The sequence below is a fragment of the Pseudophryne corroboree genome, chromosome 11 (assembly GCF_028390025.1).
Source record: "Pseudophryne corroboree isolate aPseCor3 chromosome 11, aPseCor3.hap2, whole genome shotgun sequence".
Taxonomy (NCBI): Eukaryota; Metazoa; Chordata; class Amphibia; order Anura; family Myobatrachidae; genus Pseudophryne; species Pseudophryne corroboree.
Genome location: NC_086454.1, coordinates 237,894,972 through 237,967,060, shown reverse-complemented (window position 1 = coordinate 237,967,060; position 72,089 = coordinate 237,894,972). Strand labels below are relative to the sequence as shown.

The 72,089-nt window shown below is 43.0% G+C and overlaps 2 pseudogenes; one reads left to right on the top strand and one right to left on the bottom strand.

Moving 5' to 3' along the window:
* Positions 1 to 29,944: 29,944 nt before the first annotated feature.
* Positions 29,945 to 30,063, bottom strand: LOC134971521 (5S ribosomal RNA; annotated as a pseudogene).
* Positions 30,064 to 30,573: 510 nt separating this feature from the next.
* On the top strand, positions 30,574 to 30,692 carry LOC134971519 (5S ribosomal RNA; annotated as a pseudogene).
* The last annotated feature ends 41,397 nt before the right edge of the window (positions 30,693 to 72,089 follow it).

The following is a 72,089-nucleotide window of genomic DNA, read 5'->3' as shown; positions in this document are numbered from 1 at the left end:
CCATGAAAGGTAGTGTGAGCCTGGGAGTTGCAAGTGTAGCGACGATACTCAGATGCCGTAGACTTACCTGGTGCCTCCTTTTGAACTGCCCGCTCTGCTGTCATTGGTGGAGGGAGCCTGTACCACACCATTGGCCCATTCTCCCCACGTGGATGCTGGGCACAATGGCAGCATCCATGATCTGGAGAGATGCCAGAGGAAATGCTGACCACATGCCGGGACCCAGAGCCCACCGGAGGGAGACCACTCTGGAGACCCAGCATGCAGCACAGGGGTAAGCGCGGCAGCCGCCGCTTCCTATTTGTGACAGTACCCCCTCCTCTAAGAGTGTCCCCAGGACACTTCCCTGGCTTCTTTGGATGCTTGGAATGAAAGATTCAAACTAATCATGGAGCAGAAATGTCGGTAGCATTCACCCAACTTCTCTCCTCAGGTCCATAACCCTTCCTTTCCACCAGGTACTGCAGATTCTTACGATAGACCTCAAATACTATTCCAGCTTCGGTCTCCACCGCAGTTAGTCTGGGTGAATCCGAATGGAAATGATTTAAAATGTGAGGACGGAGGAGAGAAACATGGAAGGAGTTTGGTATTCGAAAGTGAGACAGCAAACCCAGGGCAATAACTCCACCCAGTCATCTTGTGAAGGAGAGAGATAGATACAAAGGAAAGTCTCCAGGTCCTCATTTACTCTCTTGCTTTGTCCATTGGTTTGTGGGTTGTAGGCGGAGCAAAACTTGAGTTTAATTTTTAGTGCAGCACAGAGAGCTCTCCAAAATCTTGCGGTGAATTGCACCCCTCGGTCGGAAACCACCTCTTGTGGTAACCCATGCAACCAAAAATGTTCTTGGATGAACAGTTGAGTCAACTTGGGAGCCATAGGAAGACCTTTCAACGGGAAAAAATGTGCCATTTTTGAGAAGCGGTCAATGATCACCCAGATGGTGTTATATCTCCTGGAGAGGGGTAATTCAGTGATAAAGTCCATAGAGATATGGGTCCAAGGCCTTCTAGGAATGGATAATGGATTTAGCAACCCGGCAGGAGGAAGACGAGGGATTTTGAGAGCACGAGCTGACGTAATCTTGAATATCTTTCCTCATGGTGGGCCACCAGTAAGCCCTTTGCAAAAACTCAAACATTTTCTGTACTTTTCTGTACTCCTGGCTGACCGGAAAACTTGGAGATATGAGCCCATTGTAACAATTTTGGGCAAATCTCAGCCGGAATGGACGTCCTTCCTGGAGGAAGACCCAGAGAGGTGGGTTATGGACACTGGATTGAGAATTAGGCTCTTTTCAACCAAACTTTCTTCATCAGAGGCGGTCAGGGAGCGAGACAACGTGTCAGCTTTACATTGAGAGTTCCGTTCCAATACTTAATGATAAATGAGAATCGAGTGTAAAAGAGTGCCCATCTTGCTTGGCAAGGATTAAGGCATTGAGCAGTCTTGATGTAGAGCAAATTCCTGTGATCGGTGTAGATGGTAGTAGGATGTTTAGCACCCTCCAGTAAACATCTCTATTCCTCCAAGGCAGATTTTATTGCCAGAAGTTCCTGGTCTCCTATGGAATGGTTTTGTTCTGCAGGCGAAAATTTTCGGGAGTAATAGCCACACGGGTGTTATTTCCCATTCGAAGAGTACTATGAAAGTGCAGCTCCGACACCAACTGAGGATGCATCTACTTCCAGGACAAAGGATTTCTCAAGATTAGGTTGCTGAAGCACCGGAGCAGACAAAAATGCTGATTTATACAAGAAAACGCCTCTACAGCCTCAGGAGGCCATAGACTTGGATTAGAGCCTTTCCTGGTCAGGACAGTAATGGGTGCTACTATGGTGGAGAAACCTTTTATGAACTTCCTGTAGTAATTAGCAAAGCCCGGGAATCTTTGCACCGCTTTGCACCCTTTTCCGAATCCATACGAAGCTCTGTGCCCGAGATGATGTATCCAAGGAATAGAATTGATGGTACTTCAAAGGTGCACTTAGAGAGCTTGCCATACAAGTGGTTCTTACGAAGATGGTTAAGAACTTCCTTGACCTGCATCCTATATTCCAAGAGGTTTCTGGAGAAGATCAGAATGTCGTCCAAATAGACCACTACGCTCTAGTAAAGCATGTCAAAAGATTTCACTTACAAATCCCTGGAAGATGCCAGGAGCATTACTGAGACCAAACGGCATTACCAAATACTTCTTACTGACAGACATTACTTACTGACACACACAGCATAAACTTACTGACACAGACCATTTACTGAAATAGGGGGAGCAGGAGACCTGGCCCAGTGTGCTCTGTGCTTCATTGCACATCCACTCTGCTGTGAAATCCACGTCCCATATCGCCTCAGAAATAGCTGCCTAATCCCCCAGGGAAGCAGTGAAATAATAAGCAGCAACTTCAGACAGGATACAGACCACCCAGCGGAGCTCCTATCGGTATGAGCTTATTATTTATTTATTATTAATTAACAGTTTCATATATAGCGTAGCATATTCCGTTGCTCTTTACAATTGGAGCAACAGTAATAGAACAAAACTGGATAAAAACAGACAGACATAGAGGTAGGAAGGCCCTGCTCGCAAGCTTACAATCTATAGGGAAATAGGCATTGATACACAAGGATAGATGCTACCTATTGCATAATGGTCCACCAGATTTCTAGGTTCTTAATGGGCTGTATGACATCATTACCCCGCATTGTTGGCCAAGTGTCAGGATGGTGTGAAAGTAAAGAAAGACAAGATATGTGATGTTATGTAAACTGTACAGAGAGGATGTAATTAGATAGGGAAGCACTGAAGGTTATGTGGGTGAGTCTGGAATTTGATAGGCTTGTCTGGAGAGGTGAGTTTTCAGGGAGCGTTTAAAAGTTTGGAGACTAGAGGCAAGTCTTATTGTGCGTGGGAGGGCATTCCACAGAGTGGGTGAAGCCAGGATAAAGTCCTGTAATTTAGAGTGTGAACAAATCATGCGTGTCGATGAGAAACGTAGGTCTTGTGCACAGCGGAGAAGTCGGGTAGGGAGATATTTTGAGATGAGTGAAGAGATGTATGTTGGTGCAGTTTGGTAAATAGCCTTGTATGTCAGTAAAAGTATTTTATATTTAATCCGGTAAAATACTGGTAACCAATGGAGGGACTGACAGAGCGGATCTGCAGATGATGAACGTCTAGCGAGGAAGATTAGCCTCGTAGCTGCATTCAAAATGGATTGTAGTTGTGAAAGCCTATGTTTGGGATGACCAGTCAGGAGATTATTACAATAATCAATGTGGAAGATAATGAGAGCATGGATTAGAGTTTTTGCTGTGTCTTGTGTAAGATACGGTCATATTTTGGATATGTTTCTTAGATGTATGTAACATGATCTTGAGACAGTTTGATTGTGGGGAACAAAGGACAGTTCAGAGTCAAGAATGAAACCTAGGCAGCGCGCTTGTGGGGTAGGGATGATTTCAGAGTTCTCAACAGTAATAGAGATATCAGGAGCTTGAGGAGAAAGCTTTGGACTTTCCTGAGGGTGGGGATTTGGTTGGTATAGGGGTGGGGCTTATACAGGTGAGGGGCAGAGTTTCAGCCGGTAAGATAATTAATGTTCTAACTGGTCTGGGAGCAGAGCTACAGCGCATCCAGGGGCGGAGCTTCAGTTGGAAATAGAATGAAGGCTCTGGATGGTCTGGGGCAGAGCTTCGGCATGTATGGGTGGGTCTGACTCGGTGCAGGAGAAGAGACTCAGAGACACGGGAGTCGGGACAGGCCATGCTGTGATCGGCATGTCTGCCAGATGGGAGAGGAGTGTTTGTGTTGGTGACAGGAATAAAAATGTTCCTGTCACCACTGGCTGCACTGCCTGGGATGCTGTGGGACTATTTTCAATGGGGGGGCCTGGAGCTGCAGCTCCATCCGCCCCATTGTTAATCCGGCACTGTGTACAGGGAGAAAAAACTCACTCCATACTAGTCCCTATGACTTTGTCATGTCTTCCCATCACCCATGCATTGTTCTCTAATAATAATAATAATAATAATAATAATAACATTTTTAGTTATGTGTAGCACTTTTCTCCTAATAGGACTCAAAGTTCTTTATATTTGTCTTCACAGCTCAAAATACAAAACAATGTTAACAGTAGATACTGCATTAGTGAAATGCTTGAGTAAATAGGTAAGTGTTTAGTCTATATTTGAAGGATTCTAGAATGGAGGTTTCTCAAGCTGTGCAAGGAAGAGAGTTCCATAGAGTTGGAGCCACAAAGTTGAACGCTCGATCCCCAGATGAATTCAGGTAGATTCTTGGTACTGTTAGTAAGTAGTCCTTCATCTACAGATCATAGTAATCGAGTAAGGAATCAGAAGCTGCTTCAAGTACCTTTAGCAGGACCTGCAACAGAAATCTTGAGGCCCAGTAAAGTAAGTCTCTGAGGCCCCCTCAGATTACATATATGTATGTAATATACATGTGTACAATTTTAATAAACAATAAACAATGAACATAGAAAATCACAGCTCTACTCTACATGTAACAAACAATCTGCAATGGTAGGCTAGGTAACTGGGATCAAAATGAAATTACCAGATTGGTTTGAACTGAATGAAACAGTGCAAAAACAGCATAGGAATGTGAGGCCCGGGCTCCCACTGATGGTAATTATGCTAAGTCCGCCTCCCTGGGTTCAGTCGTCACAGTACCCTCCTGGCGACCAGTCCGCAACTATGTCCCCTTCCAATTATACTGAGTCCGCCTCCCTGGGTTCACTCAACACAGTATCCTCCTGGCGACCAGTCTGCAAGTATGTCCGCTTGCTGTTTTTGAACTGTTTCATTCAGTTCAAACCAATCTGGTAATTTCATTGCAGATTGTTTGTTACATGTGGAGTAGAGCTGTGATTTTCTATGTTCATTGTTTATTAAAATTGTACGTCACTATGTACATCCCTTTATGATCTCTTTTGGGTGATTGTGGATTCAAATTCTTCTCACAAAGAGAGGTTTGCAAAGAAATTCTACCGGAAGCATCTTTCAAATAGTATCGCCGGATAAGATACACCATTCTTTTTTTCTTCTATATGTTATGGTGGATATGAGGAGAATCCTCCCATTTGGTATTAAGCTGTCTGGTGGCACACTGATTTAAAGCGCACCTTTTGTAGTCACATTCTATTGTTTGCACATTGTCTTTTCACCATATGCATGTCCTCTGCAAGTGTTGGAAGGAGCAGCACTAGTCAACATGCTGACATTGAAATTGAAGATATCACTGTAGAAGTACACCAGGATGAGGAGGATATTTATGTAGCTGGCGCTAATAAGAATGTTGATGAGGATGTTGAAGATGAGGATGATGTTTGTTTAAATAAGGCAACTGGGGAGACAGTTGCTGCCCATGATATGAAAAAGCCCTCTGTGTTAAATCCAAGGGCCTGCAATCTCTACCACCAACACCTGCATCATGAACATCCTCAGTGATGATCAGAAGTAGTCCTGCATCCAATTTCATGACTGACTACTCTCCTATCCGGGCTTTCTCAGAAGCATCCTTGAGTTCAATGATTGTTGCTATTGCAGCTGCTATACAGTAGTGGACCAGGAAGACTATTTGAAGTACTATAGTTTAACTTAACAATTGACTGTTAAACAATCCTTTGCAAGGGGGAGCAAATATGACAGCAGTCATCCAGTTTCACAGCAGATTACTGACACCATAACAATTATGCTCGTATTAGATGTGAGTCCAGTATCCGCCATTAATGCAGTGGGTTTTAGACAGTTGATTGAGGTACTGTATCCCCAGTACCAAATCCCATCTAGATTTGACTTCACTAGAAAAACAATTCCCAGCCTGTACAAGGACATTAAAAAAAGCATTATTAGAGTCCTCAGAAATGCCATTGTACCCACTGTCCACTTACCCCTTGGATATGTGGACACGCGGAACTGGGCAAACTCAAGACTACATGATTTAACAGCCCACTGGGTAGATGTATTGCCTTTAGCAGCACCAACAGCAGCAGCATCTCACAAATGCCAGGTCATTCAGAGGCAGGCTACTCTGTGTATCACCGGTTTCACTAAGAGGAATACCGCTGTAACCTCAGGGAAATCATTGCAAAATGGTTTATCCCTCTTGGACTTTCCTCGGGATTAGTGATATCTGACAATGCCACCAATATTGTGAGAGCATTAAAGCTGGGTGAATTCCAACACGTTCAGTATTTTGCTCACACAATTAAATTGGTGGTGCAAATTTTTTTTAAAGTGACAGGGGTGTGCAGGAAATGCTGTCCGTGGCCCAGAAAATTTCTGGAAAATTTCGCCATTCTGCAAGTGCATGTAGAAGATTGCAGCACTTGCAGAACAGTTGAATTTGCACTGCCATCAGCTGAAGCAAGAGGTAGTAATGAGGTGGAATTCAACCCTCTATATGCTTCAGCGGATGGTGAAGCAGCAAAAGGCCATCCAAAACTACACATTGACCTTTGACATAGGAAAAGGAGCAGGAATGCACCTTAATCAAGTGCAGTGGAGAATAATTTCTGTGTTGTGCAAGGTTCTCAAACCCTTCTAAGCTGCCACATGTGAAGTTAGTTCAGACACTGCCATCTTGAGTCAGGTCATTTCTCTTATTAAAAATAAGCTGTACAAATCGAATGAGGAGCTGAAAGGAAGCGAGTATGCTAAGCATGTCAGACTTGTAGATCAAGACCTTCAGTGGGATCGCAAGGATTCAAGGGTCATCAATCTCTTGAAATCAGACCACTATATTTTGGTGACCAAGCTTGATCCTAGGTTTAAATCCTATGTTGTATCTTTCTTTCTGGCGGACACCAATCTGAAGAGATGCAAATAGCTGTTGGTGAGAAAATTGTCATCTCAAGTGGCACGTGACATGGCAACCTCGCCTTCTGTTTCTCTCGGCTACGGGGAAAAAACTCAATTTTCCAAGGATACCCACTTGCGATGATGCAGATCAGTCACGAACAACTTTTGACATCTGGTTCGGACTGAAGGAGCTGTCTTCAATTACTGACATTTCTACTGTTACGGCATATAATACGGTCACCATTCAAAGATTAGTTGCTGATTATTTCAGTGATAGCATCCAAATAGGCATGTCAGAAAGTCCGTTTCACTACTGGCAGGAAAAAAACGGCAATTTGCAGGCCCCTGCAAAAACTGGCTTTGCTTTACTTAAGTTACCCACCCTCCAGTGTGCACTCAGAATTTTTCAGCGCAGCTGGGAGCATTGTCAGCGATCGGCGTAGGAGGTTACTTCCCCAAAATGTGGAAAAAATTATGTTCATCAAAATGAATTACCAATTCCAGGATGACCTTTATCAACAATTACATCCACAAAATAAAGTGGCACCTAATACAGTGGATTCCAGTGGGGACAAATTAATATTGTGCGAAGAAGAGGATATATACACTGATGGGAATGAGGAATCAGATGCTGATGATGACATCTTGCCTATGTAGAGCTAGTTTGTGCACTGCCCATTGCCAGCTTGTTTTGTTGGGGCCCAAACAAACCAGTAATTTTAGCCACAAGTGACAGTTACTGTCTCAGAAATGATTGGTTTGTTAAACTGTGCATGTCCTGTTTAATATAAACAATATAAGGGTGGGTGGGAGGGAGGGCCCGGGACAATTCCATCTTGCACCTCTTTTCTTTTGTATTATGCGCTGTTTGGAGCATTGATGACTTTTTTTTGCATAGTTTATTAAACTGCCACCCTGTCTACCACTGCAGTGCCACTCCTAGATGTACCATGTTGGATTTTTTAAGCGCCACATGTTTGTGCCACCCACTGCTGTCACTTAGCTTAGTCATCCAGCTACCTCGCTGCAACCTTTAGGCCTAAAGTGGATGAAAACAATATTGTGAGCTGTGAAGTGGTCAAAAGTGACTGGAAATGAGTGGACATTAATGTAATTGAGGTTACTAATACTGTAGGAACAAAAACATTCTGTGATAAAATTCTGTGATTTTAGCTGTTTTTATGATTTTTCAAAAAATATAGGTAAAAACTAATAATGATCCAAAACACATAAGGGCGGTTTTGGCAAAACCAAAACACATCCAAAACACGAAGGAGATACAGATCCAAAACACAAAACCCGAGGATAGGCACAGCGCATTTCTAAATAAAACATGTAGAGCCACTCTGGTGACATGTATACAATGCTGTCCCCAGTTGGAGGACCACTGCACCATGCAGGGCTTATTCTTAAAAGCCGATATTACTTTCACAGACTCTGCTACTACAACAGCATCGATTGTTGATGTGCGAAAATTGCACATCTACGACCCATTACACTGACATGCAGATGATGCCCAGAACATGGCAATTCGCCTCCAAATACCGGGTCCTGCCCTCCCCTCCGCGCAAACATGCAAGCACATCTCACAATGGAGATGCTCTCGCATCTTTAGGGTTGCCCTCTGCCTACGCAGTCTAGCTGCTAAGGCAGACAGCAACCTGCTTTCTTTTGGGTTGCAGCGGCTGCATGTGAAATCACACAACCAGCGCAGCCTGCCCTGCAAACAGTCCGGATATGCCTGCATTGTTCTGACATGCCCCCCAATGCCACCGCAATGCCACAAAATTGCCAACACAACACCCCCCCACCGCCCCGCGAAAGACTGCCTTTCAATCAGACCAAGGCAGCCACACATGTGAGATGAAACTAAAACAAACAAAAACTGCTGAAAGCGCCTCGCAATAAATTATTCTATAGAACAATTCCACAATTTCAATGCGCTGCTGTGTAGGCACTGTGTAATTGCCTGATTGAAGGGAACTAGATTGGAAAAGGACTCAGCTGCGCAATGAAATTGGAAACATGAACAAAAGCTGGCGTATGCTGAGATATATTATAAAAGAATTGAATATGACAATATGTAAAAAAGAAAATTCCATGCAATAAAACATATAATCTGGACTTAAACCTTATAGGGAAAATAGTCAAATACCCTGTACTAGATATCAGATTAAACAAGCACTTGTAATGTGAGCGGTAACAATAAGTAACATTTGTATCCATCAAGTAGAAACAGTATCATATCCTGGATATGAATGAAATGTTAAAATGTGGAGTAATTCATAGGTTCTAGAATGGTAAGTACAGTCCCATGAATGTTTTAATAGAGCTCTGTTATATAGAAATACTCCGATGTCAGATAGAGTCAAAATTACCTCTCCCATGGGCTGATTTCTAACCAAGCATCCTCGGTTAGATTATCCTGTGTTTCCCACCACATAGCTGTCACTGGGAGGGAGAGTGCAGAGCTTGCACCGAACAGAGTCCTACATGGAGACGCTGCTGGAGGTATAAAGAAGCCGCTATGGAGACTGTGTTGCCAATGCCGCTCGGTGGGCCTCAATGTCAGCTGCAGCGTGCAGAGAGTGATGAACCGCTGCAAGGGCTGCAAGGCTGATGTTGGTCTTATAATATAGATGAAAGTGCTTATCGTGCAAAGTGCTTGTTAGGCAGGGTGTAGAAGTCCAGTAGGTAAAAAAAAAAATTGAGGAGTTCTAACACGTTTCGTCATGCTCCATGTGACTTTCTCAAAGGTATATCCCCTCAGTCCAGGTGTCGGTATATAAAGCAAATGATTGCATTCATACAGGTGTCAATGATCAATTAATTAATTAAGAAACTCAGCAACGTCAGCTTGTCAAGTGGTAAAATACTTAGTGAATCACAACAGAGTGTTTTGTAGGGAGCAAAAAGGCAGACACAGTATTATCTAGACCTTTTATGTTATGGAAAACAGAGGAAACTTATTACTCTAAAATAAATTCAGTAAATTATAAACTCTGAGGTAGCTAGATCAATATATGTGAACATACATGTGAACAAACATTTTGTACATATGTATACCATATTGTGTTTATTTTATATATTTCAGAGAAAATGAGACATTAATAAAAAAAAACAAGATAAACTAAAGAAAAATCAGAATTATTGAAAACAATTAAAAACATTTAAAAAAATAATAATAATCTTAAGTCAGGTTTGAACTCTACTCTCTCTGAAGAGCCGATAGGAGCATTAGCTGGATGTGCCACTGAATCTCGAGTTAAGAAAGAGAGGATAGCAAACCTATATAGTAGTCAATATCCCGTATAAATATGAAAATAATAACCACAATCCACACTTAATTAACTGCACACATGTGAGATGCCATTGCATCTCAATGCATGCACACACACAGTGTGGCTTCTGTGCGTGCGCCTCATATGGCATCAACATGCAAACACTGCCGCAGCAGTATTCCATGGTGAATTAGGCCCTTAGCTTCTTGTCATTAGCTAGCTAGCACAAATCAGAAGATGTCTTGCTCTCTTTCCTCTGATTGGCTGCTAGCTATTCAAGATGTTTCCTAGTGTACTGTATTTTAGAATGCTGCCTGGCTGAGAAAAAACATCTCACCTCTCTTCCTGTGCTAGGCCACTTGTCTCTGTCATATTGGTACTGGACAGCTATGCCATTTTTGGCACTGAAATGAGAGGAACTTTTTTTTTTTCAGCCCAGTTTAGTCCAGCAGGGATATCTCCTACCTCTTCCATTCTGTAAACAGTGATTGTTAAAATCCAGCATAATTATGAACAGGATATACATATAACCTCTCACGCTCTTACTTCCATTACTTCTTTGAGGAAATGAGCATCATGGCAATTTTACATTAAAAGTAGTTGAGCATTTCGCCCTTCAGCCCCTGGTGTTTTAGTTCAATTAAGGCATGAACACTAGTAGGGTCCAAAATCCATTGGTTTTTGTCTCTATTAATATACAATATAATGTATTCTATTGAAATGTATATGATCTTCATTTTTTTTTAAGATAATCACTATTTGATTTACATTGATGGTGAGAAACTCGGGATATGAGTATTTTGGATGATGTTTAATAAGGATTTGATCATCTGTTTATTTTTCCCTTCCTTCCATCCAATTTTTTGCATTCTGTTCCCCCTTCCTTTATAATTTTTGTTCTGGAAATTATTTTATAAAAACATTGTAGTTAAAAAAGGAAACATAAAATTATATATGAAGTCTGTAATAAGTATATTAGTTTAATAAGTTGTGTCATTTATTATTATAATATGTTTAACTCTGTTATAAGTAAATAAACTTGGCCATAGAGTTGCTAGGCAGTTTAATGTAAAACTTTAATTCATTTATTTTTGAAAGACAGTTTATTTTAGTTGTGGATTAAGACACAATAACAAGTTGTTTATAACTTAATTACCTGTTTAACTTGTAAGGAGACATAGAGGAAAAATAATTCCTGAGCTGAAATGTTCCTGAAAATTAAAGATAATGTTTGTGTATTTACATTTTTGTTCTTAATATGTGAGAGTTACCATATACTAAAAATAAAAAAAGTGTTCTTAAAAGTTTACACAAAATTGAATTGACAAAAAACTAAATAGTTGTCAAGAAAGGAAACAAACCCAGACAGCCACGTTAGTCTGAAAGAAAAATACTTACTTGTGTACTGTAGATAAAAGATAAAGACAATAGAGGGACATGCCACTCTGTCATCATGAGTAAAAATAGTGGAAGATCAGAAAAGAAAGATACCAATGAAGCAAAAAGTGACTATCCTCAATACCTCTAAGAGATAGTTAGTAGCTTGCCACAAAAGTTTAGGGAAAAGTACACAATACAGGTCAGATACAAGTGATTATCTAACAATTACTATGTGACAAAAAAACCTAATCCTACAGTAAGTACCTACAGTAAGTAGAAAAATCTCAACACAGTAGTTCATAAAACTCTAGGGCTAATACAGACCGGATCACAGCAGGCGATCAGGTCTGAACTGTGCAGGAGTGGGCACTGCAGTGCACCAGTGCATGCCAGAGATGCGCTCGGCATCTGTTCCCAGCGATAGCCTCTGCCTGATTGACAGGCAGAAGTGTTCGCTGCGCAGAAGGAGGTAGGCCGGCGGCATTGGGCCGCCATTTGGGGGTGCGGTCAGAGCAAGACAGGCGTGCCATGACCATGCGAGAAGGTGGGCCGCAGCAGCTGCGTGACATCACACACAGCCGCTGCGACCCATAGAGTGACGGGTAGCTCCCTGCCAGCGCGCAGGAGCTGCACTGGTAAGGAGCTACTCTTCAGGTACAAAAGCATCGCTGCCATCCTACCTGAAATAGTAGCAATCTCCCTGACTCCCTGAACAGTCTAGCAATCTCACTGGTTGCACATTACCTGCATTACACGCATTATGTAGCTGTTAAATTCTTGGGGGGAATAACAAAATCAGAGATACATACATTCAAATAGGATCATCAGTGCCATTTTCCTGCAATGGTTGTAAGGCACAATGGTAACTATGGCTACATGCATTTTAAATAAGGTTTCTCATGGCCACCAACAGTATATGGAACCTCGAGTCAAATACAATGCATGAACAAATCCTAAAAAACATCAGTGTCTTTTCTTCAACAAGTAGATCTTACTAACTTTGGGGCTCATTTACATTTGGATGTACTGTAAGTCATTTTTCTGACATGCCTCTCAGATATAGCAGTACACATCCACGCTGATAGGTGTGTTACTTTCACAATCTCCCTGAAATGCTGAAGTAAGATGCTGCAGCTCCATATAGGATCACAAACTGAGTCATGTCCAAAAATGGTGAAGACATGACTGCGTTTTTGCTGGTCCTCCCATTAACCACCCCCAATCAGTCTCTGTCAATCACTTTGTGAATAAATCCTCTCTGCAATCACCATTGCAAGACCTTTGAGGCATATGCGCAGTCAACTGTTAATTGCATAAAAATTGGGATTGTGTATCTGAATTACAGTATAGGCCAACTGTTAAATATATTTATATATATATATATATATATATATATATATATATTCCATGAAGACAGCCCGGCACTCCGTTGTCCCCATAGGGGTATCGCTCCGGTGCCCTCCTAGGGGTATGGAAGCCCCAATATGCAGGATGGAGGGGGACGGCGGCACTCAGAGTCTTTCACAACCAGGTAAATCAAAGCAGAAAGTGCATTTAATGGTCAACGTTTCGGGGGACGGACCCCCTTCCTCAGGACACTGCAAACTAGTGACAATACTAAGAAAAACAACTTAAATACCTTACCTATCCCGGGTGCTTGCGTCTGCATCCACATCCGCGCCGTCCAGTGTGTGGAGCCCGCACTTCCGGCAGCGTGTGGCATGCGGCGCCCGGAAGTCGCGTCATCCCGCTACACGGACCCGCTGGTGACGTGGCTGCAGACAGAGGAAGCCTGTTACCATGGAGACGCGACGCAGCATAGCACCGCTGCACCGCCTCACGTGACACATGAAACATAGAAAAACATAATTCAAGTACTTGCATGAATAAATAAAGATAAAAAAAACCAAGTGTTCTTTAAAATGATAAAACGGTCAAAGATCGTGTAAACAGTAAATATGGATAAATGATGCATGAATGCAAAGGTTAACAATTGACATCAGCCCTAAATAACCACTGGTGGAACACACATGATCCTATCCAAAAAAGGACTAATTGAAAAACTTGTATACATCAAATCAATTAAACTGGACATCATTAAATATACAAGGAGTGTGATCCCTACTTAACCCCTGTGTTGCTAGCTGCCTAGACCTACAACAAAAACGTAATCTCACTCAGATCAGGGCAGAGTATTACTTGACGCTTATTCTAACTATGCGCTTTTTTTTTTTTTTAAATGCGCTTTATAGGGGAAATATAAGGTTTACTTGTGAAAAAAGTTGTAGGCCAACTATTGAAAAGACTACTGGAGAGAAAACGAAAATGGTCAGTGGCTGGTGCCAGGCCCACCTACAGAAAACACTGTAAATTCAGTTGTTCATTTAGGCCTCCTGGGTGGATGGTATCTAATTTAAAAATCCACCGGGCTTCCAATTGAAGTAATTGGGCTGCTCTGTCCCCGCCACGGGGGGAAGCCGGGATGTGGTCCACAATTTTATACCTGATGGCTGCCAGACTGTGCCGCATCTGGGTGAAATGGCGAGCGACCGGTTGGTCGCTTTTGCCGGTGTTGAGGGCGGCCCTGATGGCAGACCTGTGCTGGGCCATTCGTTCCTTGAAAAGGCATTGTGTCTTGCCTACATAATATAGGCTGCATGGACAGATCAGTACATATATTACAAATGAGGAACTACAGGACAAAGGCCATAGGATGTTAATTTTTCTCCCTGTATGCGGGTGTAGAATGAAGTCACCCGTCAACATGTAGCTGCATGTAGTGCAGCCTAAACATTTGAAACAGCCTGGCTTGCGGCTCAAAAAGTGTGAGGCTGTCGTGGCTGTTTTAAAGCCGGTGACATAATTTTTGACCACTAGGTCCTTGATGTTGGCGCTGCGTGTGTAGCAAGGCATTATTTTGGTATGTTTAAGGGACGATAAACCAGGGTCTGAACTAATGATTGGCCACATTTGTTTGATGCGCTTATTGGTCCTAGAGCTGGTAGTATTAAACTCGTTGACCCAGGTTATTTTATCGCTTTTTACTTTAGGGCTTTCACCTCTCAATGCCTCACTTCTGCTTAGGGCCATGACCTTTTTACGTGCTTGTTTCGAAATGTCATTGGGATAACCCCTCTGGCGAAATTTTTCAGACATAGAGTCTAACTGTTTTTCGAGGTCGTCAGGTTCGCTAGTAATTCTGCGAGCCCTGAGAAACTGTGAATATGGCAGACCCCTCACCAAGGGTCTTGGATGGAAACTGTCATACCGTAACAGGGTGTTATGATCTGTAGGCTTACTGTAAAGTGTAGTAAGAATCTTACCATCATGCAACATAATTTTGATATCCAAAAAACAAATTTCATTGGCATGTGAATTAAGGGTAAACTTAACCGGACTAGCTGACCCATTGTGTTCCTCAATTAAGGTGCATAATATTTGGGGTTCGTGTGTCCAAAACAAAAGTAAATCATCTATATACCGAACATATAATGAAATATGGTTAGAGATGGACACATTTTCAAAGAACAAATTACGTTCTATCTCCCACATATATGCATTAGCCAGTGATGGAGTCACCGCCGACCCCATGGCACATCCTTTCTTCTGGATAAAAAACCGTCCGTTAAACAAAAAATAATTATGTGTTAACGTAAACTCCAATAATGTGATGAATAGATCTATGTCTGGCCCGGTGTATAATGGATTATTAATAATAAGATGTCTTACTGCAGATAAACCCACTTGGTGCGGAATACATGTGTATAAGCTAGTTACGTCCAGAGTATTAAGTGTGGTATGGTTATCAACAGGCCCAAAATTAACCAACTTCCTCAGTAGAGTGTTGGAATCCTTCAAGTGAGTAAAAGTGGCCTGAATGCAAGGCTGTAAATACACATCCAGGTAAATGGCTAGTGCCTCACACAGTGATCCCCTGGCGGATATGATGGGCCGGCCAGGGGGGTGCTGGGCATCTTTATGCAATTTGGGAATAGCATAAAATATAGGGGTGACAGGGAACCTACAACACAACTTGTTATGTATTTCTTGTGTAATAAGCCCTTCAGTCAAAGCTATGTTTAAAATGTCATCAAGCTCAGATTTAAATTCCTTGGTAGGGTCTGCTGGCAGTTCACTGTATGTGTCGCTGTCAGCCAGTAGATGGTCACATTCTGCAATATAGAAGTCCGTGTCCATAACGACAATACCACCACCTTTGTCTGCTCCTCTCACGATTATGTCCTGCTTCTCATGTAAGGACTTGAGGTCCAGCTGTTCTTCTCTTGTGAGATTTTTGTTGGCCCAGGGGGCGGGAGCATCCTGTAGACTGTCCATCATGCACGTGAAAGTTTTGATGGACGAATTGGTGGATACGGGGTCAGATTTGGAGGCAGTGCCTAGTCTCCTAATCTGCAGTTGTGAGCTTGGTTTGACTGGATGTGTGGTGGATTTGTCAAAGTGTTCACAGAGCTTGAGTGATCTATTGAATCTGAACGTCTCTATCTTCCATTTAAACTTATCCGGGGACTTGGTGGGGACGTACGCCAGTCCTTTGGCTAAGACAGCTGTTTCCGCCGGAGAAAGAGACACTGAAGACAGGTTGAAGATTACGTCCGAGTCGATCTTGGGGGGCGTCCGCCCCTTTTGCCGCCTCGACTGCCCGCCCCTGCGGGTGGGTGTTTTCTTCTGCCGGACGCCACTGCCCTGGTAATTGCCCCTAAAGGGGCCCCCTGGCTGGAAGAGGTATGGTCAGATGTGGGAATGTCGTCAGTTTCGCTAGCTGAGGTACTGCGCTGAGAATGATAGGTCCGTTGTCTACGAGAGCCTCTACCCTTGTGCTGAACAGTGGGTGCTGCGGTATTTGATAACCAGGTGTAGACGCGGTGTTGTTCATAGTCAGCTTGCACTTTCTTTAGTTTATCCTTCTTAAACTTGACTAACTCAGTGCGGTACGTTTCAATCTGGGTCTTTAATTTGTCTAGCCAATTGATGGTCTTGTCCCCAGTAAGAGTGTCAAGATGCTGTTCCTCAAATGCTTTTAATTTGTCGCATGTGCAGGTGACTTCTCTAGTGGACTCCTCGATCACCAAGAGCATCAGGTCCATCGCACATTTATTGAGGACTGCGATCCATCTTTTACAAAAATTTGGGTTGTGACGTCCAATTGTGGGGGAGTTCTGTACTCGAAACCCCCTGGGGATCTGCTTATTTCTGAAATAGTCAGAAAGCGTGCGGCCATGGAACATGAAATCTATTTCTCGTTTCCTTAATTTATAAAATTCACGGTATAGTTCCTCATTCGTGGTGCTTGTGCTCTCATCAAAAGCTGATTCCTTTAATAAAATGTGCTCCGCCTCCAGGTCAGAAAAGCTTAATGTGTCATACGTATCACATTGAAGGATGTATGACATGGCATCTCCAGTATCCGTGTCGGCTCGGCAGCCGACATGATGTCGGATGGATCCAGCAATGGAAACACGCTGTGTCAATGTAACTGTGCAAAAACAAGCAATGGTGCACTAAAGTGCCAGTGCAATAAAGTGCAAATGTGTGCTGTAGTAAAAGAATGGTGCCAAAATCCCCTGTGTGCAAGGAGAAAGCTGTAATCCTGTGTGACTGAAAAAAGGTAAAAAACGTACAGGTGCCTTGGCCGAATGGAACCACTGGCTTGAGCCTGGGCTGTCTTCATGGAATATATATAGTGGACCCCAGGTTTTAAAGGAATCAGCTTTTGATGAGAGCACAGGCACCACGAATGAGGAACTATACCGTGAATTTTATAAATTAAGGAAACGAGAAATAGATTTCATGTTCCATGGCCGCACGCTTTCTGACTATTTCAGAAATAAGCAGATCCCCAGGGGGTTTCGAGTACAGAACTCCCCCACAATTGGACGTCACAACCCAAATTTTTGTAAAAGATGGATCGCAGTCCTCAATAAATGTGCGATGGACCTGATGCTCTTGGTGATCGAGGAGTCCACTAGAGAAGTCACCTGCACACGCGACAAATTAAAAGCATTCGAGGAACAGCATCTTGACACTCTTACTGGGGACAAGACCATCAATTGTCTAGACAAATTAAATACCCAGATTGAAACGTACCGCACTGAGTTAGTCAAGTTTAAGAAGGATAAACTAAAGAAAGTGCAAGCTGACTATGAACAACACCGCGTCTACACCTGGTTATCAAATACCGCAGCACCCACTGTTCAGCACGGGGGTAGAGGCTCTCGTAGACAATGGACCTATCATTCTCAGCGCAGTACCTCAGCTAGCGAAACTGACGACATTCCCACATCTGACCATACCTCTTCCACCCAGGGGGCCCCTTTAGGGGCAATTACCAGGGCAGTGGCGTCCGGCAGAAGAAAACACCCACCCGCAGGGGCGGGCAGTCGAGGCGGCAAAAGGGGCGGATGCCCCCCAAGATCGACTCGGACGTAATCTTCAACCTGTCTTCAGTGTCTCTTTCTCCGGCGGAAACAGCTGTCTTAGCCAAAGGACTGGCGTACGTCCCCACCAAGTCCCCGGATAAGTTTAAATGGAAGATAGAGACGTTCAGATTTAATAGATCACTCAAGCTCCGTGAACACTTTGACAAATCCACCACACATCCAATCAAACCAAGCTCACAACTGCAGATTAGGAGACTAGGCACTGCCTCCAAATTTGACCCCGTATCCACCAATTCGTCCATCAAAACTTTCACGCGCATGATGGACAGTCTACAGGATGCTCCCGCCCCCCGGGCCAACAAAAATCTCACAAGAGTAGAACAGCTGGCCCTCAAGTCCTTACATGAGAGGCAGGACATAATCGTGAGAGGAGCAGACAAAGGTGGTGGTATTGTCGTTATGGACACGGACTTCTATATTGCAGAATGTGACCGTCTACTGGCGGACAGCGACACATACAGTGAACTGCCAGCAGACCCTACCAAGGAATTTAAATCTGAGCTTGATGACATTTTAAACATAGCTTTGACTGAAGGGCTTATTGCACAAGAAATACATAACAAGTTGTGTTGTAGGTTCCCTGTCACCCCTATATTTTATGCCATTCCCAAATTGCATAAAGATGCCAGCACCCCCCTGTCCGGCCCGTCATATCCGCCAGGGGATCACTGTGTGAGGCACTAGCCATTTACCTGGATGTGTATTTACAGCCTTGCATTCAGGCCACTTTTACTCACTTGATGGATTCCAACACTCTACTGAGGAAGTTGGTTAATATTGGGCCTGTTGATAACCATACCACACTTAATACTCTGGACGTAACTAGCTTATACACATGTATTCCGAACCAAGCGGGTTTATCTGCAGTAAGACATCTTATTATTAATAATCCATTATACACCGGGCCAGACATAGATCTATTCATCACATTATTGGAGTTTACGTTAACACATAATTATTTTTTGTTTAACGGACGTTTTTTTATCCAGAAGAAAGGATGTGCCATGGGGTCGGCGGTGGCTCCATCACTGGCTAATGCATATGTGTGGGAGATAGAACGTAATTTGTTCTTTGAAAATGTGTCCATCTCTAACCATATTTCATTATATGTTCAGTATATAGATGATTTACTTTTGTTTTGGACACACGAACCCCAAATATTATGCACCTTAATTGAGGAACACAATGGGTCAGCTAGTCCGGTTAAGTTTATCCTTAATTCACATGCCAATGAAATTTGTTTTTTGGATATCAAAATTATGTTGCATGATGGTAAGATTCTTACTACACTTTACAGTAAGCCTACAGATCGTAACACCCTGTTACGGTATGACAGTTTCCATCCAAGACCCTTGGTGAAGGGTCTGCCGTATTCACAGTTTCTCAGGGCTCGCAGAATTACTAGCGAACCTGACGACCTCGAAAAACAGTTAGACTCTATGTCTGAAAAATTTCGCCAGAGGGGTTAACCCAATGACATTTTGAAACAAGCAAGTAAAAAGGTCATGGCCCTAAGCAGAAGTGAGGCATTGAGAGGTGAAAGCCCTAAAGTAAAAAGCGATAAAATAACCTGGGTCAACGTATTTAATACTACCAGCTCTAGGACCAATAAGCGCATCAAACAAATGTGGCCAATCATTAGTTCAGACCCTGGTTTATCGTCCCTTAAACATACCAAAATAATGCCTTGCTACACACGCAGCGCCAACATCAAGGACCTAGTGGTCAAAAATTATGTCACCGGCTTTAAAACAGCCACGACAGCCTCACACTTTTTGACCTGCAAGTCAGGCTGTTCCAAATGTTTAGGCTGCACTACATGCAGCTACATGTTGACGGGTGACTTCATTCTACATCCGCATACAGGGAGAAAAATTAACATCCTATGGCCTTTGACCTGTAGTTCCTCATTTGTAATATATGTACTGATCTGTCCATGCAGCCTATATTATGTAGGCAAGACACAATGCCTTTTCAAGGAACGAATGGCCCAGCACAGGTCTGCCATCAGGGCCGCCCTCAACACCGGCAAAAGCGACCAACCGGTCGCTCGCCATTTCACCCAGATGCGGCACAGTCTGGCAGCCATCAGGTATAAAATTGTGGACCACATCCCGGCTTCCCCCCGTGGCGGGGACAGAGCAGCCCAATTACTTCAATTGGAAGCCCAGTGGATTTTTAAATTAGATACCATCCACCCTAGAGGCCTAAATGAACAACTGAATTTACAGTGTTTTCTGTAGGTGGGCCTGGCACCAGCCACTGACCATTTTCGTTTTCTCTCTAGTATTCTTTTCAATAGTTGGCCTACAACTTTTTTCACAAGTAAACCTTATATTTCCTCTATAAAGCGCATTTTTTTTTTAAAAAGCGCATAGTTAGAATAAGCATTAAGTAATACTCTGCCCTGATCTGAGTGAGATTAGGTTTTTGTTGTAGGTCTAGGCAGCTAGCAACACAGGGGTTAAGTAGGGATCACACTCCTTGTATATTTAATGATGTCCAGTTGAATTGATTTTATGTATACAAGTTTTTCAATTAGTTCTTTTTTATGATAGGGTCATGTTTGTTCCACCAGTGGTTATTTAGGGCTGATGTCAATTGTTAACCTTTGCATTCATGCATCATTTATCCATATTCACTGTTTACATGATCTTTGACCGTTTTATCATTTTATAGAACACTTGTTTTTTTTATCTTTATTTATTCATGCAAGCACTTGAATTATGTTTTTCTATGTTTCATGTGTCACGTGAGGCGGCGCAGCGGTGCTATGCTGCGTCGCGTCTCCATGGTAACCGGCTTTCCTCTGTCTGCAGCCACTTCACCAGCGGGTCCGTGTAGCGGGATGACGCGACTTCCGGGTGCCGCATGCCACACGCTGCCGGAAGTGCGGGCTCCACACACTGGACGGTGCGGACGTGGATGCAGACGCAGGCACCCGGGATAGGTAAGGTATTTAAGTTGTTTTTCTTAGTATTGTCACTAGTTTGCAGTGTCCTGAGGAAGGGGGTCCGTCCCCCGAAACGTTGACCATTAAATGCACTTTCTGCTTTGATTTACCTGGTTGTGAAAGACTCTGAGTGCCGCCGTCCCCCTCCATCCTATATATATATATATATATATATTTACATTTGTACAATTATTTAATTGATTCCTTTTATACAACCTAAAATTATTAGGTTTTTGGGGAAATACTGAACACTATCATTTTCAGTGCTTAACTTTGACGAGTGGGTACTGTGCAATATATATAACATGACATTTTTGCTGCTGTTGGAAAAGCATGAAGAAATTTATACCAAACAGTGTCAGATGTCCCCTAAGTGGGAATAATGCCTGAATTAATTATTTTTACATGTGTTGATTTCATTCTTGCATGAGTCACATAGTTTCAAGACACTTTCAGGAAAGTGACAGTTTAACATAGACATGCTGTCATTAAGATCAGTATTTATTTTGTCAAGAGTCTTACTTCTCGGTTAATTATATTATACAATAATATCTACATTCACTTTAGGTATCTATTAAAGTATGATATATATGTAGATAAGAAATCACTCTTAGTTACTACATTTGTGCTGGCCTAAACAATTCTGTATAATCTGTGCTGCTCTAAAATGTAAGAAAATGCCATAAATTATTTCTAATACAGTCAAAGGCACTTTAAGAGAAGAGGAGGCCAATGTGCAGGCTATGATTGAGCTCCCTCCTATGGGGCAGTGCAGTGCACGCTGGCATTGCACCAGAGTCTACTGCACATGCGATGGTACTGTATTTGAAAATGTGTCACCTGCATTGCGTTCCCTGGTGACATCTCTACTGCATATGCAGCACACATTGCTGTGGCAGTGATTTTCCCATATTTATGGTTTTTGTAAGAACAGGAGTTTCTGTATTGATAGAGGAAAAGATTGACGTTTGTAGGGAAAGGAGTCCTACAGTTGTCTATGTTTTGAATTTCACGTCCCTGTTGGTTGCACCAGGAAGATTGTTGCCAGTCATATTGTGCAGTGTATTGGGTTATGGGTTAGGGTAGCAGCACAGGACAGTGAGGCATATGGTATGGAGATAGGTGTCTCTGGGATGAATGGCAATTAAAAGAGTTGAATGCCATAATATCCATTGCAATTAAAAAAAAAAAAAAAAAAAGCAATGTAGTTTAAATTTTTCATTCAATCTGTGTGGGGTCAATGTTTGTAATGTAAAGATCCACTTGGATTCTAAGCATAACAGAGCTGTGGCTCTGTCACCCCCTCTTCTCATTGGTAGAACATGGTCTATAATACGGTATCTTAATGTTGCTAAGCTATGTCCCGCTTTCAGAAAGAGTTGAGCAACTGGTTGGTCACTATGTTTTTTTTTTAACAATGCATTCTTAGTAGCGCTTTTGTGATTGGCTATTCTCTTTTTAACCCTGCTGTACTGTTCTGGTCTATTTGACCCAAAATGAAATTCGTTTCGGTGTCACTTCATTATTTATGTAATTATTACTTACATATTTTATGACTTTTTTTTGGCTAATAGTTGTTATGAACAAAACATTTTTTTTCTTTTTATTATTTTTTCCAAGTTATGAGTAGTTAGTACTAATGTACTTTCCAGGTCAATATGACCCATTGTGAATATTATACTAGTGAGTGACCATAATTGTTTAGAAACACATTACTTCAACAATAAAAATTATGAAAATTATGAATACAGTGTCAGGTCATTGGTTTACATTTGGATTATTTTATCTTTTCACATTTTTACACACAATGGGGATGACATTGTAAATGAAACCGTTGCTACAACTCCATATGTTCTTTTTAAAAAAATGAACAAATAAAATAAGAACTTGATCCTCCTCGACATCCTGCTTGATATCCCTTGTTTGAATCCGCAATATCCTCGATATCCCTTGTTTGAATATTAATGAAAAGCATAATTTTATGATATGGGTCATATTGACCTGAACAGTACATGAGTATAGTAGACCCGGGCACAGCAGCAGGGTTAAACATGGTCTCAGTCTTGCCTTTGTAATTTAAGCTACAAGGGCAAGTGATCATGTATATCACGTAATGTGTAGTACAAGTTACGTGATGTGTAATATTATATACATTCCCTGTTCTGGGGTATCTAAACATATCTCTGCTAATCATAAAGCAGCAAGTAATACAATTGGCACATTTGAAACATCTATTTTTGCATGTGCCCAGAAACATAGTGCTGGGTTCCTGCAGTTGTGTGACAGTTTTTATCAACATGTCTTTGAGGTTCTTATCTATTTTGTAACATTGCATGATGGATTAGTTTTCAAACATCAGTAAGTCTGTGTCAGATGTCACTATTGGCCAAAGTTTTTTGTTTTGGACGCCCGTTTTTAAACTTGACAGGTTGTAGTGATTAACCCATGTACAGAGCTGGCCTTAGGCATAGGCAAACTAGGCAATTGCCTAGGGCATCTGGTATGCCTAGGGGCACAAGCAGCTTCTGCTGATTAAAATGATATGCAGCATGCCTATATTCTGTGTGTAGCATTTCGTATGCAGATACAGCCACAGTCGCACACAGTATATAGGCATGCTGCATATCATTTTAATCAGCAGAAGCTGCTTGTGCATCCTAGCCACAAAGCAATGCAAATAAGATGCATTTTCATAAAAAAATAGGCACCCAACGTTAGCAGAGCTGCCAGTTGACTCACGGCAGGAACTATATGTGTCATTATTTGTATAAGGGCATTAATAATGTGTAACATATGTGTAAGGGGCACTATGTGTGTCATTATGTGTTTAAAGGCACTAATAATGTGCGGAATATGTGTAAGGGACATTATGTGTGTCATGTGTATAAGGGCATTAACAATGTGCGGCATATGTGTAAGGGATATTATGTGTATAAGGGCATTAATAAGGGTTGGCATAATGTGTAAGGCACTTTATGTTTATAAGGAGATTAATAATGTGTGTCATATGTGTAAAGGGCATTACTGTGTGGTATTATGTGTATAAATGCATTACCAATGTGTGGATGTGTATAAGGTGCTCTACTGTGTGGCGTAACGTATAGAAAGGGAACTACTGTGGGGTCTAATGTGAATAAAGAGCAATATGGTGTGATGTAAAGTGATTAAGGAGCAATATGGTGTGGTGCAATGAGAATAAAGAGCAATATGGTGTGTAATGTGAATAAGGAGCAATTCAGTATGATGTTATGTGAATGAGGGGCATTACTGTGAGAAGTAACGTATATAAGGTAAATTGGTACTACTGTGTGATGTAATGTGAATAATGGACACTATCGTATGATAAATTGTGAATAAAGTTGCACTACTGTGAGGCATAATTTGAATTGGGGGTACTATTGTGTGGCCATGCCCCTTGCCAGCAAAAACACATACCTTTTTGGGCTGTGCGCCGAATGTGCACACTGTTCTTATTTAAATTACAGGGGGTAGGGGAAAAAAAAGGACTGCTATGGGTGGGGGTTTGATGGTGCTGGGAAAGGGGTACAGGGTCAGAGGTGGAACTAGCGGTGGTGCTAGGGGGCACCAGCCAAAATCTTGCCTAGGACATCATATTGGTTAGGGCCGGCTCTGCCCATGCAATACAGTTGTACTTCCTGGTTTTATGAGCCTGTCCTGTAAGCCAACAGACAGAAACAATCTTTTGCACCATAGAAGTTTCCATCCTCCTGCACTAAAACAGGGTCTTCCTTTCTCCCAGTTTCTTCCGTGCATGCCAATTCATTAGTGACACAAACGTCTTACATCAACAACTAGACAAATGTTTACATTTGTGGAGCTAGGATATGATCAAGTGCACTTGGAGAAACAAAAACTCAGGGCACTATCATGTCCTCGATCAATGTTACTTACAGGACAGGCTCATAAAACCAGGAAGTAAAACCGTATTACATGGGTTAATCACTACAACCTGTTAAGTTTAAAAACGGGAGTCCAAATCAAAAAACTTTGCCCAATAGTGACATTGAACACAGACTTACTGATGTTTAAAAACGAATCCATCATGCAATGTTACAAAAGAGGTAAGAATCTCATAGACATGTTGGTAAAAACTGATGTCATACAGCTACGGGAACCCAGCACTACGCTTCTGGGCACACGCAAAAAGGGATGTTTCAAATGTGCCAATTGTATTACTTGCCACTCTATGATTAGTGGAGACACGTTTAGACACCCCAGAAAATAGGGGGTATACAATATTACACATCACGTAACTTGTACTACACATTACATGATACACATGATCACTTGCCCTTGTAGTTTAAATTACATAGGCAAGACTGAGACCATGTTCAAATAGAGACTAGCAAATCACAAAAGCACTATTAAGAATGCATTGTTGAAAAAACATAGGGACCAACCAGTTGCTCAACACTTTCTGAAAGCGGGACATAGCTTAGCAACATTAAGATACCGTTTTATAGACCTAGTTCCATCAATGAGAAGAGGGGGTGACAGAGCCAGAGCTCTGTTATGCTTAGAATCCAAGTAGATCTTTACATTACAGACATTGGTCCCGCACGGATTGAATGAACAATTGGGACTACTGTACATTGTTTTCTTTAAAAAAAAAATCAATGGATATAATGGCATTCTACTCTTTTAATTACTATTCATTATTCTTGAAATGTGTATGTTCCTTAGTGTAGTAACCCCCTGTTAAACCTTTGTAACCATAAGATAATTTAGATTAATACCAAATTCTTCCGGATATGTATAAGATAACAGTCTAGCAGAATACTTTATTATAACTATGATTACTTGGTTTCATACAGACATTAATTGGCTGTTCAGTATAATTGAAACATTGAAGTTTTTTTCAACAGAATTTATTTTGGAAAACATGAACGTTACTAGCAACATTCTGTTTTCTTCAAGCACATGCTTCTACAAGCACGCAGTGATCAATCTCCAGTATAACTATACCCTATCCACTGCATGGTCTCCTTTTACCATAATCTTGTCATAACACTGTCAGTTATCATTATTTTTATAACATTTTCTGTATAATTTATGATATATGATTTTCACAAGTCAGGATGTATTGACCTGTTTAAACCCCCTTTGTCACTTTGATTGTATCCTAACTAAAGAGTATAAATAAAAACTCTGAAATATTGACTGCTAACTTGGGATCCATTGCTTTATTTCAAAAGACATCTGAATGCTACTCAATGCTCACTATATTAGTTCCGATCTCTGGCTGGAGTTCGGAAAAACGGGAGGGCACTGCGCAAAAAAATAAATACAAAAAAAACAGAGTGCCGGCCTTTGCCCTATTTTGCACTGTGACAGAGCAGCACTATAGATGGAACCCCTGTTAGTGGGAACCTTACAAATCACACAATACAAACAATATCCAAGTGCACTAGCATATACAGTACTATAAATTCAGTTTGAAACTGGGAATGTAGAATAATTTGTCTCAGTAGACCAATCCAAGGTAGACTTTACCAATGGTATTTACTAGCTTGATCAAAACCTGAAATGGACCCTCTCACCAGAAATATCACCCAAGAGAAAAATAATAATCAAACATTGTATTATTTTTACAATGTATTAAAAATAGTACATAAAAGTTCGTCTTTACACCAAAATTGGGAAGAGGAAATGTCATCACACTCAGGAAATATAAATAACTAGTAGGTCACCATTATCACTATCTAGCTTGGTAATCCATGCACACACATCCACTTGGAGTCTGTAAGTACTGCTGCCCATTTTGTCCATTCTGTCTGTGGCTAAATAACTTTCACTTTCACACATTGTTGTAATAATAGTTGTTTAGATTATACACAAGTTATAATAGTATTAATGAATAGCTTCTTATGGAATAAACAGTGTAAATGGTAGGAATAATCTACTGATATTAAGCTAAATGTTATAGCTAGTCCCATTAGACCTAACAGCCTGATAATAGGCAGCTGTTTCTGTGGTTATGGGTCATTTTTACCAATATGCTTAAAGTTTGTTACCTTGGTTAGTTCTTGTTACATTGGGTAATTTTACACAAGGTTTTAGAAAGTATTTGAGACTTCCCTTTTTTCCTTTTTCTAAAGGTACAAAATAGATGTGGTTCCCATTATTCCAGTGAGTATACTGGTCACTAATGTGAACAATTTTTATAGGTATGTACTTATATGTATTATGTATTGTTGAAATTTATGTGTTGAGTCATCCACTTGTGGTCCCATTAGATATGATCCATTAATTATAATACTTCTAAACAGCCACTGGGTGATTTTGGATGCCACTTTTTAATTGAGTTTGAAGATCCCGTTCAAGGGAATCTGTTTCCATTTTATCAAGCAAGTACCCTCCCCTTCCACCAAAAATTTGTACATGTATTTGGAATGAATTTATAAATAGAATTTATTTATTTTAGATAATATCAAAATATTTGAGACCTACTTGATGAATTGATGAATGATTCCCACACATCTGGCTTTTAGTCAAATTAGTAAGTCATCTTACGATTCTTTAATTTTTGTCGAACTCTATTTCCTTAATTGGAACCTATCCTTAATCCTTTTCTCCTAATTTTTTAACCCCAAAAGTCTAAAGTACCCCTGAGAGGTTTGAATCTAGGTCCTGGTTCATGGCCGGGGACCTCGCACCTTGAACTGGGGAGCCAGGGGTGTTTTTTTTGGTCTACATAAGCTCATTTATCTTGTGAACCCGGGCACCCAGGAGGATGGGAACGGTGTTCTTCTGTAGCTCAGCTCTCTGATGAACCCTGCGGTGAGTCGGTAGATCCAGTGGAACTGGAGACAACGGCGCCAGAACCAGGTGAGTCTTTGCCCCGGTTGGGACTTCCATATTTTAGTGGTTAATTTCTCCAGTCCATGTGTACCGATCCATTCACAAATTGGACAACCATCTGTAGACAGCTCCATAGAGTTTCCAAATTTGGTGAAGATAGGTTCACAGGAACCGGAGATATTGACCGTTGAACGCGGATAACTATTACCCAGGGAGGGCTCCGTTAAAGTCAATGGGAAATTAGGGTCTAATTGATCCCCCAATATCTACGGTTCTGGGGGTATAAAAAGATAGAGATATATGTTTTGTTCATCAAACCTCCTCTTTCAGATGAGCCAACACTGAATTTCTAGCTCCCTGGATCGTTAGATAATCCGTGTGGCTTTTTTTTAGGGGGGGGTCAGTTTCGAGGGCGACTGCTTGGTCCGGTTGAGGAATTTAAAAAATCTGAGATATATATTTTTCAGGGTAGACTTTGGCCTACCCCTGGTACATAAGGTCAGGGTCAAAGGTCGCAGACCATGACCTGTGGAGCTCTTGAAAGTATTTGGGTAAAGATTTGGGGTACTCTGACCCTTCTGAAAGCTTGATCCCCAATAAGACCCAGATAGCCTTGGCGACTGGCTACCCCAAAACTGTGACCCCAAGTTTCTGGACCCCATTTTGGGGATGCTACATTCTGGGTGTGTGCAACCCCAGGCGGTACCCTTCCCGAACACCTAAAAGTTAAAACTCGGGTTGGGGAAGGGGGTAGTGCAAGTATGCTTCTGTCTATAGGCCAAATATGGGGTGATTTGGTCCAATAGAACTGGAGATATGGACAGTCAAATTGGTAAGTTCTTACCCGGGCTCTGCCTCGGTAAGTGAATGGCAAAGTACCGGTGTCTGGAAGTCCTGTATCTCCGGTTCTGGAGGAGCTAATTACATGAAACTCATAGAAGAGTATCCCCTCTATCAGTGTACCAAATCTGGGGTGATTCGGTGCAGCAGAACCAGAGATATAGACCAGAAAAGTGACCTATCTCTACCAGGGAGAGGACGGGTAAAGCTCTGACCAAGTACCGGTGCCTAAGAGTCATGTATCTCTGGTTCTGGAGAAGCTATATTTTTGAGGGTTAAAAGAGGAGTATCGAATCTACCAGTGTGTCAAATTTGGGGTGATTCGGTCCAGAAGAACCGGAGATATAGACCGGCAAAGTCCAAAATCTCGACCCGGGCACTGCCTGATTAAAGTCAATGGCAAAGTACCGGTGCCTGGAAGTCTTGTATCTCCGGTTCTAGAAGAGCTAAGTTTATGAAATTTTAGAACTGGAGATATAGACTGGCAAAATGACGGCCACTCACTTTACTATAGAAATGAATTGGATGAATGGTAGGCCTCAACCGCATCCTGTCTCATTTTTGCTCATTCCCAGGGATGCATCTCCGGTTAACGGGCATGTAGAGACTTGGTTCTAGTGTCATTCGAAATCTAAATACTTATGATTTCAGAGGAACCTGGAACCCAAGTTTCTATGTGTTCAGGATCAAAAGTTATGACCTGTTGATTAAGCAAAAAAAACGCTTCGCCATTATAAGTCAATGGGACTGATTGGACCAGATTTGAAAAAGAAGAGTTTTTGATCCTGCACCGACCTAGATTCAAAATACGTTACTAATCAAATACTGGCCAGAAGTGGACAATGTGTACGGAAATTCCTATCTGTCCGTATGGCGGTGCGCCCAGAGTCAAAGAAAAAAAATTGTATATACACAAGGAGAAAAGTATGACTCTTGTTTGGGCGCACTCTTGTCTTAGTATCTAAGTATTAATTGCTGGGTGATGTGCCCAACATCAATAAAGTAGTCTTTATTCCTGCTCTTTGGGATACATAAAAACTCATCAAGACATATACAACATAAGTAACTGTGGATAAATCAAGTGGGAGATGTTTACTCCAAATTTGTGGAATGTTCAGATCTTAATTATGCCTGGATAACCGCATATTGGAAGATAGCTACATATTATGCTACTTCCGTCTGCCTAAGATCTGTACAAACTGTGTTTGTATTAATGAACCCTTAATTGGGTTGGATACGTGGGTGGGAAAACCCACACATTGATAGACAATTCTATTTATCGGCCACTGTCATGGAAAGGTCGTGACGGATAGAGGTTCAAAAAGTAGTAGGATTGAGTGTAAGTGGTGATACTGCTGTTGGTGTTGTTTCTATAGGGAAGGAAGTCCTCCTACTTCACTGAGTATTCCCTAGAAGTCGCCCGTCTAGGTACTGACCCAGCCCACCTCCGTTTAGCTTCCAAGATCGGACGAGATTGGGCGTGAACGCAGGGGTATGGTCGTAGGAAGGTTGGACCCTATAGCACCAATGAGAGTGCACCGAAACGGAAGGATTAGGTCCTCCTCAGAAAAAATTAAAGATAGGACTGCGTGGGGAAGAGGGGAAAGCAGCAGTTGGATAGGTGTGAATCTGCTGTGCACATTAGACTGAAGAGGCGTGTCTCCTGAGGGGGCACGTTCCCCAGAATCGTGGATGAGAGTTCACAGAAGGAAGCCTAGTGGGAAAAAGAGGGGGCGCAGAGTAGGAAGATATCTGCAGGGTGGTGAAGATATTGAGTTGAACACCTAAATTACATTCCATTGAATCCCTAGTAGGTTTAAATGTCACTTATGATAGTGGTCGAGAGTTATTAAGTCTGGACAATTAATGATTTTTGTAGTAGGAACTAGTATGTAAGGCAAATAGATTATGCCCTGTATAACAATCACTTGGGTGTCTTGCCCTTAGAAAGCAAAAGCATAGTACACACAGTTTGAAATTTCGGTGCACTCTCATTGGTGCTATAGGGTCCAACCTTCCTACGACCATACCCCTGCGTTCACGCCCAATCTCGTCCGATCTTGGAAGCTAAACGGAGGTGGGCTGGGTCAGTACCTAGACGGGCGACTTCTAGGGAATACTCAGTGAAGTAGGAGGACTTCCTTCCCTATAGAAACAACACCAACAGCAGTATCACCACTTACACTCAATCCTACTACTTTTTGAACCTCTATCCGTCACGACCTTTCCATGACAGTGGCCGATAAATAGAATTGTCTATCAATGTGTGGGTTTTCCCACCCACGTATCCAACCGAATTAAGGGTTCATTAATACAAACACAGTTTGTACAGATCTTAGGCAGACGGAAGTAGCATAATATGTAGCTATCTTCCAATATGCGGTTATCCAGGCATAATTAAGATCTGAACATTCCACAAATTTGGAGTAAACATCTCCCACTTGATTTATCCACAGTTACTTATGTTGTATATGTCTTGATGAGTTTTTATGTATCCCAAAGAGCAGGAATAAAGACTGCTTTATTGATGTTGGGCACATCACCCAGCAATTAATACTTAGATACTAAGACAAGAGTGCGCCCAAACAAGAGTCATACTTTTCTCCTTGTGTATATACAATGGACCAGATTTGAGCCAGAATATCTCTGGGTACAAGAAAGTTATTAGAGAACAGAGATAGTAGTTTTGAAGAGGGCAAGCTCAGCTTTCAGGGGAGCCAATCCCCATATTTTTAGACCTTTAGAAACCGGAGTTACACCGATTGGAAATCCAAGTTAATTTTGAACTAAAGTTCTCAGAATTTGGAATTGAATATCTCCGGTTCTGGATGGGCTAGAAACTAGCTTTCAATGGTACCCAAATGCCCAGGGTCCCGTCTTTCCAACAAGATCAAAGGTACAAGGAGGTGCAAGGAGGTGGAATGCGATCAAACCTCCACTCGCTACTCCGGTTTCCAAAAAGAGGACTTAGTCATTTTTTTTAACTTTTGGCCAGGGGGTCAACTTTGAATGCTTGTATCTCCAATTCCCAGATAGGTAGAAACATGCTTTTTGTGTCCCCTGATAGTTTAGAGTCGTCTTTAATTTTAGACTCTACAAACAAATTTATGACACTAAAGTTGGCAGAGATATCCTGGTTCAACTGTGAATTAATGGGTCCAATTAAAGTCTAGGGAGTTTTGAGTCAATTTTGAACAGTGATATTTCTGGTTCTGGAGGGTCTGTAAACAATAAGAGATATATGTTTTGTAGGCCTGGATCTCCTCACTCAAGAAACCAATCTGCTTGAATATAGAACCCCAGGAACTGGAGTTGCATTGATTGGAATCCGGTGTCCCCAACCATAAACCGCTCCATTATAGTCTATGGGGATTTTGGTCATCTTTGAACGGTTGTACCTCTGGTTCCTGTGTGACTATAAAACCTGTGGTGCTCACAAAAGACTTTGGGTAAAGATCTGGGGTACTCCAACCGTTCTGAGAACTTGACCCCCAATAGGTCCCAGGTAGCCTTGGTAACTGTCTACCCCAAAATTGTGACCCCAAGTTTCCCGACCCCATTTTGGGGATGCTAGTTCCGGGGGGTAGTGAGCCCCACCTGTACCCTTCGTGGACACACAAATTTTTAAACCTTGGTAGGGAGGTCGAGAAAGTATCCTTCTGTCTACTGGCCAAATTAGGGGTTCCTAGCACACCTGGAATGTAAGATATGCACCCTGGAGTAAACCATGTTTCAGTTGAGTGGTTGCGGCAGAGCCCCGGGTAAGTCTATGCAAAGTACCGGTGACTGGTAGTCCTGTATCTCCGGTTCTGGAGGAGCTAATTACATGAAATTGGTGAAATTTGGTGTAAACCGGTCCAGTAGAACTGGATATATAGACTGGCAAAATGACATATTTCTACCCAGGAGAGGATGGGTTAAATTCTGAACAAGTACCGGTGACTGGAAGTACTGTATTTTGGTAATGGATGAGATATATTTATGAAAGTAGCACACCCTGGAGTGGACTGTGTTTCAGTTGAGTGGTTGCGGCAGAGCCCCGGGCAAGTCTATGCAAAGTACCGGTGCCTGGAAGTCCTGGATCTCCATTTCTGGAAGAGCTAATTAAATGAACTTTGGAGGGTTAATAGAAGAGTATCCACCCTACCAGTGTGCCAACTCTGGAGTGATTTTGTCCCACATAACCAGATATACAGACCAGGAAAATCCATTATATCTACCCGGGCTTAGCCTGGGTAAGCCATTCCGACAATACCGGTCCCTGGAAGTCCCATATCTCCGGAACGGAAACTCAGACTATTAAGTGCAACCTCGGATATTAAGCCCAGGGGTGTTGGCTACAAGGGGGTTCCAGTTCTGAGCTGGTGGGTCATTTGATTCCGGAGTTATTGGGCCCCAGACCTGGAGGGCGCAAGCCCCCACTGAAAAATGAAGTCTTAAAGTTGCTTTCACCTGAGATCAGCTGGGGTTTTGGTGGTTTGGCTGCACCAAGCTCTGGAACACACCCCAGAATTAAGCCCCAACCCATTTCTGAAAGTAGATAACCAGGGATATTTAATGGTATTGGTCCCGAATAAGTTGGCCCAGTAGAACTGGAGCAATACCCCTCCCAAACTTAATATTCCACCCCCAGACGCGGATCCGTGAAAGTCTATGGTATTTGTAGGTATATTTAGGAATGATTAATTCCGCTTCTGGGGGTCCAAAAAAAATCTGAGATATATGTTTTGTCAAGCTGAACCTCCCCTTTCAGATGAACCCACCCAGTGAATTTCTAGCCCCCCCAGTTTGCTGGATAATCTGTGTGACTTTTTTGGGGGAGTCAGTTTTGAGGGTGACTGCTTGGTCCAGTTGAGTTTTTCAAAAATCTGAGATAAATGTTTTGCAGGGGAGACTTTGGTCTTCCACTGGTTCATAGGGGTCAGGGTCAAAGGTCATGATCCCTGACCTGTGGAGCTCACGAAAGACTTTGGGCCAAGTTTTGCAGTACCCCAACCCTTCTGAAATCTTGACCCCCAATAAGGACCAGGTAGCCAGGGCGACTGGCTACCCCAAACCTGTGACCGTTAGTTTCTGGACCCCATTTTGGGCGCACTAGGTCCCGGGGGATACTGCCCCCTCAGCCGGTACCATTCCTGGACCCCCAAAATTTTGAACCTCCGTGGACTGGTGGAAGGTCCACCCTGATGTCCACCTGCCAAATTTGGGGTTGCTAGTACCCCTGGAACACAATAAAATCAATGTTGAGTTTGCACCATTTCAGCAAGAGTCACCCTGAAGATGTCATTGCATAGGGTTCACCAATTTGCACACTTCATGTCTCTGTATTTGTGCCTCCCACCCAGAGCTCACACCTTTGCTAAGGTGAGGGTGGGTTACATCTCTACTCTACATTGACTTGTATACTGTAATTTTGGTGTATTCTTTTTCTCTTGAGTGATATTTCTGGTGAGAGTGTCCATTTCAGGTTTTGATCCAGCTAATAAAGACCCTTGGTACAGTCTACCTTGGATTGGTCTACTGAGAAAAATTCTTCTGCGTTCCCAGTTTTAAACTGAATTTACAGTACTGTATATACTAGTGCAGTTGGATATTGTTTGTTTTATATATATATATATATATATATATATATATATATACTGCTCAAAAAAATAAAGGGAACACTAAAATAACACATCCTAGATCTGAATGAATGAAATTTTCTTATTAAATACTCTGTTCTTTACATAGTTGAATGTGCTGACAACAAAATCACACAAAAATTATCAATGGAAATCAAATTTATTAACCCATGGAGGTCTGGATTTGGAGTCACCCTCAAAACTAAAGTGGAAAAACACACTACAGGCTGATTCAACTTTGATGTAATGTCCTTAAAACAAGTCAAAATAAGGCTCAGTAGTGTGTGTGGCCTCCACGTGCCTGAATGACCTCCCTACAATGCCTGGGAATACTCCTGATGAGGTGGCGGATGGTCTCCTGAGGGATCTCCTCCCAGACCTGGACTAAAGCATCCGCCAACTCCTGGACAGTCTGTGGTGCAACGTAGCGTTAGTGGATGGAGCGAGACATGATGTCCCAGATGTGCTCAATAGGATTCAGGTCTGGGGAACGGGCGGGCCAGTCCATAGCATCAATGCCTTTGTCTTGCAGGAACTGCTGACACACTCCAGCCACATGAGGTATAGCATTGTCTTGCATTAGGAGGAACCCAGGGCCAACCGCACCAGCATATGGTCTCACAAGGGGTCTGAGGATCTCATCTCAGTACCTAATGGCAGTCAGGCTACCTCTGGTGAGCACATGGAGGGCTGTGTGGCCCCTCAAAGAAATGCCACCCCACACCATTACTGACCCACTGCCAAACCGGTCATGCTGGAGGATGTTGCAGGCAACAGAACGTTCTCCTTGGCGTCTTCAGACTCTGTCACATCTGTCACATGTGCTCAGTGAGAACCTGCTTTCATCTGTGAAGAGAACAGGCCGCCAGTGGCGATTTTGCCAATCTTGGTGTTCTCTGGCAAATGCCAAACATCCTGCAGGGTGTTGGGCTGTAAGCACAACCCCCACCTGTGGGCGTCGGACCCTCATACCACCCTCATGGAGTCTGTTTCTGATCGTTTGAGTAGACACATGCACATTTGTGGCTTGCTGGAGGTCATTTTGCAGGGCTCTGGCAGTGCTCCTCCTGTTCCTCCTTGCACAAAGGCGGAGGTAGCGGTCCTGCTGCTGGATTGTTGCCCTCCTACGGCCTCCTCCACGTCTCCTGATGTACTGGCCTGTCTCCTGGTAGCGCCTCCATGCTCTGGACACTACGCTGACAGACACAGCAAACCTTCTTGCCACAGGTCGCATTGATGTGCCATCCTGGATGAGCTGCACTACCTGAGCCACTTGTGTGGGTTGTAGGGAGGTCATACAGGCACGTGGAGGCCACACACACTACTGAGCATCATTTTGACTTGTTTTAAGGACATTACATCAAAGTTGGATCAGCATGTAGTGTGTGTTTCCACTTTAATTTTGAGTGTGACTCCAAATCCAGATGTCCATGGGTTAATAAATTTGATTTCGATTGATCATTTTTGTGTGATTTTGTTGTCAGCACATTCAACTATGTAAAGAGCAAAGTATTTTATAAGAATATTTCATTCATTCAGATCTAGGATGTGTTATTTTAGAATTCCCTTTATTTTTTTGAGCAGTGTATGTATATATATATATATATATATGTGGAGAGAGTTTTATAGGTCAGTGCGCTTAGTCTAACGTCCAAATGTTCCTTTGAAGGAAGGGGTCGTCAGAAAGTCCTGCTGTTTGGACTTAATCGGTCGTGAATGCTCCGTCAATGAACACCTCCCAAGCTTCTTTGGTGGCTGCTCAGTTCTTCAAAATATGACTTGGGTATATTCAGTCATGCAATTCTGTAGAGGCAGGGGAGAAGAACAAGCGCCATATGGTGTAGTATTTTAAATAAATAGGAGTATTAAATGCTGATTGAAGCCTGAGGAAGCCCTGGAGGCGAAACGCGTTGAGACTGACCTACCTACTGCTTATACCAATCAGCATTAGCAGGCGATTGTTTGAGCCAATACATCATACTGGACCGACTTGATCCACCTGGATATAAGTATATCCCATATGCTATATTGAATTTTTCTTTTGGTACGCATGAAATATAGGGGAGGGTTCCCTAAGATATATCCGAGGTTACTACACTATATGGCGATGATCTTTGTCTCCTAACATATAGGTGGGGAACAGCCACCAAGAATAGAGTGAGACAGACAGGCCTGATCTCAAGAATCCATCCGGTACTTACATTTTATACACGTATTTAATACTCCTATTTATTTAAAATACTACACCATATGGCGCTTGTTCTTCTCCCCTGCCTCTACATATATATATATATATATATATATATATATTACTTATAAACAACCGCACAGTCTATTCCTTATTCACTTCAAGGTGCTGCCTTATAGTCTGCCCCAATGGTACAGGTATAAACAAAAAAAAATCCAATGCAAAGGCACTAAATCTTCATCATAAGACAAAAGTTTTTTTTTATTATTGTACATTTCTTCATCACCATCCAGTTGGGAACTTTAAAATCATTTGGAGAGTGGCTCTTAAACAATGCTCTATATGTCCATCTCACAAGTATAACCTGGCAAATCCCTGCCTTTGAGAGCATCAATCACAGCTTTTGTACTTGTGTGGGGGGTGGGGTGGGGGGGGGAGCTGGACTGACATGTGGTGCGGACTAGCCCTGTGCTGGGCGTCCCTCCGCATGTGAGGGATGATGATCATAGCTGTGCTAAATTTAGCACAGCTACGATCAACTCGGAATGACCCCCATAGTCATTTACACCAAAGTAGCACCAACTCAGATCGCAGTAGCACACGCCAGGACTTCTCAGAGCACTATGAAAACCAAAACATTATAAATAATAAACAAAGGAAAATCATAAATTAAATTAAATAAAAAATAATTAATAAAAATAAAGAATAAAAAATAAATATAAAAATAATAAACCATACCATGTGATTCCAGGTGTCGTCACTCAGTCCTGCTCAAGATCCATGTGTATAATGTGCATTGTGCAATATTCAATCTATACTGTCTAAATCATCCACAGGTCCCAACAGCCAAATATTATACATAGGCAGTCAATATCATGTATGACTCACAGGTATTAGTTAAAAAGGCACATACAACCTTACATATAAACATGAATCAACATAATATACAAACATATACAAAAAATATACACAAAAATGACCCACATAAATTGCATAAATTATGGCCAGTGTGACTGAACAGATTACAAGAAACAGCGAAAGTTAATTTTTTCATTTAAGCCCCTAAGGGATTATGTATTCAAATAAAAAATCCATTATGCTTCCTTCTGAAGCAACAAACGTCCTCTGTCACCACCTCTATCCATTATAGGAACATGGGCCCTCATTCCGAGTTGATCGCTCGCTAGCTGCTTTTAGCAGCATTGCAAACGCTAGGCCGCCGCCCTCTGGGAGTGCGAATGAAAGATTAGCAGAATTGCTACTAAATATTTTCTTGCAGTTTCTGAGTAGCTCCAGACCTATGCCTAGATTGCGATCAGTTCGGTCCATTTAGTTCCTGGTTTGACGTCACAAACACGCCCTGCGTTGGGCCAGCCACTCCCCCATTTCTCCAGCCACTCCCGCATTTTTCCCTGACACGCCTGCGTTTTTTAGCACACTCCCGGAAAACGCTCAGTTACCACCCAGAAACGCCCCTTTCCTGTCAATCACTCACCGATCAGCAGTGCAACTGAAAAGCGCCGCACAGACAACAGCAAAACTGCTAAGTTTTTCATTAAATAACTAAGCGCATGCGCGCTGCGTACTATGCGCATGCGCATTTAGCAACAAATCGCAGCGTAGCAAAAATCGGCACTGAGCAATCAACTCGGAATGACCACCATGGTCAATAATCATTCTTTTGAGGGAGGATATCTGATGTCCCATCTCAAAAAAATGGTGGGCCACTGGTTTGTCACTATGGCCTTTGATCACTGCTTGCCTAACCGATAGGCGATGAGTCGCCATACGTTCCCTGAAGGTTGTCGTGGTCTTCCCCACATAATACAACCCACAGAAGGACATCAGGATATAGACAATAAAAACTCATTGCATCTATAACATAGGGCTTGATCGGGATCTTCCTGCACATATGTAGATGTGCAAAGGTTTTCCCAGTAAGCATGCCATTTCATGTCGTGCACCCCACACACTTGAAGCATCCAAACTTCTTTGTTTTGAGCCATGTATTTTGGGTCCTCGGCTCTTAGTTGGTTGCATCAATAGTTGTTTCAAATTGGGGCCTTGTGCAAAAGAAATGAATGGCCTTTTACCAATATTTTTTAATGATTTACTGTCCGTACCAATGATCGGCCAGTTGAAAACACCGGAGCGTTGACATCAAACTGGGTGGTGGCAACCATTCTGTCCAGCTCCTTCTTAGGACTTCCAGTTTGTCCCTGCCTAAAGATTTGTCTCTCTCTCATAAGTGCTCTCTTTACAACCCTAGGCGATATATATATATTGTATATATGTATTGGTATACCTTGAGGAAGGGGCCCTGCCCCGAAACGTCGCTCTTGTCAATACAATTTGCTTTTTGTATTAAGCCTCTGGAGTGCCTTATTGTCTGCCATTGATTGGATTTTTATATATATATATATATATATATATATATATAAATTTCCATGAAAAGAGCTGCAGCACACTTCCAAGTCAATGTGTAGGTGCCAGGTCAGATAAATAATACAGTACTGTCCATAAACTAGAGAATCCCACAGGAACCAAGTTCAGGATAGACCAGCACACTATTCAATCATGAGAAAATCTTTCTGTATTTTTGTAAAGTGCAAAAAATCAAATGCAAACATGCAGCACAAGTAATTCAGCAGCAAAGTCTCATATGCAATAGTATACTCAACATCCCAAACGGGATGTTGAGTATACTATTGCATATGACACTTTGCTGCTGCTGAATTACTTGTGCTGCATGTTTTCATTTGATTTTTTGCACTTTACAAAAATACAGAAAGATTTTCTCATGATTGAATAGTGTGCTGGTCTGTCCTGAACTTGGTTCCTGTGGGATTCTCTAGTTTATGGACAGTACTATATATATATATATATATATATATATATATATATATATATATATATATACTTTAACCAAAAAAAATCTCCATTCTCTGCACCTCACCCTGTGCAGCACAGAACAGTTGGACTAATTCAGAACTGAACGCTAGGGTGCATTTTTTGCATCCCTACGATCAGGTAGTCGCCGCCTACAGGGGGAGGGGGTAGTTGCTGTGCAGGGGTGCAACCGCATGTGCAGAGAGCTGCACAAACTTCTGCACAGCTCAGGACTTACTCTTCCAGTGCGATCATCCGGCCCAGAGCTGACGTCAGGAACCCTCCCTTCCAATGGCTGGACACACCTGCGTTTTTCTGGACACTCCCTGGAAATGGTCAGGTAACACCCACAAATGCCCTCTGCCCTTCAATCTTCTTGTGATCGCCGATGCGATCACTTTCTTCATTAATCCCATCGCTGTCCGGCAATTCCCGTCACAGGGTGGGAAGGGGCGACGTGCCTGTGCATTGTGGAGCATACTCATGCGCAGTTCTGACCTGATCGCAGCGCTGCAAAAAAACGTAGCATGCGATCAGGTCTGAATGACCCCCAGTGTGAGTAGCTTTATTCATGCATCATTTTCTGTATAGTACAGCAAATCCACAAGAACATACAAGTTCTCCATACTCCACATGACCTCAGCGGCTATAGCAGCAATGCATTATGGTAACCCTGCTAGCCCCACCTTTGCATGACCTCATTGTTTTTAGCCATCAAAGCATCTCCTTTAAATGACAAAAAGGTGAAAAACTGAGCATAACACTGAAAAACATGGCTTATGTCTGCAAGGGTTCAACCTGGTAATTTCCCAGGTATGATGTGTAGTGTGAGATGGGGTCCATAAGCAAAATCCTGGGTTGGTCCTGGTTTGAAAATCCTGGGTCTGCGCAACCAAATTCCCAGAGCATATGTCTGAAAGGGCTATAATAGAGGTAGAACATATTTTATCAAAGATAAATGAATCTGGCTAAGTGGCACATACTTTATGATCTCATGTTCCATGTGTAGACTTTCACTTAAATTATACTTGACTATACTGTATTTGACTATTTTTGTTGTTGTTTGTCACATGTTTTTCAGAAAATGATGGGTGTTACATGGCATTACACATGCTTCAAGCTAGCAATGGTGTGGTCTCTAAAGTTCTAAATATAATTCCCATATTCAATATATATTTTTTATAATATGTGAAATCAGAGCTGTAGAAAGACCATACAGAATCCGAGGCATGATAGTGGTCTGGGGTCCCCTATTAATGTCAAGAGAGGAAACACGGCAGTGCATTTCAGCAATCATTATGTTGACATAATGGGGCAGATGTATTAAGCTTGGAGCAGGCATAAAGAAGTGATAAAGCGATGATAAGTGCAAGGTGATAACACACCATCCAATCAGCTCATAACTGTCAATTTACATATTAGAGCTGATTGGCTGGTGTATTATCACCTTGCATTTATCACCGCTTTATCATTTCTTTATGTCTTCTCCAGGTTTAATACATCTGCCCCAATGTGTGTAGGGAATAGCCCTTGGTTTTCAGCACAAGGCTGGTTGCTCCATTGGGGGAAGGCATTTTATTTCTGGGGTCCCAACTTTTTAAGGACTTCCAGCCTTGGGCTGATCAGTTTGGAAATGAATAACTTGTGGCTGGGGGATCCCATGGTGTTTGTCTCCCTGCTATAGTGCCTTCCACCCCCCACCTGCCCAGCTGGTTCAGCTTGGTATTGGTTATGGGAAAATAGTGGGAACCCAATGCTGTTTTTTCAATATCAGCCTATGCTGAGAGGTGCAGGGCTGATTATGGATTTGGAGAATGCCAATTTCTAGGAGCTTTTAACAGCTGACAGCTTTTAGCAGCAACTGCTTAGTTGACACTTTAACTTTCTACCTTTTAACTGTCGACCTTATGACCCTACATCTTATCCTGAAGCCTAAAAGAAATAATGACTTCCGAAAATACTCCCAGAATTTATAGCAAAGAAATATACATGCTGTACGTATGTATGTATATATATGTGTGTGTGTGTGTGTGTGTGTGTGTGTGTATATATGTATATATATATATATATATATATATATATGTGATGTGCGGCGGGCACTTTTCGTGTGTTAGTTTTGGATCTGGATCCCCGCTCGTGTTTTGTATCTTGATTGGTTTGGCCAAAACCACACTTTCGGGTTTTGGTTTTTTTTGGGGATCTGGATGATTTTTGAAAAAAACACAAAAACAGCTAAAATCACAGAATTTGGGGGTAATTTTGTTCCTACGGTATTATTAACCTCAATAGCATTTGTTTCCAGTCTATTCTGAACACCTCACAATATTGTTTTTAGGCCCAAAGGTTGCACCTAGGTCACTGGATGACTAAGCTAAGTGACACAAGTGGGTGGCACAAACAGCCGGCCCATCTAGGAGTGGCACTGTAGTGGCAGACAGGATGGCACTTTTAAAAACTAGGCACAAAACAGCACATAATGCAAAGAAAAAGAAAAAGAGGTGCAAGATGGAATTGCCCTTGGGACCTCCCACCCACCCTTATGTTGTTTAATCATGACATGCACACCTTAACAAACCAATCATTTCAGCTACAGGGTCTGCCACACAACTGTGGCTGAAATGACTGATTTGTTTGGGTCCCCACAAAAAAAGAGCAATTAATCCCCCCACCAAAACAGAAGCAATTTATCTCTCCTTGCACAAACTGGCTCTACAGAGGCAAGATGTCGTCCTCATCCTCTGATTCCTCACCCCTTTTAGTGTGTACATCCTCCTCCTCACAGAGTATTAATTCGTCCCCACTGGAATCCACCATCACAGGTCCCTGTGTACTTTCTGGAGGCAATTGCTGGTAAAGGTCTTACTGGAGGAATTTTTAATACATTTTGATGAACATCATCTTCTCCACATTTTGTGGAAGTAACCTCCTACGCCAATCGCTGACAAGGTTACCGGCTGCACTAAACACTCTTTCTGAGTACACACTGGAGGGGGGGCAACTTAGGTAAAATAAAGCCATTTTTTTTTCAAGGGCCTCCAAATTGCCTCTCTTTCCTGCCAGTATACATACAGACTGTCTGGCATGCCTTCTTGGCTGCTGTTACCCATATAATCCTCCACCATTCTTTCAATGGTAACAGCATCATATGCAGTGACAGTAGACATGTCAGTAATTGTTGGCAGGTCCTTCAGGCCGGACCAGATGTCAGCACTTCCTCCTGACTGCCCTGCATCACCGAGAGCGGGTGGGCTTGGAAATGTAATCCTTTTCCTCGCAGCCCCTGGTGCGGGAGACAATGAAGGAGGAGCTGTTGATGGGTCACGTTCCGGTTGAGCTGACAATTGTCTCACCAGCAGGTCTTTGAACCTCTGCAGACTTGTGTCTGCCAGAAAGAGAGATACAACGTAGGCTTTAAACCTAGGATCGAGCACAGTGGTCAAAATGTAGTGCTCTGATTTCAACAGATTGACCACCCTTGAATCCTGGCAAAGGGAATCAAGGGCTCCATCCACAAGTCCCACATACGTAGCAGAATCGCTCCATCTTAGCTCCTCCTTCAATTTCTCCAGCTGCTTCTGGGAATGACCTGACTCAAGCTGGCAGTGTCTGAACTGACTTCACGTGTGGCAAGTTCGAAGTGTTGGAGATCCTTGCACAAGACGGAAATCATTCTCCACTGTGCTTGAGTCAGGTGCATTCTCCCTCCTTTGCCTATATTGTAGTTGTGTAAGGCTCCGGAGCCTTACCTCCTGTGGGTGCTCCTGCGGGTTACCATCCTGCTGGTTGGTGCGGCTGCGGCTGCAGGGAGCTGCTGGCGGTGGGTCCTCCTGGATAGATGTGCGGCTGCCAAGGGCTAGGGGTTGAGGGTCTGGAGAGCCGGGCGCTGAGGCGGGGATCGCTGTGGTAAGGTCCTCTAGTGGTGACACAGTATTGTGTGTCAGAGACAGAAACTGGCTAAAGCTGTTTGCTAACAGCTAAGTAGGTCTCCTGTGCTGGGGGTAACCATGTTGGAGACCAGAGTATTTACCAATGAAGTTCCCAATCTGTGTCCAGACAATCCTGCGTGTTCTCCCCTTAAAAAAGGGCCTGGCTCAGAGGGAGAGTGCCAGTGCTTCAAGTTACCTCCTTGTGAAAGGTTCTCCAGCTCTGTGCTCCCAGGTTACTTCTGGTTCCCTGGTCCTGGTTGCTCTCATCCATCGGTTAACTAAACGCTGCTGCAGTCCTGCTGTCTAAGTCCGTTGCCACTCGTGGAAGTGCTCATAGGGTACCAGGTCGTAGAGGAGCTCCAGGTGCTAACGGTGGTTCCTACAGACGTCTTCATTTCTTCAAAGTCCAAGTTCTTCAGCCTCATCTTTCAATCACAAACCACAGTCTTTATTTCATCAAATTCCAAGTTCTTGAGCCTCATCTTTCAATCACAAACCACATCCTCATTTCTTCAAAGTCCAAGTACTTCAGCCTCGTCTTTTAATCATAAAACACAGTTTTCAGTTCTTCTTTACCGGAGTTCTTCAGCTTCACTCTTCAAGTTATTTAACCATAGACTCTAATTCTTCCAGTTTCTTCAATTTGTCCAATATTCGTGTACAGCCTGATTATTCATTAAAACTACAGTTCTCTTCCTACGAAGTCCTCCTTTTCTTTACGCCCTCCGGCCAATGTTAACACTTAGTTTGGCTTCCACTCCATGAGGAGGAATTACATTCAGCCACCTCGTTGACTCTACTCACAGGTAGCTGTCCCTTCAGCTAAAACTCGATTTTCGGAACCCCAACTTACGCCGAGTGTGATAAGGTGGATGTATAGGCTTGAATGGCCTTTTGCTGCTTCTCCATCCTCTGAAGCATATAGAGTGTTGAATTCCACCTCGTTACCACCTCTTGCTTCAGGTGATGGCAGGGCAGGTTCAGGAGTGTTTGCTGGTGCTCCAGTCTTTGGCACGCGGTGGCTGAATGCCGAAAGTGGCCCACAATTTTTTGGGCCACCAACAGCATCTCCTGCACGCCCCTGTAATTTTTCAAAAAATTCTGCACCACCAAATGAATTGCATGTGCGAAACATGGAAAGTGCTGGAATTTGCACAGATGTAATGCACGCACAATATTGGTGGCATTGTCCGATATCACAAATCCCCAGGAGAGTCTAAATGGGATAAGCCATTGTGCGGTGATGTCCCTCAGTTTCCGTAAGAGGTTGTCAGTGGAGTGCCTCTTACGGAAACCAGTGATACACAGCGTAGCCTGCCTAGGAACGAGCTGGCATTTGTGAGATGCTGCTACTTGTCCTGCTGCTGTTGTTGCTGCGGGAGGCAATACATCTACCCAGTGGGCTGTCACAGTCATGTAGTCCTTAGTTTGCCCTGCTCATCTTGTCCAAATGTCCATGGTTAAGTGGACACTGGGTACAGCTGCATTTTTCAGGACAATGAGGACACTTTTCTTTATGTACCTGTACAGTCCGGGAATCGCTTTCCTAGTGAAGTGGAATCTAGAGGGAATTTGGTACAAGGGACACACTACCTCCATCAATTGTTTAAATCCAAGTGCACCAATAGTGGATACCAGATGCATGTCTAACACCAACATAGCTGTCAAGGCTACAGTTATCCGCTTTGCAACAGGATGACTGCTGTCATATTTCATCTTCCTCACAAAGGACTGTTGGACAGTCAATCCTTAGTTGAAGTAGTACAAGTGGTCTTCCAACTTCCCCTCTGGAATGACAATCGACTCCCAGCAGCAACAAAAGCGGTAGGCGTACCACTCAAGTATCCATCGGAGGAATCCCGATTAGGAGAGGACTCGTCAGTCATGCCAGTGACATGGCCTGCAGGACTACTGATGTTCCTGACTGAGGAGGAAATTGACATTAAGGGAGTTGGTGGTGTGGCTTGCAGGAGCTTGGGTACAAGAGGAAAAAGGGATTTAGGTGTCAGTGGACTGCTTACGCTCTTACACAAAGTTTCTGAACTTGACAATGACTTCTGATGAATGCACTGCAGGTGATGTATAAGGGAGGATGTTCCTATGTGGTTAACGTACTTACCCCTACTTATTACGGATTGACAAATGCAACACACGGATTGACTCCTATTGTCCGGATTTGTGGAGAAATAATTCCACACTGAAGAGGTGGTTTTTTTTGTGTTTTGCCCAGGCATGCAATGGGCTTATTCATCCCACGGACAACAACTCTCTCTTCCCCGGTTCCTGATTTAAACAAAAAACATCCCCATTAGAATCCTCCTCATCAACTTCCTCCTCAGCGCCAGCAACACCCATATCCTCATCCTGTTGTACTTCAACAGTGACATCTTTAATTTGAATATCAGAAACTGGACTGTGGGTGCTCCTTCCAGCACTTGCAGAGGGCATGCAAATGGTGGAAGGAGCCACCTCTTACCGTCCAGTGTTGGGAAGGTCAGGCATCGCAACCGCCGACAGACTTGGACTCACCTTGGGGATTTGTAATACCATCTTAGAACCACAGTTCTTTGCTGTGCTTTTGCCAGCTTAACTCTTATCATTTTTGTAGTGGGAGGATGAGGGCTTCCATCGTCATGTGAAGCTGAACCACTAGTCATGAACATAGGCCAGGGCCTTAGCCGTTCCTTACCACTCCGTGTCGTAAATGTCGTATTGGCAAGTTTATGTTTCTCCTGAGACCATTTAAATTTATTTTTTTGGGTCATTTTACTGAACTTTGGCTTTTTGGATTTTACATGCCCTCTACTATGACATTGGGCATCGGCCTTGGCAGACGGCGTTGATGGCATTTCATCATCTATGTCATGACTGGTGGCAGCAGCTTCAGCACTAAGAGGAAGTGGTTCTTGATCTTTTCCTATTTTATCATCCAAATTTTTGTTCTCCATTATTTTTGTGGAGTTATATAACAATATGCGGCACAGGAGAGAATACCCCTACACCCCACAGGGCAAACCCTGTAAAATTTATTTGGATGAAATATTAATAACCTCTTTATTTGAAGTAAATAATATACAGCACAGGATAGCACCACTGCACTTATATGGCAGTACCACTGGACTGGACTTATACAGCAGTACCACTGGACTGGACTGGACTTATACAGCAGTATCACTGGACTAATTTGACAGTACAACTGGACTTAAATGGCAGTATCAATGGACTTATACGGCAGTATCACTGGACTTATATAACAGTACCACTGGACTTATATGGCAGTACCGCTGGACTGGATTTATACGGCAGTACCACTGGACTTATACGGCAGAATCATTGGACTCATACAGCAGTACCACTGGACTGATATGGCAATACCACTGGACTTATATGGCAGTACCACTGGACTTATGTGGCAGTACCACTGGACTTATACGGCAGTATCACTAGACTTATGTGGCAGTACCACTGGACTTATACGGCAGTATCACTGGACTTATATGGCAGTACCACTGGACTTATACGGCAGCACTTCTCGACTTATACGGCAGTATCACTGGACTTATACGTCAGTACCACTGGACTTATACGGCAGTACCACTGGACTGGATTTATACAGCAGTACCACTGGACTTACAAGGCAGTATCAATGGACTTATATGGCAGTACCACTGGACTTATATGGCAGTACCACTGGACTTATATGGCAGTACCACTGGACTTATATGGCAGTACAACTGGACTTATACGGCAGTACCACTGGACTTATACAGCAATGCTACTGGACTGGATTTATATGGCAGTACCACTGGACTTATACAGCAGTATCAATGGACTTTTACGGCAGTTCCACTGGACTTATACGGCAGTACAACTGGACTTATACAGCAGTATCACTGGACTCGATTTATACAGCAATACCACTGGACTTATATGGCAGTACCACTGGACTGGACTTAATTGGCAGTACCACTGGACTTTTATGGCAGTATCACTGGACTTAATTGGCAGTACCTCTGGACTTTTACGGCAGTATCACAGGACTTATATGGCAGTAACACTGTACTGGACTTATACGGCAGTACCACTGGACTTATACAGCAGTACCACTGGACATATACGGCAGTATAACTGGACTTATATGGCAGTACCACTGGACTAACACGGCAGTTATATTGGAATTATATGGCAGTACCACTGGACTTATAGGGCAGTACCCCTGCACTTATACAACAGTACCCCTGGACTTATGCAACAGTACCCATGGACTTATACGACAGTACCCCTGGACTTAAACGGCAGCACCACTGGACTCATGGAAGCACAGGACACCACCACTGGAATTATGGCAGCACAGGACACTACCACTGGACTGATGCAGCACAACACAGCACCACTGCACTGTAATTATACAGCAGCACCACTGGGCTTATGGCAGCACATGACACCACCACTGTGACTGGACTGATGCAGCACAAGAGACCACCACTGGACTGATGCAGCCAAGACAGCACCACTGGACTGAACTTATACAGCAGCACTGGGCTTATGGCAGCACAGGACACCACCAATGTGATTCGACTGATGCAGCACAAGACACCACCACTGGACTGATGCAGCACAAGACAGCACTGGAATGACACATAAGAGTAGGTCGGCACACCACTTTCCCACCCAGATAGACACTGAGGAGAGAGAGACATCCTCTCACTACACTCTCCAGGACTGGAGTGAAAATTGCGGTGACGTGTGGCTCCTTATATGTAATCCAAAACCAGCGAGAATCCAGCAGTGGGATGATGACATTTTGCCTCGTTCTGGTTTCCAAGTCTGGCGGGAAGCCCCGAGCCGGGCTCGGATCCAGGCTCGGGACTTGAAGTTCGAGGGGGTTCAGTTCTCAGAGAACCGAACCAGCTCATCTCTAATATATATATATATATATATATATATATATACACAAAGGTTTGTGAAGGTGACACTCACAGGTAAATAATCAGACGTAGACCATATATAACTTTTATCCTTTAGGAAGGCACCGGGTTATTTGTATTAAAGGAAGCAAGGAGTGGCGGTTATACAAATACACTATATATATATATATATATATATATATATGTGTGTGTGTGTGTATATCAGACAAAAGGGGTTTAAATAAATTGGTTAAATCAGAGGGATATAATCACTTTGTTTGAAGGACCAGTTTTGCTTGTTTTCAAGTGTTTGGGAGCAAATGGTCTCATACATCACCAGATCTTGGTTCCGGCCACCCAGATTGGACATATATATCTGTAGGTGTGTAGTCAGCCTTAGACACCAAAAGTATAAAACTTTTTTACTACAAGGTAACTTTCTCCGCATTTTTGTTACACAATTTAAACATATTATTTCAACCAGCAATTCTTGTAAATGTATAAAAAGACAAAATTGACAGAATGACATCTCTTGGTTCCATTTGTAGTACCTTATAATAACTCTACAAGGTTTACATACAGTTTTAATCGAGTTCAAAGATTTATCTATCCTAATCAGTGCAGGACAATACGCATAGAATAAATGTGACCCTCTTGCAATAGATCATTCGTATGTGCCGGAAAATGTGTCTGCCTCAGGTGATATTGTATTTTTTTCAACTTAAAGACTTTATAAATCAATTAAACTTTTAGCCACTGAACTGTTATTGAAATGATCAATTCATCTATCAAGCCTGTTGAGAGTATACAAATCATGCAGGCTCCTGAAATACTGACAAGCAGCACTAGATTCTGCACCATTCATTTCACCTCTAAGAACTGTCAGTGACCAAACCCTTAAGTGAAAGTCAATAAACCCTGAACTGAACAATCTTATTCATATAAAAAAAGAGCTGATACATAATATAATGTATGATAATATAGCATATGTATTTACTTCTATGTGCCTCTGCCAAATATAGAGAGGCATAATTATAGTATTCCTTTCTATAAGGAAAGTTTAGTGAATTAAGATCTCCAGTTTCAACCAAGGTGACGGTAATCAAAGAGCAACTGTAAACCTAAAGTGGTATTTCAATTGTATGCCATAAAAAGTAATAAATCCAAATTTAGCCTTTTCAGCTGCTTCTGTTTAGCTTATGGTTTATAGTATTCTGAAAACTTTTTTATTAAAGATTTTCTAAGTTATAGTGGGGTATACAATTTGGTGCAAACAAACATCAGGACCATAAAAAAGTTTTTTTCACGATTTTTCAAGATGTTTTTCCAATATTTTTTGGTAGACGATCTAATTAGGTGAACCAAAAAAAAAACCTCTTGAAAATACACTGGTTCAGTGAAAGCTGTGAGATTTCCCTAGAAATTGTGCTGTTTTCGTACAAAAATGGGTCTGATTTCGGGGATTTGGTTTCACCTCCCTGAGGCAGGTGAAACAAAATCCCTGATTAGCCATGGCTCGTGCCAGTTTTTGGGGCTAATTGGATAGCCCACGGCTCATTGAATACCCCCATAGTCATTACAAAACAAACATGTTTTGTCCCATATCCAAAAATATACTGGTAGGTTAGTTGGCTCCCAACAAAAATGAACCCTAGTTTGTATGTGTGTGCATGTACGTGTGGTAGGAAACATTAACTGTAAGCTCCACTAAGGCAGGGACTGATGTGAATGGGCAAATATTCTCTGTAAAGCTCTGCGGAAAATGTGTGCGCTATATAAATAACTGGTAATAACTAATAAATAAATAATATTGAGACAATCATCTAGTCATCACTAAGTCATAAAATTTTATAATCTAATCTCATATATATCTAAATAAATAAATTATAATGAAAAATTGTAAGTGTTTTTTGTAACGTGATATTAGATCAAACTTTAGGACTTGGGGGGTGAATCAGACCTTATCGCTGCTGTGTGTTTTTGCACAGTGGGCAAACAGCAATAGACAGCGCATGCATATGCACCGCAATGCACACTCACATCAGCCAACAACGGGCTTCGCCAGTCAGCGACAGGATGGTGCGAAAATTTCATTTGCACAGGCGTTCGCTAGGTGATTGACAGGAAAAGGCCATTTGTGGGTGATAACTGACCATTTACTGGGAGTGCCCGGAAAAATGCATGCGTTCCCAAGCATTTTTAGGGAGGGTGTCTGACACCCGCTCTGGCCTTAATCAGCCTGTTCTCATCGGACTGTAGGAGTACGTCCTGGGCTGCCCAGAGACTGCACACAATGGATTTTTGCAGGTCGGCGTACACATGCGATTGCACACTTGCACAGCTTGGGTGACAACTATCTGAACGCAGAACAGCAAAGTTAGCAGCCCAACAATCAGGTCTGATTCACCCCCTTGGTGAGGAGTAGTTTATTGGTAATAATGCTCTTACTGTATATCTAAAATTACAGATTTGAAAGATACAGTAATTTACCCACTTTTTCACATGAATGTATACCCCTTAATGTACAGTATACATAACTTACAGTAAGTATAATGTTGACTCAGTGCATAAACATAAACCGTACATGTGTATACATTTCCCTGGTCAATTTTCACTGTCTTTAAATCTTGAACAGAGGCATGCTGGGGTAAATGTAGTCAGCCGGATGTTTTAAAAAAGCAATCCTATAAAAGGCGAAACTACTGTAGATTGATTTTGCCTTTTAACTGATTGCCACTTTAAAACATCGGACAGACTGGCCAGGAACTTTCTGATGTCTGCAAGTTAGCCTGCAGACTATTATATTTACCCCACTATCTTCCACATTAATAATGCTAAACAATTTTGTATCATCTATAAATATGAAAACTTTACTCACTAGTGAGCATATGTACTAAGTCTTGGAGATAAAGTGGAGAGAGCTAAAGTACCAGCAAATGAGTTCCTACTGTAACTACCATGTTACAGGCTGTGTTTGAAAAATTACAGATAGCAGCTGAGTAGTTGGTAGTTTTACGCTCTACACTTTATCATTCGCCAAGGCTTAGTGCAACTGTCCATTGGTCTTATACAAGTGAATTATTTAGAAAAAATGTAAAAGAACAAGAACAAGGGGTCTGATTATGATTTGCATGCAATGCTAGTGTTCATGCAACAAAGCAATTATTGGTAGACTGCACACATGCCGCAATGGCACTGCCCACACATCAAGTACCGCTGCGATGATGCTCGCAAAGAGGATTTAAACACATAGTGATTGAGAGGTAGGTACTGTGGAGTGGCGGCAAAAACTCAGGCATGTCATGGCTGTTTTCAAGGCGTATTTCTGATTACAGCTGCAAGCATGTACATAGAGAAACATGGCACCAGTGTCGCTACTGCTACGGCCAGTCTGTGTGACCATAGACTCACTCAGGGAGCCTATGTTCCACGTTGATGCTGCATATGTGTATGAAGTTGCTTATCATTTTGTGATGGCTCCGATTGGTATCTCTATTCTTTTCTGGGTGGCTCCTTCACTTGCGATGATTAGCAAGTCCATAGGTTGAAAAATCGCAGCTACGTAGGCATGTGCACACAAATGGAAATCAGGCCCTATCACTTATACCTGTGTTAACCCAGTAACTATTGTAATCCAGTAACTATTGTAATCAGATCTAAATACCCAAAACATGATGAGGCATGTTTTGTGCCACTAAAACATGTTTGTTTGGACTTCAGTTTTGATTTGTTTGAGGAATTTATGTAAATATTAAATAGTTTTTTTAAATTTGCAAAGTGGGAACAAAAGTTCTGATAAAAGCTATTGAACAAAATAAGGGAATACTTGTCTGATTAAGGAGTATGTGCAGGTATGTGTAAACATATTAAAGCACATGAGTATCCTTAACCATGTGATACTGTATGGACTACTGCAATAGGTTCTGTATCACATGAATGGTGTTAAGCAACATATTAACAATATAGGAGAATGGAAAAATTGAAGCTAGAAAATTATACACTGGTAAGCCTAACATAAAATATTTATAAAAAAAAATATATATATAAATATATATATATATATATATATATATATATATACAGTATGTATATATATATATATATATACTGTATGAAAACTATGTTATGCTATGAAGAAATATATTATAGCAAATACATTCATAATACTGTGTTGCCATAGTTTCATTGTGTCATTCCAATCTTATCTTCATGAGGAGCTAAGCTGCAATGGGGTTTTGTACAATATACAGTATGTGATAGATTTATTTGAAAATATTTACTATTGTTCCATACGGCAGATTTATACATTTGAAGAAAATATTAAAACTAGGGGAAAATGTTTGTAGAGGGTTTGATAACCATCTTAAGAATAGAATGAGAGTGATGTTACACATGGAACATATACAGACTGGGAAACAATTGGCATAACTACCACATGTATCAGGATTATGCCTTTTAGTTTTTGCAATTTGTGTTAATGACTTTCTATGTAACCAAAAAGTAAAGTGTCAATAACTACAGTTGACACCAAACTAGGTGCCCCGTGAAGTTGTGAAATTGTGATCAGTGTGATAACCAGGCAAAAACAGTGCTACCCAGTACTACCAGGCATTGCCATTTTTAAGGTGACCTTTCTTATTCCTGTAGGCACAAACACACATGTAAGGCCACAGATGTTGGAAAAAGGTATGTCCCCTCTTTCAAATTTTATGTCCCCTTACCGGTTTTTGTCATGTGAACACCTGTAGGCTATGGGCTCTAACTGTGCTCTGTCACCCTCCCATAACAGCATCTATGGAGGCACTTATAGTTGTAAAAGGGAAGTCCCATATTTCAAACAAAATCAGTAGACAATATTACGGAAAATAATGTATCCCATAGATTGCAGAAAGCATATTATGCCCTAAACCTCCCGTACTGTTTCACACACACATCGGGGCAACCTTGTTTGAAATACTGTAGGGGACTGTCTTCTTTCAAATTATGTGTAACCATTGTAATTCATTTTTGGTGTTAAAACTTACAAACTTTAAAACTCCCAAGATAATGTATCTGTTGTCATCGCCAGTGATAGACACACAACTAGCAAACTTTGTCTTGGAAAATATATGTAGTGACTCCATCTATAACCCAACATACTCAGACTCTAAGCAATAAATTGATTAGCAAATACCTTCTGTCATCACAATTTACCAATGGAAGTTTTCCAGGGCATTTGAGCGACTCCTTAGTGACAGTACTAAGAAGAGATGCTGCACAAGGCATTTGTAGACCATTTGTAAATACACATACACAAAATTAATAAATGCTGCTCAAGGGTGCTGTAGTATGTTGTAGCTGTAGAGATGTGCATCATGCATTCTTCCTATACTTCCTATGGGGGGGGGGGGGTTGGTATATTATTATTATTATTATTATTATTATTATTATTATTATTTTAAATGGCACCACAAGGGTTCCACAGCACCTAACAAAGTACAAAAACAAATGAACAAAACAAAACAGTGATTTACAGTATTGTGTTGACATTCATTATGTTGTCATGACAATGAGGACATGGTCCGAATGTTAACATGAAGAGTGACATTTGCAAACTCGACATTCATTACATCGACATACCTGATAGTTGATCTTTAGCGGCACTGGCGATGTCTTCTATATCAAGTGATGGTGAGTTTCGATGGTCATCCTTCAATTTTGACACTGAGTAATTCTAGCCCCTATTGTTAATCCTAACACTCCACCCCTGCAGCCTAATCCTCCCCTACTGCCTAACCCTAACCATTCCAACCATTAGCCTGACATTATTCCTCTGTTTCAGAATCCTAATGTCGGTATTCTGCAGAATGTCATTATTTCACACGTCTACATTTCAGATGTCAGCACTGTTATCATGATGACATTCTGTAGATGTCAACAATGTTGACATCATAACTGTTGATATTGTGTTGTTTACAGTACGACTGGTGACATTGTATTGTCTACATTATGGGGGTAATTCAGAGTTGATCGCAGCATCAAATTTGTTAGCAGTTGGGCAAAACCATGTGCACTGCAGAGAGAGTTAGATTTGGGTGGTTATATTGTTTCTGTGCAGGATAAATACTGGCTGCTTTATTATTACACTGCAATTTAGATTTCAGTTTGAACACACCCCAACCAAATCTATCTCTCTCTGCACGTGTTATATCTGCCCCCCGTGCAGTGCACATGGTTTTGCCAACAGCTAACAAAGTTGCTGCTGCAATCAACTCTGAAATACCATCAATGTCTGTCTACATTGTGATTGTTGAGATGGTGACTGAATCCCCTCGTACAGGCTACTGTACTTCCAATAGCTGCCCTGGCTTCCCAACTGTATTTAATTAAACCCAGTTTATTTCTCTACCCTCTATCTTGCTTTGGAGCGAGTTCATTACTGCAAGCAACTGAAAATGTATTACTCTCAGCTGCTTCTATTTTCTTTATTGTGCTCACTGAGATAGATGAAAATTTATTATTTGACTGAATTTATTAAAATGACCAAGAAAAATCTTAGTGTCTGGATAGCTTAAGTTCCTTAAATAAGAGTAGGAGCTATACTTATGAAGCAGTGGCTTTCTTCTCCGTGGGTTTGAGATGAAAATTTAAAGCAGCACTAAGATCCAGTGTATAGCCCAGCATGCTTTACCGTAAATGTTAGTGCCACTTGAAATAGCCTGAGGTCAAAATAAACCACAATAAGTGAATTAATTTCGCAGCGCAAAGGTAAATAATTTGTGTTCATACATTTAAGGGGGTTATTTGGGACAACTCAACCTCATTATTGTAATGGATAGTCTCCTTTATGCTGTGCACTCTAGGCTACAATCTGTTAAACCAAATTATGTATTAGGCACTGTGGTCATCCAAAAAAATCAGAGTGACTGTTATTCTTAATAGAGCCTGCAGACAGCCAAGACATCACGCAGGCCCCAATGCCAAAAAGGATGCATTGCCAAGCACAGGGCAAAGTATTGAGTAGAAAAATTGTGCTTAGGTGAATTCCCCTGCCTCCATTGCTAACTTATTACAGAATGTAAAAGGCTAAAAATGATGTGTATAGCAGATATTCTATATAAAGCTCAAAATAAGTTAATGTGGCTTTAAAAGTGTAAGGACAACACATCCAGACCCACACATTGCTAAAATAATGCAGGCAGTACTGTACTATAATGAGATAGGAAAGTGTACCCCTGGGAACAGGGTCTATGAAGCTGCAGTCCTAAGGTGCTGAAACTTGACACTTAAACATTAAATATCAGCCACAATCAAATCCTCATCCTTTCACCTGAAGAACAGAGCCAGAATCAAGCACTTACTTCCCTCATAAGATCTGCAAAAAGTCATACATGCATTTGTATCACCTCGATTAGAGTACTATAATGCCCTCTACCTTGGTCTCCAAGCAAAAGAATTGCACCACTTACAGCTTGTGCAAAACACAGCTGCCAGGCTGTTAACTAACAGGCACATTCTAGCCACATAACACCCATCCTCTACTCCCTTCACTAGCTGCCTGTAAGATGGCGAATCTTTTTCAAGATTGGCTTACTGAGTTTCAAAGCACTACATGACCAGGGCACAAGGTTCCTGAAGCAGCTTCTGATTCCATACTGCCCCACTCAATTACTGCGATCTGTAGATGAGGACTTTTAGCAGTACCTAAAATCTCGCGTAATTCATCTGGTGGTCGAGTTTTTAGTCATGCAGCTCCAACTCTATGGAACTCACTTCCCCACACAGTGCGAGAGGCCCCAGCTATAGAATCCTTCAAAAATAGACTCAAGACTTTCCTGTTTAATCAAGCATTTCCATAATGTCCCTTTAGTATCTACATGCTTCTGTATTTTATGAAAAGCTGTTCTGTACTTCATTGTTTCTGTACTATATTATACTATGTATCTGAAAAGAGCCGTGAGTCCTACTGGAGAAAGAGTGCTATATAAATAAGATTATTATTATTATTATTATTATTACATGTCAGGAGGTACCCCCAGCCCATCCTTCACCTTCCCTCTGATTAATAGACTATCTGTAAAGAGATTTTATGTGTGGTAGCACCATTTGCATAGTGAGCAGACATGTTGTGCTAATCTAGCTGGAGACAAAGATGCAAAATACAGACAAAACATATTTGTACTTTATTAGGCTGGTGAAATATACAACATAATCTAAATATTAGAGATGAGCGGGTTCAGTTCTCAGAGAACCGGACCCCCCGAACATCCCGTTCTGAGCCAGAATCCGAGAACCAGCTCAGGACTTCCTGCCAGATTTTAAAACCAGAACGAGGCAAAATGTCATCATCCCGCTGTCAGATTCTCATGGGTTTTAGATGCCATATAAACAGCCACGCGTTGTTGCCATTTTCAGTACAGACTTGGAGAGTGATGGAGACAGAACTCAGTCTCTCTGTGGGTGGTGGTGTCAGGTGGGTTCAGTGTGTGCTCTGTAGTGGTGCTGTTCCTGTCATGGTGGTGTACCTGTGATGTTAGGGGTGCTGTCCTGGCTGTCACTGGTGTTTCATGTGCTGTTAGGGGTGCTACAGCTGTACATGGGTGTTGCTGTCCTGGCTGTCACTGTGTTGTACAGGGGACAGGGGCACTGTCTTCCTGTATGCTGAAAAAATACAGAGGTGCTGGCTGTAAAAAATCTGGGGAGCAGTGAAAATAAATGTACACTGGCTCTATCTTGTATGCTGTAAAAAATCTGGGGTGCAGTGAAAATAAATGTACACTGGCTCTATCTTGTATGCTTTAAAAAATCTGGGGTGCAGTGAAAATAATGTACACTGGCCCTGTCTTGTATGCTGTAAAAAATCTGGGGTGCAGTGAAAATAAATGAACACTGGCCCTCTATTATATGCTGTAAAAAAATTTGGGCTGCAGTGAAAATAAATATACATTGGCCCTGTCTTGTATGCTGTAAAACATCTGGAGAGCACTGAAAATCAATGTACACTGGCCCTGTCTTGTAAAAAATTATGGGGTGCAGTTGTTAAAATAAAAGTACACTGGCCCTGTCTTGTATGCTGTAAAAATACAGGTGTGCTGCTGTTAAAATAAAAGTACACTGGCGTGGCCTGGAGGCTGAACAGGAAGGCAGCACATTCTGTGAGCTCCTCAGAGAACAGGGATTTTTGCCTCTAAAAATCATTCCCTGCCCGAGAAAACCCCTCCAGACTTGCTCCCCCTGACGGAGGGAACATTCACCGGTGGTGGGGTAGTGCTGCGGAATCGGGGAGCTGGTCTCCCGGCTCCTGCGGGTTGCGGCCTACCCACCACCCAGAAGCCGGGGCCTAAATTTTGGAGTCTCCAGCTGCGGGCCTCACGGAACCTCAGCACCATCCCTGAGCCACCCTCAAGTGCCCTGACGCGGACCCCCTGGGAGCTGACTTGCGTCTCCCCGTGCTGACGGGACGGGGGAGGTGGCAGAGGAGCGGGGACCTGGCCGGAGTGCGGACGCCGGGGATCAAGAGCTCCGGAGACGGCGGCCATTTTAGACCTCTCACCCCGGGACAAAGCGGCGGACTCGGGACCCGGCGGCCTCCACTACATCAAGAGGTGAGCTGGTCCCCCAACACACTCTCCCTCCTACCGCTGCATGTGCTTCACGCCAGCGGGCGGACACTGTCGGTTCCTTCGTGCTGAACGCCGGGGGGAGACACAGCACCGCAGCAGCTCCGCACCTACACTGTCCTCTCTCTGAGGCTGGCCCTCGGTCCCGACCCTGCAGCCTTCTAGCCCTCATAAGGGACATCACCAGCCATATCAAGCTCGGGGGCTCTGGAAACCCTCTACCCTCCCCTTACCTGACCTGCTAGGTGACACCCGGCTGGCAGATCTTATCTGGTCACTGGGGAGCCCCACTCGACGGCCATCACGGTTGCTGAAGTCGGCCCTCTCCCCCCCCCCCCCCTGCCCTGAGGTGCAACTGGGCTAAACAGAGTGCCTTCTTCCTGCCACAGAAGGGCTTTATACAGGCTCCAACACCCCCCCAGTATTAAAATTTCATATAACTTGCTGAAGGTTTTTGATATTCCCCTTCTGTGCTGGACTTTTCTGTATTACAATATCACAAGCCAGGGAGCGCCATCTCCTGGTCTCTGCCTGCAACAACGCCTGCTATATACATTCCAGTCTCCTATGTTATTACCTAGCAGAGAAATGTGCTGCTGACTGCCTATGGGCGCGACCATGGGGGTCTTGTTCTTGTGAACTCTCAATTTCTGTCTCGTGATGGATCACTAGCTATTTATGCTATTACTCTGATATGCCCTATGACCTCTCTTAATTCCGGGACTGTCACACACCATGCCTAAGTCCAAAGCCAAGAAAAATACCTCTTCTGCGGAAATCTCCTCCTTTATTTCTAAGATGAAGCCTAAGTCCACTAAAATACCGGCCGTCCCACCGCCCGCCCCGGTTTCAGAATCTGAGGAAGATTCTTCTGCCCCAGACCCCTCCATGAAAGATTGCATTTCCTCTATCCTGGCGGAGATGAAGTCGCTGAAACAAGCTTTTCACTCTGAGATCCATAAAGCCATCTCGGGGCTCAAGGCGGAAATATCTGATCTTGGGGCCCGCACTAATGACGCTGAACAAAAAATCGACGAAGTCATTGCTTTCCAGCAGGAACTGGAACACTCAGTCTATGTTATGCAGGAGGATATTTACTTGCTCCAAGACCAACAAGAAGACGCAGATAATCGCGCACGACGTAATAACCTGCGCATTAAACACATTCCGGAGTCGGTGGAACCAACACAACTGGAAGATTTCCTCCTTAGATTTTTCCAACACCTCCTTCCGGACGTCCCGCGGGAACAGTTCCTCCTGGACAGGGCTCACCGGGCCTTGCGCCAAAAACCCTCGACTTCGTCCCCTCCAAGAGACGTAGTTCTACGATGTCATTACTTCAAAACCAAGGAAAAAATTCTAACAGCGGCCCGGAATAGAGACTTGTGTATATTTGACACCCACAAGCTAATGGTGTTTCAGGACTTATCCCCGACCACTCTAAAGAGGCGCTTCGACCTGCGGGAGTACACCCAAATCCTCAGGGAAAACCAAATTCGCTACAGATGGGGTTACCCTTTTGCCCTTATTGTGCAACTCGATGGGAAGAGACTGTCGGCACGTTCGAGGGAGGAGGCTCACAGGCTTCTTTCGAGACTTAACCTTTCCCCCCCGGAATCTGATAATCCTGACTCCACACGGGAAGCTCCAGTTCTTCAACGTACTCCAGTCTCACCCCTCCCGCAACGGGCGCCTCGACGCCTTTGGTTGACAGTCCCGGCAAAAACCTCTGTGAGACATGACCCCTCGTGAACATTTCTCCACAGCTGCAGTGCCGGGTTACTATATGTTATTTTCTACTGTTTTGTATACTAGCTTAAAGGTTTACGGGTTAATTTTTGCTAGTGTTCATATTTCTGAACATATGTTCTCTTTGTTCATAAGAGTCAAAAATGGTTTATCACGGTTAATTGTTGTTATGTCCCCCCAGGTCGCCTTCCCCCATATGTCTGGTCGGTGGGCCCCTTGATACTCCAGGCCATACCCCCCACCGAGCTAGTATAGTCAGTTTTGAGCATAGGGGAGAACTACTCTCCCTTAATACCCCATACGGGAGCTCAAACATCCAGACCCGTACGATACGTACAATGGGTCATTGGCTCGGTATGTTATACATGTTCATTTCTTTTCGTTTTGCTCTGTTCTTTATGTTTCTATCCCCCTTTTTCTTTCCTCTTCTCTCTCTACCCCCCACTCCTCTCCTCTTCTCTCCCCCGTCCCCCAGGGAGATCATTTATGGGCCCTTTGGGCCATTAGAGTTGTGTCTCCTCCTGTGCAACCATGTCTGTTAACATAATATCCTATAATGTGAAGGGTCTCAATAGTCCCCAAAAGAGGACCAAACTATTTCTCTTTTTGAAACAGGTGGGGGGAGATCTGGTATTCCTCCAGGAGACACATTTTAAAGGTACTTCCCACCCTGAATTACGTTCTAAACGCCATCCTGTTGCTATACACGCCTGTGATCACTCCCAGAAGAAAAGAGGGGTCGCCATATTAATCCCCGCTCATCTACACTTAGAATCAGAAAAAATTGTTAGGGACAAGCGCGGAAGGTTCCTCATTATAGTAGGCAAGCTTAACAATGTCCCCATCACCTTGGTCAATATCTATGCCCCCAATGTCAATCAAGCCTCGTTTTTCGCCTCCTTAGATTCTAAAATTGCTCAGTGTAGGAAAGGCGACATTTTAATGGCAGGAGATTTCAACACCATACTCCATCATAGTCTTGATCGCTCCAGTTCCTTGCCAACATCCCAGACTCATACACATACCCGCAACTCCCGAGCCCTGCAGTCCCTACTTAAAAATCACTTACTCTTCGATTCCTGGAGGGTTGTCGACCCCTTAGTTAAAGATTACACATTCTTTTCCCCAGTGCATAATCTATACACTAGAATTGATATGATTATGGTAGGAAGAGACCTCACTTCCCGAATCCAGAAATGCTGTATTCACCCAATTACGTGGTCTGACCATGCCCCGATATCCTTATCTTTGTCTGGGCTGGCTCGCACTCTTTCCCCCCCCTCTTGGTCCCTTAACGATGCCCTCCTCCAACAGACCGATGTGCCGCAACAAGTTACTCAGGCATTGAATGATTATTTTAATGACAACCAAACCCCTGGTATATCGGACATGACCCTGTGGGAGGCGCATAAAGCGGTCCTTAGAGGCCATTTTATTCAGATCGCGGCCAGGCTCACCAAACAGCGCTCCCAAAAGATCTTAGAGCTCTCTGACCAACTCCACCTTCTGGAGGAGGTTCATAAGTCTTCTCTAAACCCTGCCGATTTAGACAAACTACTTAAAGTTAGGGGTGAACTTAATATGCTGCTGTCTCATAAGACTGAACAATGCCTTAGACGCCTCAACCAGATTTATTACGAAAAAGGGGATAAGGCAGACAAGATTTTGGCCAGGAAGTTGAGGGCTCAGATCTCCTCAAAAAATATCTTATCTATCCGCACCAAACAGGGAACACTAACACACGACCCCGACCGCATTCTGGGTGAATTCGAGGAATTTTATAAGCTATTGTATAATACGGAGGCAGTCCCTTCGTCGTCCTCATCGAGATTCGAGGAGGGGATCAAATCCCTCTTAGATAAGTGTGACCTACCGTCACTGAGCAGGTCGACAGTCTCTCAATTAGGCTCAGAAATAACTGTGGAAGAGTTAGATAATGCACTTAAAACTCAGAAATCTGGTAAAGCTCCTGGCCCTGACGGGATGTCAATTATGTATTACAAGAAATTTAAAGGGATTCTACTGCCCCACCTCTGTAGGCTCTTCAATGGCTTCCTCAGAGGTAACCCTCTATCACCCCGGGCTCTAGAGGCACGCATAGTTTTAATTCACAAGCCTGGGAAGGATCCCAACTCTTGTGCTAGCTACCGCCCCATCTCTCTACTAAATAACGACATTAAAATCTTTGCCAAAATTCTTGCCCTGAGACTAAATTCAGTTCTCCCACGTCTGATCCACGCAGACCAGGTGGGCTTCATCCCAGGCCGACAAGCTAGGGACAATACCCGCAGAACCATTGACCTGGTCCATCTGGTCAATAAAGCTAAATTGCCCTCTGTCCTTCTCTCGCTTGATGCGGAGAAGGCCTTTGATAAAATACTGTGGCCTTTCATGTTCGCTACCTTGCGTAGGTTCGGCCTGGGAGGAAGCCTACTTCAGGGTATACAGGCACTCTACTCCAACCCTTCTGCCAGGGTCCGGGTTAATGGTAAAGATTCTCCCCTCTTCCAAATCAATAACGGTACGCGCCAGGGGTGCCCCCTGTCTCCGTTAATTTTTGCCATGACCATCGAGCCCTTGGCGTGCATGGTTAGGGCCAATCCTGATATTAAGGGCATCACTGTAGGCGATGAGGAGTTCAAACTGTCACTATTTGCAGACGATGTTCTGTTAACTCTGTCTTCACCTAATATTTCTATCCCCAACCTATTTAAAACCCTATCATTATATTCACATTATTCGGGATATCGTATTAACTATTCTAAATCGGAGGCCCTCCCTTTGCATCTCAATGAGGATACCAGATCTCTCCTAGCTGCTAACTTTAATTTCGCTTGGCGCTCCAAAAAAATTAAATACCTTGGCGTGTTCATCACAAACTCCTACGATTCCCTATACTCAGAGAACTTCCCAGCCTTATTTAAGTGTATAGAGTCGGACCTTCGGGCATGGGACAAGCAGATTATAGCCTGGTTCGGACGGATAATCTCAGTAAAGATGAACATCCTACCCAGGCTCTTATACCTGATTCAAACAATTCCCGTACGCATCCCCGCTGAGGCCTTGGGCCGAATGCAGAGACTCTTCCTAAAATTTATATGGTCAGGCAAGCCTCCTAGAATTAAGACCTCTACTTTGGTACGTGATCCACTAGCTGGAGGCAGAGGTTTGCCGGACATTCGTAAATATTATCATGCAACTCACCTGAGCCAGGCTGTCGCCTGGTTTTCCCCAGCGCCCCATCTACCCTGGATTCGAATTGAGCGGCTGGCTGCCGGGGTCTCCACTTTGGTATCCCTACTAACGCCGACCAAGTCAGTCCAGATATTGCAAACATGTCCCCCCCCCCCCACTAAATTTACCTGCTCCCTGTGGTGTTTCTGCATTCGGCATTATGGTTTATCTACTTTCCCCTCGCCCATCACTTCCATTTGGGACAATCAAGAATTCCTCCCTGGCTCCACCTTACGGTCCCACCCATGGTTCCACCTGAACCCGCGCCCGGGACTGGTGTTTGACTTCATAGAGGGTTCCTCATGGCGTTCCCTGCAGTCCCTACGGGACAAATATGATATCCCCCAACCTGCATTTTATGAGTATTTACAAATTCGTTCTTTCCTAAGCTCCCTCTCAAAATCCCAAGTCATACGTCAACTTACCCCCTTGGAACGTTTGTGTATTTATTCTCCTATGCGACAGGGTATTATCTCCATACTTTATGGCTTACTACGTTCTCTGAAAGCAGCGAACATACTTCCCCATGAGCGTAAATGGGAACAGGATCTTGGCCCACCCCCTGCAGAGGACTCATGGGAAATCATCAGGCAAAATGTAGCCCAGTCCTCAATTTCCTCCTTAGTGAAAGAAAATTCCTATAAAGTCTATACTAGATGGTATCGGGTCCCAGCAACACTGCATAAGATTTTTCCCGGGTCATCCCCATTATGTTGGCGCGGATGTGGCCAGACTGGAGACTTTAAGCACATCTGGTGGTCTTGCCCCAAAATATGCGCGTTTTGGGCACAGGTGGAAACCCTCATCGGTTCCATTTTCCACTCGCAAGTAGTATTGAGTCCTTGGTCGGCCCTCCTGGGTCTACCCCTGCCCAACTTTGATACCCAGGCGAGTAGCCTGGTACTCCAAATTCTACACGCCGCTAGATGTGTGATAGCTAAAAATTGGAAAAAAACCATTCCCCCCCCTAGGAGCATGTTGATAGCCAAAATATGGCATATTTCCATGATGGAGAAAATCACGGCCTCCTTAAGGGACAGGTCAGAGAAATATAGGAGGATATGGGATCCTTGGTTCACCTACACTACGCCCTCTAATACCGGAGTGTGATACCCTCCGTCATATGATTCTCAATAAGCAAACGAAGTAATATACTGTCCACAGTTGTAAAATTGGTAAAGAGTGCAGTTAGGAGGTGCTACCTCCCTTGACATGGTTCTACCTTGTATGTATGTTACTATGATGATCCCCCACTCTCTCCCACCCCCCCGTCCCCTTTCCCCCTCTCTCTCTTATTCTCTTCTTTTCTCCTTCTATCCTTCTCTTTATTTTTAAGCTTAAACACAAAAAAAATTGTTGTCGATATATATATATATATCTGGTAGTGATGATGTACTTCCCTGTTGATACTACATTTGGTTATTCCCCACGGGATAACGTGTATGTAATTTTGAATATCTCATTTGGAGTCATCATCTCCTGTTTGTCTTGTACCAGCATATTCGACTTCTCTTCAATAAAAATATATTAAAAAAAAAAAAAAAACTAATGCTAGGGTGGAACTAGTCTGTAATAAAAGTATCACAGTGTCAGTGTGAGGTCTAGAGCTGCTCAACACATTTTTCTATACAGCGAAAGTTTAATGTTTATCATGTACACCATTAATATGCAGTTGCCATTAATTTTGGTAGTCACCCGGTACGCCGGCAATTATCCTGATGAATAATGAAACTTTCATATCCTCAGAATCTGCCTTGCCAGCAAATGTTTTAATGTTACCTGTATAATTGGATTGACTTGAAATATGCATTGTGTTGTCTTCTACTGAGCTGCCTTCGCCGTACCGTATTTCCCACCCCCACCCCCCTCCCCTCCTCCCACTAATACATGCAATTGTTTTAGCAGAAGCAACGGAAAAAAAATAAATCCCCCTGAGAACGAAAAAAAAAAAAAATAAAAATAAAAGTACACTGGCTCTGTGTGCTGTAAAATACAGGGGTGCAGTGAAAATAAATGTACACTGGTCTTGTCTTGTATGCTGTAAATATTCTGAGGTGCAGTGAAAATCAATGTACAATGGCCCTGTCTTGTATGCAGTAAAAATTCAGGGGTGCATTGAAAATCAGTGTGCACTGGCCCTGTCTTGTATGCTGTAAAAATTTGGGATGCAGTGAAAATAAATGTACACTGGCCCTGTTTTGTATGCTGTAAAAATACAGGGGTGCTGTTGTTAAAATAAAAGTACACTGGTCCTGTATGCTGTAAAAATACAGGGGTGCTGTTGTTAAAATAAAAGTACACAGGTCCTGTATGCTGTAAAAATAAAGGGGTGCTGCTGTTAAAATAAAAGTACAATTGTCCTGTATGCTGTAAATATTCTGGGGTGCTGTTGTTAAAATAAAAGTACAATGGCTCTGTCTTTTATGCTGTAAAAATACAGGGGTACTGCTGTTAAAATAAAAGTAAACTGGCCCTGTCTTGTATGCTGTAAAAATACAAGGGTGCTGTTGTTAAAAAAAAGTTCACTGGCCCTGTCTTGTATGCTGTAAAAAGTCTGGGATGCAGTGAAAATAAATGAGGATACCAGGATGCCCTGTCTTGTATGCTGTAAAAAAACTGGGGTGCTGTTGTTAAAATAAAAGTACACTGGCCATGTCTTGTATGCTATAAAAGTTCTGGGGTGCAGTGAAAACACAAGTACACTGGCCCTGTCATGTATGCTGTAAAAAAATACAGGGGTGCTGTTGTTAAAATAAAGGTACACTGGTCCTGTATGCTGTAAAAATTCTGGGGTGCTGTTGTTAACATAAAAGTACACTGGTCCAGTATGTTGTAAAAATACAAGGGCGCTGATGCTAAAATAAATGTACACTGGTCCTGTATGCTGTAAAAATACATGGGTGCTGTTGTTAAAATAAACGTACACTGGACCTGTATGCTATAACAATACAGGTGTGCTACTGTTAAAATAAAAGTACACTGGTCCTGTAACCTGTAAAAATACAGGGTTGCTCCTGTGTAAAATAAAAGTAAACTGTTCCTGTATGCTGTAAAATACAGGGTTGCAGTTAAAATAAATGTGCACTTGCCTTGTCATGTATGCTGTAAACATTCTGGTGTGCAGTAAAAATCAATGTACACTGTCTTGTATGCTGTAAAAATTCTGGGGTGTAGTGAAAATAAATGTACACTGGCCCTGTCTTATATGCTGTAAAAATTCTTGGTTACAGTGAAAATCAATGTACACTGGCCCTGTCTTGTATGCTGTAAAAAATTCTAGGGTGCAGTGAAAATAAATGTACACTGGCCCTGTCTTGTATGCTGTAAAAATACAGGGGTGCTTCTGTTAAAATAAAAGTACACTGGTCCTGTATGCTGTAAAAATACAGGGGTCATTCTGTTAAAATAAAAAGTACACTGGTCCTGTATGCTGTAAAAATACAAGATTGCTGCTGATAAAATAAAAGTATTTTGGTCCTTTATACTGTAAAAATACAGGGGTGCTGTTGTTAAAATTAAAGTATACTGGTCCTGTATGTGATAAAAATACAAGTGTGCTGCTGTTAAAATAAAAGTATATTGTCCTGTATGCTGTAAAAATACAGGGGTGCTGCTGTTAAAATAAAAGTACACTGGCTCTGTGTGCTGTAAAATACAGGGGTGCAGAAAAAATAAATGTACACTGGCCCAGTCTTGTATGCTGTAAACATTCCGAGGTGCAGTGAAAATCAATGTACAATAGCCCTGTGCTGTATTTTGTAAAAAGTCTGGGGTGCATTGAAATTCAGTGTGCACTGGCCCTGTCTTGTATGTTGTAAAAAGTTGGGGTGCAGTAAAAAAAATGTACACTGGCCCTGTTTTGTATGCTGTAAAATTACAGGGGCGCTGTTGTTAAAATAAAAGTACACTGGTCATGTGGTCTGTAAAAATACAGGTGTGCTTTTGTTAAAATAAAAGTACACTGGTCTTGTATGCTATAAAAATTCTGGGATGCAGGGAAAATAAATGTACACTTGCCCTGTATTGTATGCTGTAAAAATTCTGGGTGCAGTGAAAATGAATGTATACAAGCCCTGTCTTATGTGCTGTATAAATACAGGGGTGCCCTTGATAAAATGAAAGTGCACTTGTCCTGTACGCTGTAAGAATTCAGGGGTACTTATGTAAAAAAATATACACTAGTACTGTATGCTGTAAAAATACAGAGGTTCTGCTGTTAAAATAAAAGTACACTGGTCCTGTATGCTGTAAAAAATACAGGGGTGTTGCTGTTAAAATAAAAGTACACTGGTCCTGTATGCTGTAAAAAAATAAAGGGGTGTTGCTGTTAAAATAAAAGTACACTGGTCCTGTATGCTGTAAAAATACAGGGTTGCTGTTGTTAAAATAAAAGTACACTGGTCCTGTATGCTGTAAAAATACAGGGGTGCTGTTGTTAAAATAAAAGTACACTGTCCCTGTATGTTGTAAATTACAGGGGTGCTGTGAAAATAATAGTACATTGGCCTTGTCTTGTTTGCTATAATATTACAGGGGTGTTTTGAAAATACAGGGGTGCTGGCACTGTCCACAATTGCGATGTCTAGGCCCGACCTTCACAACACTGTATGGGAATAGGAGGCTCCTACCACCATTTGGACGCCCTCTGCAAGTGCTGGGAAAAGCACCGCCAGTCCAGTTGCTAATATTGAGATTGAGGTTGTCACTGTAGTAGTACACAATGATGAGGAGTATATGGGTGTAGCTGGTGTTGCAGGGAAGTTGAAGATGAGGATTCTGATGGTGATGTAGTTTGTTTGAATAAGGCACCAGTGGAGACAGTTTTTGTTCATGGGATGAAAAAGCCCATTTTCATGCCTGGGCAAAATACCAAAAAAGCCACCTCTTCAGTGTAGAATAATTTCTCCACATATCTGTACAATAGGTGTCAAGCCATCTGTTGCCTTTGTCTATCCATAATAAGTAGGGGTAAGGACATTAACCACCTAGGAACATCCTCCCTTATCCGTCACCTGCAGCGCATTCATCATAAGTCATTGTCAAGTTCAGAAACTTTGGGTAATAGCGTAAGCAGTCCACTGACACCTAAATGATTTGGATTTTTAAAAAATATTATTTATCTGTGAGGATGAGGATGTAAACACTGAAGGGGTGGAATCTGAGGGTGAGAACGACATCTTGCCACTGTAGAGCCAGTTTGTGCAAGGAGAGATTAATTGCTTCTTTTTTGGTGGGGGCCCAAACAAACCAATTATTTCAGCCACAGTCATGTGGCAGACCCTGTCACTGAAATGATTGGTTTGGTAAAGTGTGCATGTCCTGATTATACAACAAAAGGGTGGGAGGTCCCAAGGTCAATTCCATCTTGCATGTCTTTTCTTTGTCTGTCACATCTTTCATGGGGTGCTGCCCTATATGGGGTGCTGCACTTCTTCCCTATCTGTCCAGGGGTGCTGCCCCACTGTTGTTTAACTCCAGGGGTGCCTGTCTGCTGTGCTGTGTAATTCTCCAGGGGTGCGCCTAGAAGATGTTAATTTGTTGTACAGGGTTCTATTCCTAAGGGCTGTGTAGGGTTATTGCAAGACCTTGCAATGTTAGAAGAACAGAGTTTCAGTGATCTTGCATTGCCTCAGCTTTCCATTGCACTGCAGCACTAGATGGGCCAGTTGCTCCTGTGAGGCACAGTCACTGAATAAGGACCAGTATGGAGTCTCATGGTGGCTTACAGCCAGGAAGATGTCTGGCTGGGCACAGAGGTTAGCACTGCTTCCTCCCACAGTCCTACTTATAGTATGAAATTATTTTCAACTGTAGAGTGGTAAGTTCCACTATGGCTATCACTGACCTGGTTTGGGAGTGTTGTGGACTCGGGGCTTCTTCCGATGACCGGGAAGAGGAACCGCCACTGGGTCGCAGTAGGGATGGCCGGATGTAGGACTTCCTCATGCAGGACTACGTCGGCAGGCGGGAGGCACAGAGGAGTTCTTGACGGTCTCCTGTAAGACAAGACTCGTAGAAATACTGAAGGCTGGGGTACTGAGATATTAGAGGTACCGTGATGTCGGAGGCTCCGCGGTATTGGGGTTCTGAGGTGCTGGAAGTACAGGGCGTGCTAGGAGGCCCCTGGAGGTACGGAGATGCTTGGAGGCACGAGGTGCTTGGAGGCACGGAGGTGCTTGGAGGCACGGAGGTGCTTGGAGGCACGGAGGTGCTTGGAGGCACGAGGTGCTTGGAGGCACGGAGGTGCTTGGAGGCACGGAGGTGCTTGGAGGCACGGAGGTGCTTGGAGGCACGAGGTGCTTGGAGGCACGGGGTGCTTGGAGGCACGGAGGTGCTTGGAGGCACGGAGGTGCTTGGAGGCACGGAGGTGCTTGGAGGCACGGGATGCTTGGAGGTACAGGATGCTTGGAGGCACAGGACGAGCTTGGAGGCACAGGATGCTTGGAGGTACAGGATGCTTGGAGGCACAGGGCGAGCTTGGAGGCACAGGATGCTTGGAGGCACAGGACGAGGGAGCTCTGGAATCACAGCTTCCGAAGGAGAAACGAAGATACTCAGGCACCGGATCTCTGCCTGGTATCCGCTTTTAAACTCCCCGCCCCAGCCTGATTGACGGAGCAGGCAGGTGACGTCAGACCTGCTCCGCCTGCTTGCCCTCACTTGCGATGGCGGCGTCCCTGCTTCCGGGAAGCCGCCGGGGAGCAGCGCCGACCCGCCACTGAATCCGGAGACCGCCAGGGGGAACGAGGCGCCGGGCAGACCAGACCACCCGTAGGGACAAGCGCGGCCGCCGCGGCCGCTGCAGGTTTGTAACAGTACCCCCTCCTCCAGGAGTGGCCCCTGGACACTTCCCGGGCTTAGTCGGATGTTTGGAGTGGAAGATCCGAATCAGACGAGGAGCCATTACTTCAGTAGCTCCAATCCAACTTCTTTCCTCAGGACCGTAACCCTTCCAGTCCACTAAGTACTGTAATTTTTTATGAAGATAACGGGAGTCAAGAATAGCTTTGATTTCAAACTCTGCTCCGGCTTCTGCCACTACTGACGTTGACCTAGGGAGTGCTGAGTGGAACCGATTCAGAACGAGGGGACGGAGTAGAGAAACATGAAAGGCGTTAGGTACTCGAAGATGGGCAGGCAAACCCAGTTTACAGACCACAGGATTTAAGACTTTTAGCACAGGGTAGGGCCCGATGAACCTTGGAGCGAATTTCATGGTAGGCACCTTCAGCCGGAGGTTCCGTGTGGACAGCCATACCCTGTCCCCAACTTTATATTGAGGTGCAGCTCGCCGTTTCTTATCTGCGAAGAACTTGTACCGAGCCGAAACCTGCTTAAGATTGGCATGAACCTTCCTCCAAATTTGTCCAAAGTGTCGTAGAGTGGATACTACAGCAGGAACCTCTACTAACGGAAGGCTTGGAAATTCCGGAACACGGGGATGGAACCCGTAATTGACGAAAAATGGTGATTCCCCAGTGGAAGAATGAAACAAATGGTTGTGGGCAAACTCCGCCCAAGGCAGCAACTCCACCCAATTGTCCTGTGAAGGAGAGAGGTACAGACGAAGAAAAGTCTCTAGATCCTGATTGACACGTTCCGTTTGTCCATTTGTTTGGGGATGATAAGCAGACGAAAACTTAAGTTTGATTTGCAGAGTCGAACAAAGGGCTTTCCAAAACCTGGCGGTGAACTGTACTCCTCGGTCAGAAACAATCTCTTGTGGCAACCCATGCAAACGAAAATGTTCTCGGATAAACAGTAGTGCCAGTTTCGGTGCTGTTGGAAGACCAGTCAAGGGCACAAAGTGTGCCATCTTCGAAAAACGGTCAACGATAACCCAAACGGTGTTGAAACCTTTGGAACAGGGCAGGTCAGTGACGAAGTCCATGGAAATGTGAGTCCAGGGTCTCACAGGGATAGGCAGAGGACGAAGTAACCCTGCAGGAGGCAAACGAGGAGATTTGTGTTGTGTACATTGGGGACAGGAATTAACGCAATCTTGTACATCCTTCCTCATGGTGTTCCACCAGTAAGATCTTTGCAGAAACTTGTACATCTTCTGAGCGCCGGGATGACCGGAAAACTTGGAGTTATGGACCCACAGTAGTATCCTTGAGCGGAATCTAGCTGGTACGGACATTCTTCCAGGAGGAGGAGCTGGAGTAGTTAAAGCAACAGAGACAGAAACTGGATTCAGAATTAAACCTCGCTCCGGAGGTTCATCCTCGTCAGAGGAAACTTGTGAACGAGAAAGTGCATCTGCTTTAATATTGAGACTCCCGGCCCGGTACTTGATAATGAACGAGAATCGGGAAAAGAAAAGTGCCCATCTTGCCTGGCGAGGATTCAAGCACTGTGCGGATTTGATGTACAGCAAATTCTTGTGATCTGTGTAGATAGTAAACACGTGTTTAGCCCCTTCCAGAAGATATCTCCATTCTTCCAAGGCAGACTTGATTGCCAAGAGTTCCTGGTCTCCAATAGTGTAGTTCCGTTCGGCCGGAGAGAACTTACGAGAATGGAAGCCACACGGATGTAGTTTCTTATCAGAGCAATACTGGGAGAGAACAGCCCCAACTCCGACTGAAGACGCATCAACTTCTAAGAAGAAGGGTTCATCGAAATCTGGTTGTTTGAGAACTGGAGCCGTCATGAAGGCTAATTTTAAACGAGAAAAAGCTAAAATGGCTTCCGGGGACCACAGACTAGGATTGGAACTCTTCCTCGTCAGGGCAGTAATGGGCGCAACAATGGTGGAGAAACCCTTAATGAATTTCCTGTAGTAGTTCGCAAAGCCCAGGAATCTTTGTATTGCTTTCAGGGAAAGAGGTTGAGTCCAGTCACGAATGGCAGATAACTTTTCCGGATCCATGCGAAGCTCCGTCCCCGAGATGACATAACCGAGGAACGGAATAGATGTTACTTCAAATGTACACTTGGAGAGCTTGGCGTAGAGATGATTCTCTCGTAAACGGTGTAGTACTTCTTTGACTTGTAACCTGTGTTCGACAAGATTCTTGGAAAAAATCAATATGTCGTCCAAATATACCACAACGCTCTGATACAGCATATCACGAAAGATTTCATTGACGAATCCCTGGAAAACCGCGGGAGCATTACTAAGACCAAATGGCATCACCAAGTATTCGTAATGCCCATCTCGGGTATTAAAGGCAGTCTTCCATTCATCCCCCTCTCGGATGCGTATAAGATTATAAGCTCCTCTCAAGTCGAGTTTGGAAAAAATGCGGGCCCCACGAACCCTATCAAATAACTCTGTGATTAGTGGCAAAGGGTACTTATTCTTAATAGTAATGTCATTTAGGCCGCGGTAGTCGATGCATGGTCTCAACCCTCCGTCTTTTTTCTTCACAAAAAAGAAGCCTGCACCAGCAGGGGAGGAAGAGGGGCGAATG